The sequence below is a fragment of the Pseudophryne corroboree genome, chromosome 1 (genome assembly GCF_028390025.1).
Source record: "Pseudophryne corroboree isolate aPseCor3 chromosome 1, aPseCor3.hap2, whole genome shotgun sequence".
NCBI lineage: Eukaryota > Metazoa > Chordata > Amphibia > Anura > Myobatrachidae > Pseudophryne > Pseudophryne corroboree.
The window spans coordinates 433,438,569-433,510,657 of NC_086444.1; the positions used below are offsets into that span (position 1 = coordinate 433,438,569).

General features: G+C 45.7%; 1 protein-coding gene across 1 annotated transcript; it reads right to left on the minus strand.

Annotated features, from left to right (window-relative positions):
- Positions 1-16,647: 16,647 nt before the first annotated feature.
- Positions 16,648-17,863, minus strand: LOC134896731 (taste receptor type 2 member 9-like). Its single transcript, XM_063913947.1, has one exon. It carries the CDS (start codon positions 17,861-17,863, stop codon positions 16,877-16,879), a length of 987 nt encoding a protein of 328 aa, XP_063770017.1. The 3' UTR covers positions 16,648-16,876.
- Positions 17,864-72,089: the final 54,226 nt, after the last annotated feature.

Consider the following 72,089-nt stretch of genomic DNA (forward strand, 5'->3'; position numbering starts at 1 on the left):
TTAAGTGGACACTGGGTACAACTGCATTTTTTAGGACACTGGTGAGTCTTTTTCTGACGTCTGTGTACATTCTCGGTATCGCCTGCCTAGAGAAGTGGAACCTAGATGGTATTTGGTACCGGGGACACACTACCTCTAATTGCCTGTGAACTAACGGCGGATATCGGACGCACGTCTAACACCAACACAGCTGCCAAGGCCTGAGTTATCGCTTTGCAACAGGATGACTGATGTGATATTTCATCTTCCTCGCAAAGGACTGTTGGACAGTCAATTGCTTACTGGAAGTAGTACAAGTGGTCTTCCGACTTCCCCTCTGGGATGACGATCGACTCCCAGCAGCAACAACAGCAGCGCCAGCAGCAGTAGGCATTACACTCAAGGATCCATCAGAGGAATCCCAGTCAGGAGAGGACTCGTCAGACTTGCCAGTGACATGGCCTGCAGGACTATTGGCGTTCCTGTCTATGGGGGAAATTGACGTTGAGGGAGTTGGTGGTGTGGTTTGCAGGAGCTTGGTTACAAGAGGAAGAAGGGATTTAGTGGTCAGTGGACTGCTTCTGCTGTCACCCAAAGTTTTTGAACCTGTCAATGACTTCTGATGAATGCGCTCCAGGTGACGTTTAAGGGAGGATGTTCCTAGGTGGTTAACGTCCTTACCCCTACTTATTACAGCGTGACAAAGGCAACACACACGGCTTGACACCTGTTGTCCGCATTTCTGTTAAAATAATTCCACACCGAAGAGGTGATTTTTTTTGTAATTTGACCAGGCATGTCAATGGCCATATTAATCCCACGGACAACAGGTGTCTCCCCGGGTGCCTGACTTAAACAAAAAAACCTCACCATCAGAATCCTCCTTGTCAATTTCCTCCTCAGCGCCAGCAACACCCATATCCTCATCCCGATGTACTTTAACAGTGACATCTTCAGTTTCAATATCAGGAACTGGACTGTGGGTGCTCCTTCCAGCACTTGCAGGGGGCGTGCAAACGGTGATTTGTGATTTAGAAAACGCACAGTACTTTGCTGTGCTTTTGCCAGCTTAAGTCTTTTCATTTTTCTAGCGGGAGGATGAGTGCGTCCATCCTCATGTGAAGCTGAACCACTAGCCATGAACATAGGACAGGGCCTCAGCCGTTCCTTGCCACTCCGTGTCGTACATGGCATATTCACTTTTTACGCTTCTCCTCAGACGCTTCTCATTTAGATTTTTGGGTAATTTTACTGAACTTTTGTTTTTTGGATTTTACATGCTCTCTACTATGACATTGGGCATCGGCCTTGGCAGACGACGTTGATGGCATTTCATCGTCTCGGCCATGACTTGTGGCAGCAGCTTCAGCACAAGGTGGAAGTGGATCTTGATCTTTCCCTATTTTACCCTCCACATTTTTGTTCTCCATCTTTTAATGTGTGGAATTATATGCCAGTAATATATCAATAGCAATGGCCTACTGTACCGTACTACTATATATATATATATATATATATATATATATACTGGTGGTCAGCAAAATTCTGCACTGTCCTCCTACTATATACTGCGCACAACTATAATGCAGCACAGATATGGATAGTATACTTGACGACACAGAGGTAGAGCAATTGACTACTGTACCGTACTGCTATATATATATACTGGTGGTCAGCAAAATTCTGCACTGTCCTCCTACTATATACTGCGCACAACTACATTGCAGCACAGATATGGATAGTATACTTGACGACACAGAGGTAGAGCAATGGACTACTGTACCGTACTGCTATATATATATATATATATATATATATATATATACTGGTGGTCAGCAAAATTCTGCACTGTCCTCCTACTATATACTGCGCACAACTACAATGCAGCACAGATATGGATAGTATGCTTGACGACACAGAGGTAGAGCAATGGACTACTGTACCGTACTGCTATATATATATGTATATATATATATATATATATACTGGTGGTCAGCAAAATTCTGCACTGTCCTCCTACTATATACTGCACACAACTACAATGCAGCACAGATATGGATAGTATACTTGATGACACAGAGGTAGAGCAATGGACTACTGTACCGTACTATATATATATATATATATATATATATATATACTGGTGGTCAGCAAAATTCTGCACTGTCCTCCTACTATATACTGCGCACAACTACAATGCAGCACAGATATGGAGCGTTTTCAGGCAGAGAACGTAGATATTTGCAGCACACTGAGCACAGATATTTGCAGCACACTGAGCACAGATATTTGCAGCACACTGAACACAGAAACTGAGAGAAAAAAAATTCTTTAAATACATTAATAGCAAGAGATTAAAGAAGGAGAGTATAGGCCCTTTAAAAGACAAGTTGGGAGTCTTAAGCAAAAATAATAATGACATAGCAGACACACTAAATGAGTTTTTTTTCAACAGTATTTACTAGAGAGGACCCAATTCAGGGACTAACATATAATCTCAATAATGAGAATATCCCACTGATAGGTACTTATTTAAGCGAGGAAGTAGTCTGTGACCGATTAAAACATTTAAAGATTAATAAGTCACCAGGTCCCGATGGTAACTATTCACCCAAGGGTTCTAATGGAGCTTCATTCTGAACCTGCAAAACCGCTATTTTTGATCTTTAAGGATTCAGTAATATCAGGTATAGTTCACAAAGAATGGCGTATAGCGGAAGTAGTGCCTATATTCAAAAAGGGAAGTAAAGCTAAACCAGGTAATTATAGACCAGTTAGTCTTACATCTATAGTGGGGAAAGTATTGGAAGGAATTCTAAGAGATAGTATTCAGAAGTTCCTTGAAGTCAATAAGGTCATTAAAAGGAATCAACATGGGTTTATGAAGGACTGATCCTGTCAAACCAACTTACTTACTTACTTAGGGAGCAGCGCATTGTGGTTAATGGATCTTTTTCAACTTGGACTGAAGTGCTAAGTGGTGTGCCGCAAGGCTCAGTATTAGGACCGCTATTGTTCAATATTTTCATTAACGACCTAACAGAAGGTCTAGAGAGCATGGTGTCAATTTTTGCAGATGATACCAAATTGTGTAAAGTTATAAATGCGGAGGGGGATGCTGAGTCGCTTCAGAATGACTTAGTTAAATTAGAAGCTTGGGCAGCGAAATGGAGAATGCGCTTCAATACAGACAAGTGTAAGGTAATGCACTGTGGTAACAAGAACAAAAATAACACCTACCTACTAAATGGGGTAAAATTAGGGGATTCTGTACTGGAAAAGGACTTAGGTGTGCTCATAGATAGCAAACTAAGCAGTAGTACCCAAAGTAGGACTGCAGCAAAGAAGGCTAATAAGATATTAGCATGCATAAAACGGGGAATTGATGCTAGGGACGAGAGTATTATACTCCCGTTATATATATATCACTTGTGAGGCCACACCTTGAATACTGTGTACAATTCTGGGCACCTTACTACAAAAAAGGATATCCTGGAGCTAGAAAAGGTTCAAAGGCGGGCGACCAAACTAATTAAGGGTATGGAGACGCTGGAATACGAGGAAAGGGTTGCAAGACTAGACATGTTTACACTGGAAAAGAGGAGATTAAGAGGGGACATGATCAACATTTACAAATATATAAGGGGACAATATACAGATCTTGCGCAGGACCTGTTTTTGGTTAGATCAACACAGAGAACTCGTGGACACTCGCTCAGGTTAGAGGAGAGGAGATTCCACACAATACGGCGTAAAGGCTTTTTTACGGTAAGGACGATACGTGTTTGGAATTCCCTGCCTGAGGGAGTTGTAATGGCCAACTCAGTCAACACCTTTAAAAATGGGTTAGATAAATTCCTAATGGATAAGGATATTCAGGGTTACGGGGCATAGTCACGCACTATGGTTATTATAAAAAAAGAGGGGTTAATCGGAACGGCAGTCAGCAACTTCAGTCAAAATTTTATACAAGATAATCGTGCATAGGAGACCACAAATAGGTTGAACCCGATGGACAATTGTCTTTTTTCAACCTTAGATACTATGTTACTATGTTACTATGTATGTATGTATGTATGTATGTATGCTATCATCTCCAATGCACGAGTGAAAATGGCGGTGACGCGCGGCTCTATATATGCAATACAAATCTCGCAAGAATACGACAGCGGGATGATGACGTTCGGGCGCGTTCGTGTTAACCGAGCAAGGCGGGAAGATCCGAGGCTGGCTCGGACCCGTGTAAACAACGTGAAGTTCGGGGGGGGGGTTCGGATCTCGAGGAACCGAACCCGCTCATCTCTACTTCTATACTGCTTGTCAGGACACATGGTCACAGTCACACCGCTCTGTACTGATATATACAATAATATATATACTTTTCTATAGCCTCTATACTGCTTGTCAGGACACATGGTCACAGTTACACTGCTCTGTACTGATATATACAGTAATATATATACTTTTCTATAGCTTCTATACTGCTTGTCAGGACACACATGTGTCATAGTTACACTGCTCTGTACTACTACTGATATACAGTAATATATATACTTTTCTATAGCTTCTATACTGCTTGTCAGGACACATGTGTCACAGTTACACTGCTCTGTACTGATATATATACAATACTATATATACTTTTCTATAGCTTCTATACTGCTTGTCAGGACACATGTGTCACAGTTACACTGCTCTGTACTGATATATATACAATAATATATATACTTTTCTATAGCTTCTATACTGCTTGTCAGGACACATGGGTCACAGTTACACTGCTCTGTACTGATATATACAATAATATATATACTTTTCTATAGCTTCTATACTGCTTGTCAGGACACATGGGTCACAGTTACACTGCTCTGTACTGATATATACAATAATTTTAAATCATTTTCTATAGCTTCTATACTGCTTGTCAGGACACACATGTGTCACAGTCACACCGCTCTGTACTACTACTGATATACAGTAATATATATACTTTTCTATAGCTTCTATACTGCTTGTCAGGACACATGTCACAGTTACACTGCTCTGTACTGATATATATATATATATATATATACAATAATATATATACTTTTCTATAGCTTATATACTGCTTGTCAGGACACATGGGTCACAGTTACACCGCTCTGTACTGATATATATACAATAATATATATACTTTTCTATAGCTTCTATACTGCTTGTCAGGACACATGGGTCACAGTTACACTGCTCTGTACTGATATATATATATATACAATAATATATATACTTTTCTATAGCTTATATACTGCTTGTCAGGACACATGGGTCACAGTTACACCGCTCTGTACTGATATATATACAATAATATATATACTTTTCTATAGCTTATATACTGCTTGTCAGGACACATGGGTCACAGTTACACCGCTCTGTACTGATATATACAATAATTTTAAATAATTTTCTATAGCTTCTATACTGCTTGTCAGGACACACATGTGTCACAGTTACACCGCTCTGTACTACTACTGATATACAGTAATATATATACTTTTCTATAGCTTCTATACTGCTTGTCAGGAAACATGTGTCACAGTTACACTGCTCTGTACTGATATATATACAATAATATATATACTTTTCTATAGCTTCTATTATTACAGTGCAGCATTTTGGTGACCAACAGTATACATATATAGTACAGTACAGTAGGACATTGCTATTGATATATTACTGGCATATAATTCCACACATTAAAAAATGGAAAACAAAAATATGGAGGGTAAAATAGGGAAAGATCAAGATCCACTTCCACCTCGTGCTGAAGCTGCTGCTACTAGTCATGGCCAAGACAATGAAATACCATCAACGTCGTCTGCCAAGGCCGATGCCCAATGTCATAGTAGAGAGCATGTAAAATCCATAAAAAACAAAAGTTCAGTAAAATGACCCAAAAATCTAAATTAAAAGCGTCTGATGAGAAGCATAAACTTGCCAATATGCCATTTACGACACGGAGTGGCAAGGAACGGCTGAGGCCCTGGCCTATGTTCATGGCTAGTGGTTCAGCTTCACATGAGGATGGAAGCACTCATCCTCCCGCTAGAAAAATGAAAAGACTTAAGCTGGCAAAAGCACAGCAAAGAACTGTATGTTCTTCTAAATCACAAATCCCCAAGGAGAGTCCAATTGTGTCGGTTGCGATGCATGACTTTCCCAACACTGGACGGGAAGAGGTGACGCCTTCCACCATTTGCAAGCCCCCTGCAAGTGCTGGAAGGAGCACCCGCAGTCCAGTTCCTGATAGTCAAATTGAAGATGTCACTGTTGAAGTACACCAGGATGAGGATATGGGTGTTGCTGGCGCTGAGAAGCAAATTGACAAGGAGGATTCTGATGGTGAGGTGGTTTGTTTAAGTCAGGCACCCGGGGAGACACCTGTTGTCCGTGGGACGAATATGGCCATTGTGATGCCTGGTCAAATTACAAAAAAAAATCACCTCTTCGGTGTGGAATTATTTCAACAGAAATGCGGACAACAGGTGTCAAGCCGTGTGTTGCCTTTGTCAAGCTGTAATAAGTAGGGGTAAGGACGTTAACCACCTAGGAACATCCTCCCTTATACGTCACCTGGAGCGCATTCATCAGAAGTCATTGACAAGTTCAAAAACTTTGGGTGACAGCGGAAGCAGTCCACTGACCACTAAATCCCTTCCTCTTGTAACCAAGCTCCCGCAAACCACACCACCAACTCCCTCAGTGTCAATTTCCTCCTTACCCAGGAAAGCCAATAGTCCTGCAGGCCATGTCACTGGCAAGTCTGACGAGTCCTCTCCTGCCTGGGATTCCTCCGATGCATCCTTGAGTGTAACGCCTACTACTGCTGGCGCTGCTGTTGTTGCTGCTGGGAGTCGATCGGCATCCCAGAGGGGAAGTCGGAAGACCACTTGTACTACTTCCAGTAAGCAATTGACTGTCCAACAGTCCTTTGCGAGGAAGATGAAATATCACAGCAGTCATCCTGCTGCACAGCAGATAACTCAGGCCTTGGCAGCCTGGGCGGTGAGAAACGTGGTTCCGGTATCCATCGTTACTTCAGAGCCAACTATAGACTTGATTGAGGTACTGTGTCCCCGGTACCAAATACCATCTAGGTTCCATTTCTCTAGGCAGGCGATACCGAAAATGTACACAGACCTCAGAAAAAGAGTCACCAGTGTCCTAAAAAATGCAGTTGTACCCAATGTCCACTTAACCACGGACATGTGGACAAGTGGAGCAGGGCAGACTCAGGACTATATGACTGTGACAGCCCACTGGGTAGATGTATTGCCTCCCGCTGCAAGAACAGCAGCGGCGGCACCAGTAGCAGCATCTCGCAAACGCCAACTCGTTCCTAGGCAGGCTACGCTTTGTATCACCGCTTTCCAGAATACGCACACAGCTGAAAACCTCTTACGGCAACTGAGGAAGATCATTGCAGAATGGCTTACCCCAATTGGACTCTCCTGGGGATTTGTGACATCGGACAATGCCAGCAATATTGTGCGTGCATTACATCTGGGCAAATTCCAGCACGTCCCATGTTTTGCACATACCTTGAATTTGGTGGTGCAGAATTATTTAAAAAACGACAGGGGCGTGCAAGAGATGCTGTCGGTGGCCCGAAGAATTGCGGGCCACTTTCGGCGTTCAGGCACCGCGTACAGAAGACTGGAGCACCACCAAACACGCCTGAACCTGCCCTGCCATCATCTGAAGCAGGAGGTGGTAATGAGGTGGAATTCAACCCTCTATATGCTTCAGAGGATGGAGGAGCAGCAAAAGGCCATTCAAGCCTATACATCTGGCCACGATATAGGCAAAGGAGGTGGAATGCACCTGTCTCAAGCGCAGTGGAGAATGATTTCAACGTTGTGCAAGGTTCTGCAACCCTTTGAACTTGCCACACGTGAAGTCAGTTCAGACACTGCCAGCCTGAGTCAGGTCATTCCCCTCATCAGGCTTTTGCAGAAGAAGCTGGAGACATTGAAGGAGGAGCTAAAACAGAGCGATTCCGCTAGGCAGGGGTGTATCTAGGGGTCCGAGAGCCCCTGGCAAACTAAAGGGCTGCCCCCCCCCCCCCCCCCCCCCCCACACACACACACACACATTTGGAATAAGGTGTGAGTATTGGAAATGGGGCATGGTCTTGTGGGGGAAGGGCGTGGACACAATAGTACTTCCAATTCAAATTATGCCACACAGTAGTATCCCTCATTCATATTACACCGCACAGTAGTGTCTCGTATTCACGTTACACCATCCCTCCCCCCTAATCCACCTTTTTCACAGCCTGACCTTAACCCGCCACCCCCCCCCAAAAGCCTCTTCAGTGGTGCCTAACCCTAACCCACCCTTCCTAATCTCCCTCCCTGCAGCCTAACCCTAGCCCTCCCGCCCTCGCTGCCTAACCCTAACCCTCCCACGTTTTTGGCATTCTGCATCGCTATCTATGTTGGGATGCCAGCATTAGCATTCCAAGCAGTTTCGGGATGCTGGCGTCAGCTTTCCGACCGCCGGGATGCCAAACGCTGGCATCTTGACTGCATCCTGAATGAAAAGCGAATGAGATGCTGTGAGATGAGCCTCAAATGCACTTAGCCATTAACCAAACACCATTAGTTGGATGGTAGAAGGGCTTCCTGTTAGAAAAAACATCAGGGTGCCATCACTTCCAAGATAAAATGATCAATTATACAATTAACTGATATACATTTCCTTGAACATGGCCTTGAAATAGGTAAGATATGTATTTTCTTTATTACACTTAACAAGTTAAAGTTTTCGCTTACTTACTACTTACTTACATCTAACATGATGAAAATCGTGTAGTTTTCCAGGCACAACAGTCCCTTCTCCCAAACACTGACACTTTTTTATTATCTTCAACAACAAATAGATCTATAGCACTGTGCTATATAACAATTGCTGTGTACCTGGTGAGAGTCTGTTACTGCCGGCGTGGCGCCAGTGTCCATCAGCACCGTACTGCACTAGTGATCAGACTAGTGTCCGGCAGCACCGCACTTGTAATCAGACTCACAATAAACTACAGTTCCCAGCAGCCCTTGCTGCCGGGAGCTCCCAGCAACAAGGGCTGCTGGGAGCTGTAGTTTATTTTGAGTCTGATTACAAGTTCGGTGCTGCCGGACACCAGCGCCGCTCCAGCAGTAACAGACTCTCACCAGGTACAGTCAGACAGTACTGCTTTTCTATCCTTTGGCCGCGAGTGGCGCAGCCAGGCGGCGCCCCTTCCTTGCCTAGCGCCCCTGGCGAGTGCCATCCTGGCCAATAGGTAGATACACCCCTGCCGCTAGGCATGTGGGACTTGTGGATGGAGCCCTTCATTCGCTTAACCAGGATTCACGGGTGGTCAATCTGTTGAAATCAGAGCACTACATTTTGGCCACCGTGCTCGATCCTAGATTTAAAACCTACGTTGTATCTCTTTCCGGCAGACACAAGTCTGCAGAGGTGCAAAGACCTGCTGGTGAGACACTTGTCAAGTCAAGCGGAACGTGACCCGTCAACAGCTCCTCCTTCACATTCTCCCGCAACTGGGGCTGCGAGGAAAAGGCTAAGAATTCCGAGCCCACCCGCTGGCGGTGATGCAGGGCAGTCTGGAGCGAGTGCTGACATCTGGTCCGGACTGAAGAACCTGCCAACGATTACTGACATGTCGTCTACTGTCACTGCATATGATTCTCTCACCATTGAAAGAATGGTGGAGGATTATATGAGTGACCGCATCCAAGTAGGCACGTCAGACAGTCCGTACGTATACTGGCAGGAAAAAGAGGCAATTTGGAGGCCCTTGCAGAAACTGGCTTTATTCTACCTAAGTTGCCCTCCCTCCAGTGTGTACTCCAAAAGAGTGTTTAGTGCCGCCGCTCACCTTGTCAGCAATCGGCGTACGAGGTTACTTCCAGAAAATGTGGAGAAGATGATGTTCATTAAAATTAATTATAATCAATTCCTCCGTGGAGACATTCACCAGCAGCAATTGCCTCCAGAAAGTGCACGGGGACCTGAGATGGTGGATTTCAGTGGGGATGAATTAATAATCTGTGAGGAGGGGGATGTACACAGTGAAAGGGGTGATGAATCGGACGATGATGATGAGGTGGACATCTTGCCTCTGTAGAGCCAGTTTGTGCAAGGAGAGATTGATTGCTTCTTTTTTGGTGGGTGCCCAAATCAACCAGTCATTTCAGTCACAGTCGTGTGGCAGACCCTGTCGCTGAAATGATGGGTTCGTTAAAGTGTGCATGTCCTGTTTATACAACATAAGGGTGGGTGGGAGGGCCCAAGGACAATTCCATCTTGCACCTCTTTTTTCTTTCATTTTTTTTTGCATCATGTGCTGTTTGGGGACAATTTTTTTGAAGTGCCATCCTGTCTGACACTGCAGTGCCACTCCTAGATGGGCCAGGTGTTTGTGTCGGCCACTTGGGTCGCTTATCTTAGTCACACAGCTACCTCATTGCGCCTCTTTTTTTCTTTGCGTCATGTGCTGTTTGGGGAGTATTTTTTTGAAGGGCCATCCTGCGTGACACTGCAGTGCCACTCCTAGATGGGCCAGGTGTTTGTGTCGGCCACTAGGGTCGCTTAGCTTAGTCACACAGCTACCTCATTGCGCCTCTTTTTTTCTTTGCATCATGTGCTGTTTGGGGAGTATTTTTTTGAAGGGCCATCCTGCGTGACACTGCAGTGCCACTCCTAGATGGGCCAGGTGTTTGTGTCGGCCACTTGTGTCACTTAGCTTAGTCACACAGCGACCTTGGTGCGCCTCTTTTTTTCTTTGCATCATGTGCTGTTTGGGGAGTATTTTTTTCAAGTGCCATCCTGCCTGACACTGCAGTGCCACTCCTAGATGGGCCAGGTGTTTGTGTCGGCCACTTGTGTCGCTTAGCTTAGCCATCCAGCGACCTCGGTGCAAATTTTAGGACTAAAAATAATATTGTGAGGTGTGAGGTGTTCAGAATAGACTGGAAATGATTGGAAATTATGGTTATTGAGGTTAATAATACTATGGGATCAAAATGACCCCCAAATTCTATGATTTAAGCTGTTTTTTAGGGTTTTTTTAAAAAAAACACCCGAATCCAAAACACACCCGAATCCGACAAAAAATTTTCGGTGAGGTTTTGCCAAAACGCGTCCGAATCCAAAACACGGCCGCGGAACCGAACCCAAAACCAAAACACAAAACCCGAAGAAATTTCCGGTGCACATCACTACTATATAAGAACCTGTTAATAAATAACTAGCAATAAAAAACACATATAGCTAGAACACTACAAGCACTAACAAGACAAATATGTAATAATGTTATAGCAAATAGCTTATAACATTATAGTACTATTGGCATATACTGTACGCCAATAACAAATGGATAATTCGAAGAATGCACAACCTATGAGCAGTGCAGCCTAGTGATACAAATAGTAATGTATAAATATCTTACTGGGTAGCATTGTCACTATGCTTCTGATGAAGGATTGATGATCTGTAACGCGTTACGCATATGACTTTTTCTGTTCTGGGGAATATCCATTGCGGGGAACACCATTTGCCTAAGGAGTGGAAGTGTCCGGGACCTCTGGAACCTTGACCAAACAACACCTGGGAGGGTTACTGGTGATCCCTGAAGCAAGCGTGATAACCCTTAACGACTGATGTGGCTATATGCTTTTTTAACCTTGTTCTTATGTGCAGTAGCAGATCTTGCTACGGGCAAGCAGGATTTTTGCCCGTGGCACCGCCTTCCGGAGGGCGCCGCCGCCGTGGCAAGATCCACTACTGGTGCCACCCGGTGCTGTGTAGATGCCCGGTGCTGTGCGGTGCGCGATGAAGTCATCGCGCACCGCACTGCATTGTGGGAGCGGCACATAGACGCTAGAGGTCATAATTGACCTCTAGTGTCTATGCGGTGCTATGGGAGATACGTCATGACGTCTCTCCCATAGTTCCGAGGAGCGGCGCCGGCAGCCGGAGACGGAGGGCAGCAGCGGTTGGGAACAGGAGCGGGGATTGTAAGTATTCATTTATTTGTATTTATTTTTTGTAAGCAGCGCAACTAGGGGGCACAACTCTACAGGGGGCACAGTACTGGGGGCAATACTCTACAGGGGGCACAGTACTGGGGGCAATACTAGTGGGGGCACAACTCTACAGGAAGCACAACTCTACAGGGGGCACAGTACTGGGGGCAATACTAATGTGGGCACAGCTACAGGGGGCACAGTACTGGGGGCACAACTACTGAGGGCACAGCTACAGGGGGCATAACTGACCATGCCCCTTCTCCATGAAGCCATGCCCCTATTTTTTCGCCGTGGGCGCCACTAGGTCTAGGGCCGGCCCTGCTTATGAGGGAAATGTGTAAATAAACCCCCTGTTCATGTTTAACAGTATTGCACTGTGATATCCTTTTTCTTGTCTTGAGATCAGATTTATCTGTGGAAATATCTGGACAAAGCTCTGAAGCAAAAAACTATAAAGTGTTGAAAAATTCAGATGGGAGACTCACTGATATTTGAATGTAAGGACATTTTTGATATCATGAGAACTTATTTGCTATTATATGAGTGTGCGCCAGAGTGAAACAACTCTTTTAGATATACTGTATGCCAGTATGTAGTAAACGCAGCCGTAGTATTCCGATAATTGGGGCTAGACCACCAGATATGTGAGATGTACATGAGCCTGCACACTTCCCCCAGCACCCATCTGAGGTGTCAAGAATTATCTTACACAATCTGGTGGAACATAGGGGCTAATTCAGACTGGATTGCTGCAGCGGCAGCGATCGCAGTCTGAATCTTTTTGTGGAGTGCACATGCGCAGCGGTCGTACTGCTTGTGCGCACCCCGGGAGCCCAGTGAGATGCTATGAGCATCTCTGGGCTGCGATCGCCTCTGCCTGAATGACAGGCAGAAGCGGTCGCGGGGCGGGAGGGGGCATGCCAATGGCGTTAGAACGCCATTGGCTGGGTGCGGTCCAGACAACGGAGGTATGTCCGGACCGTTGGGTAGGCGGGCCACAGCCAGTCGCTCCCTGCCAAAGCGCAGGAGCTACGCTGGCAGGGAGCTACTCACCAGGTACAAAAGCATTGCTGCTGTGCGATGCTTTTGTACCTGTTCGGGAAAGGTAGGGCTTGACATGCGGGGCGGACTAGCCCTGTGCTGGGCGTCCGCCCGCATGTCAGAGTATCTGATCATAGATGTGCTAAATTTAGCACATCTACGATCAACTCTGAATTACTCCCATTATAGTACACAGGGTACAGTGGCTTCAGTAGTTTACAGGGGAAGCGGTTAAAATACTGCCAGTCGGGATCCCGGCAGTCACAATATTTACAGGCATTCTCTTTAACCTTTACATATGGACCTGGATAAGCAGCACTGTTTGATTTCTGCCTAGTCTTCGCTGTCCATGGATTCCCCAAAATATGGTTATATATACAGCCAGGCCAGTGTTTGTTGGAATACGTACAGCAACAGCCACAGCTGGCAGAAGGAAGAATGAACAGCTATTGCTATCAGCAGTATTATGCAGCCAGCTCTGATTGTCTTATTGTTTTATTACAAGTTGACCTTCAGCTGAAGGCAATGATTATTTTATCTATACAGACTGTTGCAGAAAAGGTCATTCTTTCTTGATTTTTATAGGGATAAACAATAGAAGTGGAGGTGTTATTAACTCAACATTCAATTTTATTATTCTCTGTCGAGTATCTTACCACAATACCCTATTTGTACATAAAATAATAATGATTTAAAATACGTTTTTATTACATTATAAGGTATCAACAAATATTTTAATGTCACTAACACACTATGGGGGTCATTCCGAGTTGATCGCTAGCAGATTTCGGTCACTGCGCAGCGATCAGGCCAAAAATCGGCACTTCTGCGCATGCGTATGCGGCGCAATGCACACGCGTGTCATACTATTACAACAAATGATGTAGTTTCAAACAAGGTCTAGCGAAGCTTTTCAGTCGCACTGCTGGCCGCAGAGTGATTGACAGGAAAAGGGCGTTTCTGGGTGTCAACTGACCGTTTTCAGGGAGTGTTCGGAAAAACGCAGACGTGCTAGGAAAAACACAGGCGTGGCTGGGTGAACGCAGGTCTGAAGTGATCGCAAGCACTGAATAAGTCTGAAGCTACTCTGAAACTGCACAAAATTATTTGTAGCCGCTCTGCGATCCTTTCGTTCGCACTTCTGCTAAGCTAAAATACACTCTCAGTGGGAGGCGGCATAGCGTTTGCACGGCTGCTAAAAACTGCTAGCGATCAAACAACGCGGAATGACCACCTATGGCAAAAGAGGCAGTGTGTTATAAAGGAACCAGGGGTGTTTAGCTGTTTGAAGGATCAAAAAAATGTGTGTTTTACCTGCTAGTTGATTTCAGTGCCTGTCTCCCCTCCAGCCTGGCACAGCTGAAGGCATGTGAGTAATCAGTGCATGCTTCCTCTACACAGCTTCTTTATCACAACACATATAACTAACACTTGCATATCCTATGCTCCCTCCAGGAAAACATATACACACTGGTATACCTGTCATACTACAATTTTTAGTTCACATCACTGGTACAATTATAATGGGTGCAGTGTATGCAGTGCACACGGGCCCCCGGGGTGCAGGGGGGCCCACACCTGACATCCTGCAGCCATACGGAGCCTACACTCGGGCCTCCTTCTCTCTAGATGCGACCCTGGTTCACATTGCAACATATGAAGGCACCAATACTTTTTCGTGTGCGGCTTCTCTTATTGTATGTATGCACATATGCGTCCATATCTAAATGAGACCATATTATTTACCCAACAACAGAAATGTGTGTGCGAAACCCATAATTAGATATTTGAATCTTGTTCCATCAAATTTTTTTTTATAATATTTTTCCTGAAGAATGACACAATCCATTGGATAGGCTCATCGCTGCTCACTTCAGTCGTAAGCCATTGTTATACAGTATTATTATACAGTATGTGCCATTACAGATTCTGATTAGCCATCTTTTGTTCTGTGTCTGCATTTCGTCTGTGAGTAAAGTGAAGAATTATTTCTTGAAAATTAACTAGAAAATGATGCAGACGTTTTTTTCATAGTTCAATAGTTATTAACTATATCTATAAGATTATTTGCTTACATTTTTGTTCTGGATTTACCAAGAAACACTCATGCTGCAATCAGGACACAACCATATATTTTAGTTTTCAACAATGGTCTAAAAAGTATATTTATCAAGTGGTCCAGACAATGCACTCTCTAATGGTTAGCCAAGCCTCTGTGGCAGCTGGTCACACCCTCACTGGAAACTAGCCACACCCCTAAACATGGGCCCCTACCATTGCATTTTCCCGGTGGGTCCTTCATGTCCCAGTCCAACACTGAGGATACTTATAGGTGGCAAATCCTAATAACAGTAGGAGTCAGAGAATAGCAATAACCAATATTGTGATATAGTCGTCTTCTTATGATATGTTCCAATTTCAATCACTTTTTGGGAATAAGCACATCTCTTACTTGTTGCACCAGAGCCGGCCCTAACCAATATGATGCCCTAGGCAAGATTTTGGCTGGTGCCCCCTAGCACCACCGCTGGTTCCACCTCTGACCTTGCACCTCTTTCCAAGCACCATCACCCCTCACCCATAGCAGTCCTTATTTTGGTGTTTGTACCCCCTATATTTTAAATAGGAACAGTTCACACATTTGGCGCACAGCCCAAAAAGGGGTGTGTTTTTGCTGGCAAGGGGCATGGCCACACAATAGTTTCCCCAAATCCAATTACGCCACACAGTACTGCAACTTTATTCACATTTGATCATGCGATAGTGTCCATAATTCATATTACATCCCACAGTAGTATCACTTTACCTTATAAACGTTACTCCTCACAGTAGAGCCCCTTATTCACATTACATCACACTGAATTGTTCCTTATTCATATTACACCACACCCTATTGCTCTTTATTCAAATGAGACGACACAGTAGTGCCCTTTCTATACGCAACGCCACATAGTAGAGCACCTTATACACATAATGCCACACATTAGTAATGCATTTATACACATAATTACACACAGTAATGCCCCTTACACATATGAGACACCTTATTAATGTTCTTATAAACATAATGCGCCTAACACATTATGACAACCTTTATTAATGCCCTTTTACACATAATGTCCCTTACACATATGCCACACATTATTAATGCCCTTATACACATAATGACACACATAGTGCCCCCTACACATTTGCTGCACATTATTAGTGCCCCTATACACATAATGACACACATACAGTAGTACCCTGTTACACATATGCCGCACATTATTAATGCCCTTATACACATAATGACACACATAGTGCCCCTTACACATATGTTGCACATTGTTAATGCATTTTTACATGACACACATAATGCTCCTTACACATATCCCGAACACTACTGCACAACCAACCCACTCACATGCACACAGCACTCACACTGCCACTAACACTGTGACCTCTGCCTCTGCTTGGATACAGATGTGTCCTCACAAATCTTGCCTCAATGCTAACGTCGGGCATCCGTTTTTTTATGGAAATGCATCTTATTTGCATTGCTATGTGGCTTGGATGCACAAGCAGCTTCTGCTGATTAAAATTATATGCAGCATACCTATATACTGTGTGAGACTGTGGCTGTATCTGCATATGAAATGCTACACACAGAATATAGGCATGCCGCATATCATTTTAATCAGCAGAAGCAGCTGATGCCCCTAGGCATATCAAATGCCCTAGGCAATTGCCTAGTTTGCCTATGCCTATGGCCGGCTCTGTGTTGCACTATAATTGTCCATTGTTCACTCGTCTGGTAAGATAGCTGTTTCCTTTGTTCTGAGATTGATAAACAAGACTGTCGGTGCACTACGGTTTTGTTTCTTGAGACCACCTATAAAATGGATTACCTTAAGTAACACTTGTTTTAGTTTGGGGCTCCCAAAAATTAGGACAATTGACTGTGCTGGGGAATAACTATACATCACCATTAGGCAGGTACAGAATCCTGGGCTACTTTGGGGGAAGATCTCTATGAAGACGAGAATCTCTGATATATAAAAGGATATGTATAGGAAGAGAAGGCAACTTATAGTCCTTGCTGCACGTATCCGACCTTCTGCCCGAGCGCTGAGATCTCCCTTTGAGTTTCTGTCTGACTTGTGAGTGTGGATCACAAGTGTCTTGATAATGAGTCCATTGGCAATTCCTACCAAAATTAATGGAATGGAACAACTGATGAGGGTACTTGGTAGTAGATATACAACATTTAGGCTTGGAACAGAGATTTCCACACTCTGATTACTCGACACGCTGACATTTTGGGGATCATGGCTGAAATTCCAGGCTGCAGGAAGACCAGTAGCTAATGATATAAAAAGGGAAGCCAGTATAAGATGCGGGATCACCTGGGCAGATGCAAGTTTCAATTTAATTAACAATGGCTGTGTTGCTATGACAATCTGCAAGTAATAATTAATGGAGAGACAAACTGTGAACCAGAAGCTGGAGTAGATTGGAAGAATGAGCATAACAGTGGATATAATGTAGACTTCATCAGTGAAGTAGATATCGCCATCCAGGAAACTCATATAATCATTAAACAACATAATTAACTGAAATAAAATGTTGGATAAACATAGAGTCACAACAATGAAGTCGGATGGGCTGAGGTTCTTACCCTTACATTTGTCTATGAGGTTTACAGCAATGATGAATGAGTTTGTGAACACTGTCATCACAGTGCTGATGGCCAAAACAGTCATGGAAACCAGAATAAATACAGGAAACATCGGAGATAATCTGAAGAAAGTCAACTGTGTAAAATATATTACTGCGATAGACGCATCTCTGCCCAGGAAGAAAGTATTCGTATATATCAATGATCTTGTGTACCTGCAACTAAAAAGAAAAGTAAGCTTTTCCACTGCCACCTGTATGAGACAGATAGTGGCCATTAGTGGCCAAAGACTTGAAGACAATCTGAGAAACATTCCACAAAAAAAACCCAGAAAAAAACCTGAAACAAAATTTTATATATATATATATATATATATATATATATATATATATATAAAACAAATAGTGAAAGCGCCAGTGTACTTGTGTGTAAATAGTCCAGCAAAGCCAACAGCTGATCTGTAGGGAATCTGCACTTATAACCACGTATATCAGGGCCGCTGCTCCCCTACTCCAACTCCAGAAACCCAGGATTCATGGGTATAATTTCTAACAAAAAAGACAAAAGAAGAGGGGGCGCTCCATAGTGCATAAAAGTTTTAATTCAAACAGACAGATAAAAGACTGTAAACTCCAGAGAGATATGACTCGTACCAGAGAATAAAACACTGTGGGCTGGTTACCACACATTGCACACAACATATAATGTTACCATCCAGGCAATACTCGTCCCGCAGTTCAACGACTCTCCAGAGCAGAACACATGAAGCTGCCAGCCGGAAAAGATGTTTTAGCTTCACACGGACCCGCCGTGTGTGTGAGCTGCTGCACTGGATCGCGCAGACACCGTAAGGGATTGCCGGAGGTGCAGATAGAGAGCGCACTGTCAGATCACACCCTTGTCTGAAATTCACATTCCTAGAAGGCAATCTAGGTCTCAAGGCAACTGAATTATCAACAGTTTCTATATGCCTGGTCTGTTTACGAACCACATGCCAATTCCTAACTTGCTGTTTTGTATAGTCCTCCTTATCTCTAAGGAATTTGCGATGTTTAGTATCAATAATTTTAGACTCTATATTTGACACTTTTTTATCAATTTCCTTTCTAGCTGCAATATAATTAGTATCATTTTTAATTTTCTCAAAGTTAGGCTCTAAAATGGCCAATTCTTTTTCTACCTGTGCTAATACTTTCTTTTTTTTCAAAAATAATGAGTCTCATGAGCTCAAAAGAACACTCATCCATAACACGATGCCATTCTTTCATGAACTGTAAGTTCTCATGTCCCATGGTGGGTGATTTGGATATTCTCAACCCACGTGGTATTCTCCCACAGTTTAGATAATTATCCAAGCCTTTAACATCCCACCAGGTCTTAGTTTCTCTGATTAATAAACGCTCAAGAGCCTGCATTTTTTCATCAATCACTAAGTGGTCATTACTTCCCACAGTTTCAGGTAACACACAATTTTCATTAAAAATTCTCAAACACTCCTGTGAGCGTTTAGTATATATATATCATTAGTTCTAAACATAATGACAGTATTACACAATACAAAGTCACAAAACACTTGAATCCAATGATACAATAGAATAAAAATAAAACAAATAGTGAAAGCGCCAGTGTACTTGTGTGTAAATAGTCCAGCAAAGCCAACAGCTGATCTGTAGGGAATCTGCACTTATAACCACGTATATCAGGGCCGCTGCTCCCCTACTCCAACTCCAGAAACCCAGGATTCATGGGTATAATTTCTAACAAAAAAGACAAAAGAAGAGGGGGCGCTCCATAGTGCATCAAAGTTTTAATTCAAACAGACAGATAAAAGACTGTAAACTCCAGAGAGATATGACTCGTACCAGAGAATAAAACACTGTGGGCTGGTTACCACACATTGCACACAACATATAATGTTACCATCCAGGCAATACTCGTCCCGCAGTTCAACGACTCTCCAGAGCAGACCACATGAAGCTGCCAGCCGGAAAAGATGTTTTAGCTTCACACGGACCCGCCGTGTGTGTGAGCTGCTGCACTGGATCGCGTAGACACCGTAAGGGATTGCCGGAGGTGCAGATAGAGAGCGCACTGTCAGATCACACCCCTTATGCACTTATGCACTATGGAGCGCCCCCTCTTCTTTTGTCTTTTTTGTTAGAAATTATACCCATGAATCCCGGGTTTCTGGAGTTGGAGTAGGGGAGCAGCGGCCCTGATATACGTGGTTATAAGTGCAGATTCCCTACAGATCAGCTGTTGGCTTTGCTGGACTATTTACACACAAGTACACTGGCGCTTTCACTATTTGTTTTATTTTTATTCTATTGTATCATTGGATTCAAGTGTTTTGTGACTTTGTATTGTGTAATACTATCATTATGTTTAGAACTAATGATATATATATACTAAACGCTCACAGGAGTGTTTGAGAATTTTTAATGAAAATTGTGTGTTACCTGAAACTGTGGGAAGTAATGACCACTTAGTGATTGATGAAAAAATGCAGGCTCTTGAGCGTTTATTAATCAGAGAAACTAAGACCTGGTGGGATGTTAAAGGCTTGGATAATTATCTAAACTGTGGGAGAATACCACGTGGGTTGAGAATATCCAAATCACCCACCATGGGACATGAGAACTTACAGTTCATGAAAGAATGGCATCGTGTTATGGATGAGTGTTCTTTTGAGCTCATGAGACTCATTATTTTTGAAAAAAAGAAAGTATTAGCACAGGTAGAAAAAGAATTGGCCATTTTAGAGCCTAACTTTGAGAAAATTAAAAATGATACTAATTATATTGCAGCTAGAAAGGAAATTGGTAAAAAAAGTGTCAAATATAGAGTCTAAAATTATTGATATTAAACATCGCAAATTCCTTAGAGATAAGGAGGACTATACAAAACAGCAAGTTAGGAATTGGCATGTGGTTCGTAAACAGACCAGGCATATAGAAACTGTTGATAATTCAGTTGCCTTGAGACCTAGATTGCCTTCTAGGAATGTGAATTTCAGACAAGGGTGTGATCTGACAGTGCGCTCTCTATCTGCACCTCCGGCAATCCCTTACGGTGTCTACGCGATCCAGTGCAGCAGCTCACACACACGGCGGGTCCGTGTGAAGCTAAAACATCTTTTCCGGCTGGCAGCTTCATGTGGTCTGCTCTGGAGAGTCGTTGAACTGCGGGACGAGTATTGCCTGGATGGTAACATTATATGTCGTGTGGTAACCAGCCCACAGTGTTTTATTCTCTGGTCTTTTATCTGTCTGTTTGAATTAAAACTTTTATGCACTATGGAGCGCCCCCTCTTCTTTTGTCTTTTTTGTGTAATATACATATATATATATATATATATATACTGCTCAAAAAAAATAAAGGGAACACTAAAATAACACATCCTAGATCTGAATGAATAAAATAAAATTTTTAAATACTTTGTTCTTTACATAGTTGAATGTGCTGACAACAAAATCACACAAAAATTATCAATGGAAATCAAATTTATTAACCCATGGAGGTCTGGATTTGGAGTAACCCTCAAAATTAAAGTGGAAAAACACACTACAGGCTGATCCAACTTTGATGTAATGTCCTTAAAACAAGTCAAAATGAGGCCCAGTAGTGTGTGTGGCCTCCACGTGCCTGTATGACCTCCCTACAATGCCTGGGCATGCTCCTGATGAGGTGGCGGATGGTCTCCTGAGGGATCTCCTCCCAGACCTGGACTAAAGCATCCGCCAACTCCTGGACAGTCTGTGGTGCAACGTGGCATTGGTGGATGGAGCGAGACATGATGTCCCAGATGTGCTCAATTGGATTCAGGTCTGGGGAACGGGCAGGCCAGTCCATAGCATCAATGCCTTCGTCTTGCAGGAACTGCTGACACACTCCAGCCACATGAGGTCTAGCATTGTCTTGCATTAGGAGGAACCCAGGGCCAATCGCACCAGCATATGGTCTCACAAGGGGTCTGAGGATCTCATCTCGGTACCTAATGGCAGTCAGGCTACCTCTGGCGAGCACATGGAGGGCTGTGCGGTCCCCCAAAGAAATGCCACCCCACACCATTACTGACCCACTGCCAAACCGGTCATGCTGGAGGATGTTGCAGGCAGCAGAACGTTCTCCTTGGCGTCTCCAGACTCTGTCACGTCTGTCACATGTGCTCAGTGAGAACCTGCTTTCATCTGTTAAGAGCACAGGGCGCCAGTGGCGAATTTGCCAATCTTGGTGTTCTCTGGCAAATGCCAAACGTCCTGCACGGTGTTGGGCTGTAAGCACAACCCCCACCTGTGGACGTCGGGCCCTCATACCACCCTCATGGAGTCTGTTTCTGATCATTTGAGTAGACACATGCACATTTGTGGCTTGCTGAAGGTCATTTTGCAGGGCTCTGGCAGTGCTCCTCCTGTTCCTCCTTGCACAAAGGCGGAGGTAGCGGTCCTGCTGCTGGGTTGTTGCCCTCCTACGGCCTCCTCCACGTCTCCTGATGTACTGGCCTGTCTCCTGGTAGCGCCTCCATGCTCTGGACACTACGCTGACAGACACAGCAAACCTTCTTGCCACAGCTCGCATTGATGTGCCATCCTGGATGAGCTGCACTACCTGAGCCACTTGTGTGGGTTGCAGGGAGGTCATACAGGCACGTGGAGGCCACACACTCTACTGAGCCTTATTTTGACTTGTTTTAAGGACATTACATCAAAGTTGGATCAGCCTGTAGTGTGTTTTTCCACTTTAATTTTGAGTGTGACTCCAAATCCAGACCTCCATGGGTTAATAAATTTTTGATTTCCATTGATAATTTTTGTGTGATTTTGTTGTCAGCACATTCAACTATGTAAAGAGCAAAGTATTTAATAAGAATATTTCATTCATTCAGTTCCCTTTATTTTTTGAGCAGTGTGTGTGTGTGTGTGTGTGTGTGTGTGTGTGTGTGTGTGTGTGTGTGTGTGTGTGTGTGTGTGTGTAACCGGCGTGCAACTCTAACAAATTGCCCCTTTTACCCATGACAGCAATGATTGATATGTGTGCAGAGGGCCTATCACACACCTTATATACCCACCTACCCACCATCGGACGACATGAGACGTACATCATTGGCTACGCGCTGCTGTAGTCAAATGTAGGAGGTGGTCATACTAATGTTTCTCAACCATGTATATGTATTTATGTATGTGGTTGTATATATATATATATATATATATATATATATATAGTCCCAGAAGAAAAGAAACCAGCACCTCCAAATTACTGCATAATAAAATCTTTATCAAAAAATAAGATCTTAAAAGCACCAGAGGCAAGAAACATTAGTAGAAGCACATGGGGTGTCAAAAAACTGCATAATATCATATCACCATTTCAACGTGGTAAGTAGTGCAAGCCTCCAGCAACAAACAGGTAGGTCGACAGCTGTTTCGGTGCTCAGAGGCACCTTCCTCATGGACAGTCAACCTGTAATGAAAAGTGTGTCTCTTATACCCACCAGAAACGAGTAAAATATGCTCACCTAATTGGAAACTGGGCGCAGCTGTATCAATCAGGCATCGTCTCCACAAAACAAACTACAACCTACTAGTAATGGGCAATATTATAGTAAATCATTAATTAATGCCCCAAAACAACTAGATTACAATACTCTATATACTGGCAGGTATATTAGACACACCTAAACATGCTAAACAAAAAAGTGATAAAACAAAAAACAAAAAACGAAGAATAGGAACAAAATAACTTAATCAGGATATATAGAGTCCCTAACAGATTATTGTATCCTATAGAAAGCAACCAAATCCTTGACTCTCATTTAGTCCATTCGGTGCAACAGAATTGAGTCGGGCTATCCAATGGGCTTCACGCTGGAGTAAAATACGTCCACGATCACCCCCTCGTCTCAGTGGGGGGACACAATCTATTGGCATGCAGCGAAAATCTTTAATGGTATGTCCACTCATCACAAAGTGCTTAGCCACTGGTGGTGTATTCAAGTCCAATGTAACATAGGCTTTTTTTTATAGAGGAATGGTGCATTGAAATTCTCTCCTTCAATGTCCTAATTGTTTTCCCAACGTATAGTAGACGGCACGGACAGGATATAAGATATACAACATACCGGCTGTTGCAATCCAAATGATGCTTTATTTTGAATCTCTTGCCATTCTGATGATCAAAAAAAGAATCTCCTAACGTCAGGAAACTGCAGTTTGCACACCCATGGCATTTGAAAACACCCAACTTGGGTTGTAACCAACATTTAGATCTGATCGGACCAATATCTGATGGTGCTATAATATCTTTAATGTTCTTACTCCTCTTGTAGCAAAAGAGTGGAACATTTTTGCATAATGTTCCTATAGTCGCATCAGCCTGAATGATGTGCCAATGTTTAAGTATGACATCACGAATATGTCTTGAGGCTATAGAATAAGTGGAGGAGAAAATCATTCGATCAGTTGTGGCATCCTTCTTTCTGGATTCCAAAGCATCCTCCCGTTTGGTATTCATACATGTTGTAATAGCATCATTGATTTCATTTTGTGCATATCCCCTTTGTACAAAGCGTGTGCCCATTTCTTCCAATGCCCGTGGTAGCTCCGCCACATTAGATGTAATACGTACTACTCGTAATAGCTGTGAAAGAGGAAGACCCCGCTTTAAAGGGGCCGGATGGAAGCTATCTGCTGATAGCAACGTATTTTTGTCGGTTGCTTTCCTGTAAATTTGTGTGGATAATTCATCCCCCTGTTTAACTATACACACATCAAGATAGTTGATAGAAATCTCACTAAATGATAACGTAAATCTAATCTTAGTGTCCAGACTGTTCAAAGTATCTATGAAATCAGTGAGGAGCCCCTCACCACCAGTCCACACCATAAAGAGATCGTCAATATAACGAACATAAAAATGAATAAACTGTGAAAAAATTGGGTCTGCCATAATGTGTTGAATTTCATACAGATGCATATACAAATTGGCATACGCGGGGACCACATTCGACCCCATCGCGGTCCCCCGTAGCTGTAAATAAAAACAATTTTCAAACAGAAAATAATTTTTACATAACACAATCTCCAGTAACAAAATCAGAAATTCAATGTTGGGACCCCTATAGTTTGGACTGGTGGATACCAGACTCCTGACCGCTTCAATACCGGCAGAATGATCAATGTTGGTATACAGGCTGATGATATCCAAGGTAACCAACAGACTCCCCGGAGGTAAGGAACCCAGATCTGAAAGTTTTTTAATGAAATCAGTGGTATCTTTCAAATAATGCGTGGTGTTCTGCACGACAGGTTGTAACCAGAAGTCTATAAATTGTGATAAAGGTTGGCAAAGGGATCCACAAGATGAAATTATAGGCCTGCCAGGTGGACTAATGAGGGTTTTGTGTACCTTTGGTAGTACATAAATCAAAGGAACTCTTGGATGAACCTGTGTAAGAAACTTCGCTGTTGGCTGTTTCTTACGCAGGTTCATCCAAGAGTTCCTTTGATTTATGTACTACCAAAGGTACACAAAACCCTCATTAGTCCACCTGGCAGGCCTATAATTTCATCTTGTGGATCCCTTTGCCAACCTTGATCACAATTTATAGACTTCTGGTTACAACCTGTCGTGCAGAACACCACACATTATTTGAAAGATACCACTGATTTCATTAAAAAACTTTCAGATCTGGGTTCCTTACCTCCGGGGAGTCTGTTGGTTACCTTGGATATCATCAGCCTGTATACCAACATTGATCATTCTGCCGGTATTGAAGCGGTCAGGAGTCTGGTATCCACCAGTCCACACTATAGGGGTCCCAACATTGAATTTCTGATTTTGTTACTGGAGATTGTGTTATGTAAAAATTATTTTCTGTTTGAAAATTCTTTTTATTTACAGCTATGGGGGACCGCGATGGGGTCGAATGTGGCCCCCGCGTATGCCAATTTGTATATGCATCTGTATGAAATTCAACACATTATGGCAGACCCAATTTTTTCACAGTTTATTCATTTTTATGTTCGTTATATTGACGATCTCTTTATGGTGCGGACTGGTGGTGAGGGGCTCCTCACTGATTTCATAGATACTTTGAACAGTCTGGACACTAAGATTAGATTTACGTTATCATTTAGTGAGATTTCTATCAACTATCTTGATGTGTGTATAGTTAAACAGGGGGATGAATTATCCACACAAATTTACAGGAAAGCAACCGACAAAAATACGTTGCTATCAGCAGATAGCTTCCATCCGGCCCCTTTAAAGCGGGGTCTTCCTCTTTCACAGCTATTACGAGTAGTACGTATTACATCTAATGTGGCGGAGCTACCACGGGCATTGGAAGAAATGGGCACACGCTTTGTACAAAGGGGATATGCACAAAATGAAATCAATGATGCTATTACAACATGTATGAATACCAAACGGGAGGATGCTTTGGAATCCAGAAAGAAGGATGCCACAACTGATCGAATGATTTTCTCCTCCACTTATTCTATAGCCTCAAGACATATTCGTGATGTCATACTTAAACATTGGCACATCATTCAGGCTGATGCGACTATAGGAACATTATGCAAAAATGTTCCACTCTTTTGCTACAAGAGGAGTAAGAACATTAAAGATATTATAGCACCATCAGATATTGGTCCGATCAGATCTAAATGTTGGTTACAACCCAAGTTGGGTGTTTTCAAATGCCATGGGTGTGCAAACTGCAGTTTCCTGACGTTAGGAGATTCTTTTTCTGATCATCAGAATGGCAAGAGATTCAAAATAAAGCATCATTTGGATTGCAACAGCCGGTATGTTGTATATCTTATATCCTGTCCGTGCCGTCTACTATACGTTGGGAAAACAATTAGGACATTGAAGGAGAGAATTTCAATGCACCGTTCCTCTATAAAATAAAGCCTATGTTACATTGGACTTGAATACACCACCAGTGGCTAAGCACTTTGTGATGAGTGGACATACCATTAAAGATTTTCGCTGCATGCCAATAGATTGTGTCCCCCCACTGAGACGAGGGGGTGATCGTGGACGTATTTTACTCCAGCGTGAAGCCCATTGGATAGCCCGACTCAATTCTGTTGCACCGAATGGACTAAATGAGAGTCAAGGATTTGGTTGCTTTCTATAGGATACAATAATCTGTTAGGGACTCTATATATCCTGATTAAGTTATTTTGTTCCTATTCTTGGTTTTTTGGTTTTTGTTTTATCACTTTTTTGTTTAGCATGTTTAGGTGTGTCTAATATACCTGCCAGTATATAGAGTATTGTAATCTAGTTGTTTTGGGGCATTAATTAATGATTTATTATAATATTGCCCATTACTAGTAGGTTGTAGTTTGTTTTGTGGAGACGATGCCTGATTGATACAGCTGCGCCCAGTTTCCAATTAGGTGAGCATATTTTACTCGTTTCTGGTGGGTATAAGAGACACACTTTTCATTACAGGTTGACTGTCCATGAGGAAGGTGCCTCTGAGCACCGAAACAGCTATCGACCTACCTGTTTGTTGCTGGAGGCTTGCACTACTTACCACGTTGAAATGGTGATATGATATTATGCAGTTTTTTGACACCCCATGTGCTTCTACTAATGTTTCTTGCCTCTGGTGCTTTTAAGATCTTATTTTTTGATAAAGATTTTATTATGCAGTAATTTGGAGGTGCTGGTTTCTTTTCTTCTGGGACTATTGTAACATATTATGTATCCAGCACTCCTAACATGGACAATACTGTGTGCGGCAGGCTATACCACTAATATATATATATATATATATATATATATATATGTACATAATAGCGTTTGCCCGCATCTTCGCTCGCGTGGATGTCTGAAACCGCTCAGCAGAACTCATTTTACAGTAGTGCCAACTAATATTGTGATGCATATTTTATATTGTACACTATGATCAAAAAAAGTATTTGTAAACAATATTTACAGTTTTTCCTTCAGATATTATCCCCCAAAAATGCTTGGGGCTACTAACTCACGAGAAAGCCACATAAAGCTGCCCATGGGAGAAGCAGCTGGTCCTTCAGCCCTAAGCATTTGCCCCTGCAACTTGTTGATCATCATAGTGAAGCTAACAGGAAAATGTAGGCACTTGAATTGAAAAGGAAAATTGTTGTAGATAAGGGGTACACGTGGTATAAACACAGTCTCCCCTGTGCCACATCCCGTTAGAATCTCTGCCTCAATTAGGTTCCTCTGCAGAGCAGTCACTTTAAGTCAGGTTCCGCTGCATAACTTGGGCGGATTCAAGTACCACCAACACCAACTTTCAGTGCGCTGAGTGCCAAGCATCTGGTTTTTCCTTTATTGCTCCTCTCCCTGATGTCACATCAATATCATACATATCCCAGTTTCTGTCTAGGTCACTATGTAATACAATAGTGAAAATGTGATCCAAATTCATCTAGTAGTTTTTGCGCATGCCGGAACGAAAAGACAAATGGTCGTACAAAACTTTTTTTTTTGTCTCCATTGTTCATAAACAGTACCTAGAAGTATATTTCTTAAGAACAGAAACAACCCTTTCAGTTTTATTATATACAGAGCGTAAGATATAGAAAACAGCACTCCAAGTTGTGATTCAAACACCAAAGTATTTATTTATGTGGTAAATAAACACTTTGGTGTCAGAATCACAACTTGGAGTGTCCTTTTCTAAACCTTACACTGCATCTACTATATCCCGGCACTCTTGATAAAACCTAATATTGTTTAGGTCCCCCTCATGACACCAAAACAGCTCTGACACATCAAAGAGTTTCCCCTGCACCCCTGTGGGCCAGTCCAACCCTGCTGGTATATTTGTTTCCTATACATACAAGAAAGCAGACAGCTGTCTTTTTCTTTATTATTTTTTTCAAGTATTTAATGGAGATCAGCATGCCTTCTCATTTACATTCTGCATTAAATCTATTACTTACTACAGTACCAGTTTTTCTCTATATATTTCTTTTCATTGTATATAGTTAATTGTTGGGAAATTCCTGGTATATATTATTTACCTGAGAAGCAGTAGTACATGCTGAATGTTTAGTTGGAGATAACTGCTGGCCAAGTGAATGGCTGCATTGGTTCTGGTATGAATGGTCGACCATGTTTAGGTCGACAGTCATTAGGTCGACCGCTATTGGTCAACACTGACATGGTCAACATGGACAAATAGTCAACACATGAAAATGGTTGACATGGGACGAGTCGACACATGAAAAGGTCGACATGGATTTTTAAACTGTTTTTTGTGTCATTTTTTCCGTAACATGACCAGGAACCCCAATTAGTGCACCGCGTCCCGTTGCATGGCTCGCTTCGCTCGCCATGCTGTGGGCAAGGTGCCTCGCTCTGCTACAGCTGTGCTCGGCACAGGTTACTATTCCAAGTCGTAGTCCACGTGGATGGTAAAGTATGAAAAATTTTAAAATATATTTTTTGGTTTAAAAAAACCATGTCAACCTTTTCATGTGTCGACCTGTCTGGTGTCGACCATTTGTTCATGTCGACCATGTCAATGTTGAACAATAGCGGTCGACCTAGTGACTGTCGACCTAAGTAGGGTCGACCTGCCAAACGGACACCGGCTGCCTTGAACTTGGGCACTATAACCCTGCAACATTGTTGCAATAGGTAATTTCAGAGTTTTGCCAAATTTGTTTCCAATAATATCAAAGCTTTGGAGTAGATTGAAAGAGCGAATTTAACTGACTATAATCTAGACTTCATCTGTGAAATAGCCATCCCCATATATGAAACCCACAGAATCATTAATATGATGAACTGAAATAAAATATTGGGAACGCATTAAGTGACCATAAAATACCCAGACTCTTACCTGTAACGTTGTCTGTGATTCAGTGGCTGAGCTCTGCCGTCATGGTGCAGACACCCAAAACAGCCATGGAAGCCACGATAAATATTGGAGGCATTATTCTTAAACATTAACTGGGCCAAATGTATCACTGCAAAACGCATGTCACAATGTACTACATACACTATGCAGCTTTTATGAAACAATTGTATGTGTTCTGGAATAATAAACAATTGTCGGGTTATTATAAATCTAGTAGAAGCCAGTGGTAAAGCTACATGACGCTAACCCATCCTAGTGATGTTCCAGTGGTTATTTGGCCTCCTACCAGGGGGATCTTTTATTCACTGATATTTGCCTTATAATTGAAGGGAGTGTAAGTGCTCTAGGGCTAATTATAACCCTTCATTGCCTCTTGATTCCCCTAACGTCTGAAAATAATGGTTTGACACAGCACTGAACACATAAATGTCTGTTTTGCTTTGACTGGGCGTATCAGGAGTGATTGCTATTGACTAAAGTGGTTTTAATATCAATCAGGGACATGGCTATAAGTATAGGAGTGCCATGGCCTGCTGTTGGGACTGTCAACACAAGGGGCCTTTTCCTAGAGAAACAAATTGTGCTTAAAGTACAACTTAATATAGCTTTATAACAAAATTATCAGCAGTTTTATAGTTTGGATGGGATGTGGTTGCATCCCGATGCTTATAATGCCAGCGGTCAGAATCCCAATACCTGTCAGAATCCTGACGCTGGAATCAAGACACTCAACATCCCGTACATAAGTATGCTGGGAAGGATTAGAGTTAAGCTGCAGGCAGGGAAGGGGGACAGGTTATCGTTAGGCAGTAGTGGGAGGGTTAGGCTGCAGGGAAGGAGGTTAGGGATAGGCTGCAGGGAAGGAGGTTAGGGATATGCTGCAGGAAGGGAGGGTTAGGGTTAGGCTGTCGGGAAGGAGGTTAGGGATAGGCTGCAGGAAGGGAGGGTTAGGGTTAGGCTGCAGGGAAGGAGGTTAGGGATAGGCTGCAGGGAAGGAGGTTATGGATATGCTGCAGGAAGGGAGGGTTAGGGTTAGGCTGTCGGGAAGGAGGTTAGGGATAGGCTGCAGGAAGGAAGGGTTAGGGTTAGGCTGCAGGGAAGGAGGTTAGGGATAGGCTGCAGGGAAGGAGGTTAGGGATATGCTGCAGGAAGGGAGGGTTAGGGTTAGGCTGTCGGGAAGGAGGTTAGGGATAGGCTGCAGGAAGGGAGGGTTAGGGTTAGGCTGCAGGGAAGGAGGTTAGGGATAGGCTGCAGGGAAGGAGGTTAGGAATATGCTGCAGGGAAGGAGGTTAGGGATATGCTGCAGGAAGGGAGGGTTAGGGTTAGGCTGTCGGGAAGGAGGTTAGGGATAGGCTGCAGGAAGGGAGGGTTAGGGTTAGGCTGCAGGGAAGGAGGTTAGGGATAGGCTGCAGGGAAGGAGGTTAGGAATATGCTGCAGGGAAGGAGGTTAGGGATAGGCTGTCGGGAAGGAGGTTAGGGATAGGCTGCAGGAAGGGAGGGTTAGGGTTAGGCTGCAGGGAAGGAGGTTAGGGATAGGCTGCAGGGAAGGAGGTGAGGGATAGGCTGCAGGAAGGGAGGGTTAGGATTGAAGGGGGGGGGGGGGGGGTTAGCATACTTAACCACCAGGTGTTGGGATTCTTAGCATCGTGGTGTCGCTGTTGGTCTTTTAACAACTGGCGTTCTAAGAGCTGGGATCCCGTACCAAACCAATTTGGACAACAATGAGCCATATTACAAACAATTAAATATGGCCTCAGCATAACACTAAGGCTGGGTACACACCGTCACAACATGATGGCAGACCCGCCATTGCACCAACAGAGTGGTCAATCCAGGTAAACATATACACTTACCGATCGGCCACTCGATGTGTTGGTCTTGCATCATAGCTGCCCGCCCAGCTGTGAGATCAGCCCCCGCAGCAAGTGTACGGGTAGTAGGCAGAACGCCCATACACACAGCCAGATGCACCAATATATCTGAAGTTACACGGTTGAGTCACATTTTTATGACCACCTCCTACATTTCACGTCACATGTCGTGCGCTGGCATGGTGGGTATATAAGGTATGCAATACGCCATCTGCACACATATCACTCGTTGCTGTCATGGATAAAAGGGGCTGTTTATCCGAATTGCATAAATGGATGATTATCTGATTTTTGGCCGAGGGTGGTAGTATTTCTGAAACAGTGCACTTTGTCTACTGTTCGTGTGATGCTGTGGTGAAGGTGTATTGTGACTGGACAAATGGCAGCATTTATGTGAGAGGTGAACGTCAGCTAAGAAGGTACATGAGGGCCGACTGACACACTACAATGGAGCATCTCACCATGGAAATGAACCTGCGGCTACCAGACGTGTGTCTAAAATGACAGTTCAGCCCATCTAGCTGCTGTCCGTGCTGCACACGGCAGTTACTCTGGCTATTACATACCTCCCAACTGTTCCGATTTCAGCGGGACAGTCCCACTATTCGGACACTGTCCTGCTGTCACTCCTGCGGGTCGCAGTGTCCCCTGTGTGGTGGGGACAGTTGGGAGAACCAGTGATCCCCGCTGCTCTGCTCTGCAAAGCAGTCGTGACCACTGACTAAATGCCGCACGGCATCTGCACAGTGCAGGGAGGAGAGAAAGGAGCTGCCCAGCTGCTCGGGGATCGCTGGGCACGCGCCCATAATAACAAAAACAGGGGTCGTAGCATGATGCCCTGCCCCTTCACTTGAGACTCTGCCCATTTTAGTGAGTCCCATCCAGTGGCGAAACTAGAAATTTTTCTCCCCCAAGCCAAAAAATTCTTCGGCGCCCACCCCCCCATCCCTCATGATTGGCACTAGTAAAGGGACAAACATGTGCGCGCCGAAGGCGCGCCTGTCGCAAAAAGGGTGTGACTTTGTTGGAATGGGCGTGGCTTCGCATAAAGGGGCGTGGCATTGCAGGAAAAGACTACCTTATACCCCAGTTTTGCAACCTGCACTCCCAGACGTTAGCCACCACAGGAAAGAAAAATAATCCTGATTCGTGCCCCTTACATTATTTGTCATTTTTCCTCCTTATAGTAATGCCCAGTATACATTATGCCACATACTGCAATGGCCCTTAGACATTATGCCACACACAATAATGCACATGACACAATATGCACACACCGTAATGCCCCCGACACATTATGCCACACACCGTAATGCCTGTGACACATTATGACAGGAATCGCAATCCCCGTTATACATTATGCTACACACTGCAATGCCCCTGATACATTATAGCACATACAATGTCTGTGACACATTATGACACACACCGCAATGACCCTGAGACATTATACCACATACCACAATGCCCGTGATATAGTATACAACACACCGTAATGCCTGACACATTATGACACACACCGCAATGTCCGTGATACATTATGCCACACATTGCAATGACCCTGAGACATTATACCACATATCACAATGCCCGTGATATAGTATACCATACACCGTAAGACCTGTGACACATACCGCAATGCCCGTTATACCCTATGCCACACACCGTAATGCCCGTTATACATTATGCCACACTGCAATGCCCTAAGACATTATACCACATACCACAATGCCCGTGATATAGTATGCCACACACCGTAATGCCTGTGACACATTATGACACACACCGCAATGTCCGTGATACATTATGCCACACACCGTAATGCCCATTACACATTAAGTCCTACAGTAAGGCTTCTAATTACTTTTAAATTACCTGCTCGTTGCCAGGGGTTTCATGCTCTTGGTTCCATGCACGGTGACAGGGGTTTTCATGCTCAGGGTGTCATGCTCATTGCCAGGGGTTTCATGCACTGGGTGTCATGCTCGTTGCCAGGGGTTTCATGCACTGGGTGTCATGTTCGTTGCTAGGGGGTAGTGCTTGTTGCTAGGGCTGTGCTCCCAGTGCCACATATGCCCCCAGTGCCAGATGTTCCCCCACAGTGCCAGGTACTCACATGCCCCAGTGCCAAATATAGCCCCCCCATGTGCCAGGTACACATATACCTCCCCAGTGCCACATATGCCCCCAGTGCCAGATATTCCCCCACAGTGCCAGGTACTCACATGCCCCCAGTGCCAAATATAGCCCCCCCATGTGTCAGGTACACATATACCACCCCTAGTGCCACATATGCCCCCAGTGCCAGATATTCCCCTACAGTGCCAGGTACTCACATGCCCCCAGTGCCAAATACCCCCCCATGTGCCAGGTACACATATACCCCCCAGTGCCACATATGCCCCCTCAGTGCCACATATGCCCCCCAAAGTGCTCCCCTCCCCCTGTGCCAAATATGCTCCCCCAGTGCCAGTTAAATCCCCCGCCCCCCGCGCGCTCCCCCACTGTTTTGTGATGGAGGGACACTGAGGGCACAGCGCGTGCCTCTCCTGTGTCCCTCCTGCTTCTCCGGCGGGTCTGTTAAAGGAAATGACGGTTCGTGAGCCAATCAGAGCTCACGAACGGCACTTCATTTATTAGACCCGCCGGAGACGCAGGAGGGACACAGGAGAGGCGCGCGCTGTGCCCTCCGTGTCCCTCCATCACAGCAGCGGAGGGAAGGAGGGAGAGGAGACAGCAGATTGACATGCGGACCCTCATCCGCATGTCAATCTGCGCTAAATCAGTGGCGGCGCCCCCGCAGCCCTGCGCCCCCAAGCCACCACGAGGGCTACGGGGGCAGTAGTTACGCCACTGGTCCCATCCCCTTTCCGCCCGCACCCGCTCCTTTGGCGCAGCATGTCTCGCATTACAGGCCGCACAAGTTGGGAGCTATGCTATTAGCTGGTGGTCATACTAATGTGACTCGGCCGTGTATAACTATATTGTCCATCTGTGGTACTGCACAGCCTACGCAATATTATGTGAATGACATCTTTCACAGCCATTGTTTAAGTACACTAGGCAACTCGCTATCAATATATCGGCCTGCCGCTCAAATACCCAATATATCACCTAATGGGGGTCATTCCGAGTTGTTCGCTCGTTGCCAATTTTCGCAACGGAGCGATTAAGGCAAAAATGCGCATGCGCATGGTTCGCAGTGCGCATGCGGTAAGTATTTTAGCACAAAACTTAGTAGATTTACTCACGTTGAAGTGATCATAGTGTGATTAACAGGAAGTGGGAGTGTGCGGAAAAACGCAGGCATGTCAGGGAAAAACGCGGGAGTGTCTGGAGAAACGGGGGAGTGGCTGGCCGAACGCTGGGCGTGTGTGTGACGTCAAACCAGGAACGAAACGGCCTGATCTGATCCCAATCTGTGAGTAAGTCTCGAGCTATTCAGAAACTGCTAAGAAATTTCTATTCGCAATTCTGCTAATCTTTCGTTCGCAATTCTGCTAAGCTAAGATACACTCCCAGAGGGCGGCGGCTTAGCGTGTGCAATGCTGCTAAAAGCAGCTAGCGAGCGAACAACTCGGAATCACCCCCAATGTGTACCCAGCATTAGAAAACTCTCAGCAGTGAAAATAACATAAGTCTTAAAATTCAGCTCAGTCTCAAAAGGCTGAATCAAAATTGCTACTAGATCAGAGACATGAGGGCTGATTTACTTAGCCTGTCAATGTGTTTATTCAATATTATCCTGATTTAGCCTAAGCTACAATACTATCGCTTGCGCCTCTTTGTCTCTTGTAAAACATAAACATACAGTATGCCTCTGAGGACTCCTATACATCTTGGTACACCCCCTTGAAATACTGACTTAAGACACACTTGTTAAGCATTGGACTGCAGGACCAATTGTCAGCATCCGTCAGGGGCCTAAGTTTAGGGCATGTCAGGGGCCTAAGTTTAGGGCATTCACAGGGAAGCTGTTTCATTATTATTTTTTTAGAAAAAAATATATAGCTTTATTAAGTTTTATGCAAGCACAACAAAAACAAAAAGAGAAGCAAAAAGGGAAACCCAAACAAGATTAGTACAGCATTAAGTAGTGCACTAATATAACAAGTAAGAAGAAATTGTTTCATTTTATAAAGTTACGGTATGGACAGAGTAGCTCATCCATAAGCTGCTGAAAGGAACACAAAGGCCCATAAAGCATTGTTTTTAAATAAAGCTTTGTTTCCTCAGCTCAATATGCCAATAAACCATGTAGGATCCAGGGTCGTTATTTACTATGCAGTCTCCTGATTGCCGAGAAGCTCATCTACACAAAACATAGGATAGGCATTAAATTTGGTTAGCAGAAATTAGTAGTTTCATCAGCCTTTGGGGCAATGATAATTGGGCTACGCTACTCACTTGTGGACTCTGCAATGACTCCTAGTTTTAACAGTTTTTTTTTTACCTGGTCCTATTTTCTTTTGGGAATTCTGTTAGGTATTTTGTGAAACAAAGATTAGATGAGGTGTTGAGTCGGTGATGAGGTGAGAGGGCTATACACTGTTTAGGAGAGACAGACTAAATAAAAAGGGTGGAGGGGTGTGTCTTTACGTAAAGCCGTTTTTAAAACCTGATATACGGGAAGATATTCAGGAGGGGACTGTAGACACTGTCAAGACATTATGGGTAGAAAATGCATGCGGGGAAAAAGGAATAAAAAAGTTAGTATTGGGTGTATGCTATAGGCCGCCTGGTATTAATGTGTCTGATGAGAAATTGTTACTAAAGCAAATTGAAAGAGCAGCAGGAGTGGGAGACATAGTAGTGATGGGAGATTTTAACTATCCAGAGATAAACTGGAAAAAACGATTCATGTGATACTGCTAGGGGCAGTATGTTTTTAAACACACTAAATGATAACTACCTAGTCCAACTAATTGAGGAACCAACTAGGTACAATGCAATCTTAGACCTGGTATTAACAAACAATGGGGATTTGGTATCAGGTATTATAGTAGGGGAACCCATAGGAAACAGCGACCACAATATGGTCACATTCAATATCAGTTTCCATAAACAGCCCTTTACTGGCTCAACTAGGACTCTAAATTTTAGCAAAGCAAATTTTGAAAAGATGAGGGTATTTTTCAAGGATATTGAATGGGAAGGTTTGTTTTTAGGAAAAAATACTACGGAGAAATGGGAGGTACTAAAATTCCTGCTAGCTAAAAATACACTCAAATTTATTCCTACGGGCAGCAAAAAAAGGAATAAAAATCATAAACCGATGTGGCATTCTGAACTTGCAAAACAGCTATTTTTGATCTCTAAGGATTCAGTAATATCAGGTATGGTTCCCAAAGACTGGTGTATAGCAGAAGAAGTGCCTATATTCAAAAAGGGAAGTAAAGCTGAAACAGGTAATTATAGACCAGTTAGTCTTACATCTATAGTGGGGAAAGTATTGGATGGTATTCTAAGAGATAGTATTCAGAAGTTCCTTGAAGTCAATAAGGTCATTAAAAGGAATCAACATGGGTTTATGAAGGACAGATCCTGTCAAACCAACTTACTTGGCTTTTATGAAACAGTAAGCACAAACCTAGATCAGGGTAAAGAGGTGGATGTAATCTTTTTACATTTTGCCAAAGCGTTCGATACTGTACCACACATGAGACTTATCTACAAGCTACAAGAATCAGGGCTAGGAAGCACAATATGCACTTGGGTCAAAAACTGGTTAGATAATAGGGAGCAGCGTGTTGTGGTTAATGGATCTTTTTCAACTTGGACTGAAGTGCTAAGTGGTGTGCCGCAAGACTCAGTATTAGGACCGCTATTGTTCAATATTTTCATTAACGACCTAACAGAAGGTCTAGAGAGCATGGTGTCAATTTTTGCAGATGATACCAAATTGTGTAAAGTTATAAATGTGGAGGGGGATGCTGAGTCGCTTCAGAATGACTTAGTTAAATTAGAAGCTTGGGCAGCGAAATGGAGAATGCGCTTCAATACAGACAAGTGTAAGGTAATGCACTGTGGTAACAAGAACAAAAATAACACCTACCTACTAAATGGGGTAAAATTAGGGGATTCTGTACTGGAAAAGGACTTAGGTGTCCTCATAGATAGTAAACTAAGCAGTAGTACCCAAAGTAGGACTGCAGCAAAGAAGGCTAATAAGATATTAGCATGCATAAAACGGGGAATTGATGCTAGGGACGAGAGTATTATACTCCCGTTATATAAATCACTTGTGAGGCCACACCTTGAATACTGTGTACAATTCTGGGCACCTTACTACAAAAAGGATATCCTGGAGCTAGAAAAGGTTCAAAGGCGGGCGACCAAACTAATTAAGGGTATGGAGACGCTGGATACGAGGAAAGGCTTGCAAGACTAGGCATGTTTACACTGGAAAAGAGGAGATTAAAAGGGGACATGATCAACATTTACAAATATATAAGGGGACAATATACAGATCTTGCGCAGGACCTGTTTTTGGTTAGATCAACACAGAGAACTCGTGGACACTCGCTCAGGTTAGAGGAGAGGAAATTCCAATACGGCGTAAAGGCTTTTTTACGGTAAGGACGATACGTGTTTGGAATTCCCTGCCTGAGGGAGTTGTAATGGCCAACTCAGTCAACACCTTTAAGAATGGGTTAGATAAATTCCTAATGGATAAGGATATCCAGGGTTACGGGGCATAGTCACGCACTATGGTTATTATAAAAAAGAGGGGTTAATCGGAAACGCAGTCAGCAATTTCAGTCAACATTTTATACAAAATAATCGTGCATAGGAGACCACAAATAGGTTGAACCCGATGGACAATTGTCTTTTTTCAACCTTAGATACTATGTTACTATGTTACTATGTAACTTCCAAGCGTAAGAAGTGCATAGCACTCAGGTCCACAGCAACAGATGTAAAATAAGCAAAGATACTGCAGAAATGGCTTAGCTAACACTGGGATTCTTGATGTTCAGGCCAGACTGAAGGTTTTGCACAAGTACCTGTAAGAACAATTCAGACTAGGCCAGTGGTTCCCAATCTTTCTTAAATCAGTATCAGCTTTTTTCCATGGCAACCCCATGCCAAAAGTTTCTTATTAACAAACTGAGCAAAAATGAGTAAATTAAGTAAATTGTGCTTATTTGTCATCCTTAGGTTCAGCTATATAGGGGTGGACAGGGTTGCGCCTCTCTTTGTCCACATATTTTATGAATGGCCACAGGGGTTAAAGTGGGCCGGAACGGGGCGGAACTGCGTTCCGTCAGTTGTATTGGGAGGCAGAACCAGTTCCGCCACCTCCAGCCCACTTTGCCCAGCCATGGGATTCTGTACATGAAGTGCTGCTGCCTGAATCTAATTAGACTGTCCCCGCCCGCTGCTACTGTACATCATGCCTCCAACATTAATAGATTGGGTGGGTGGGCGGTCACGGGCAATGATAGACAGTCTCCCCAAGCCCGCCTCTAAAAGTCCCCTTCTGATGTTACGGGCCGCAGCGGTGGGAATGAGACGATGCAGTGCCATCACTGCGCGTCTATCTCTCTTACTGCGTAAAAAGGAGGCGGTGCCAGCGGCCAGCCAGAGCCCAGAAACAGGAGGACCCACAATGACGCTGTTAGTGGTAGGGGAGCGGTGAGAATACTGGAGTACCGGAGAAAGAGGTAGGAAAGAGCAGCACAGGGGAGATGATGTTCGCTGTGTCAGTGATTATACTGTATGTGCTCGGGTAAAGGAGCTGTCTGTGGGATTATATGTGCTGGGGGAGGGAACTGTCATGGATAAAATGTGCTGGGGGGGAGAGCTGTGTATAGAATGAAATGTTCTGGGGGGGAGAGCTGTGTATGGAATGAAATGTTCTGGTGGGGGGAGAGTTATGTATGGAATGAAATGTTCTTGTGGGGGGGAGCTGTGTATGGAATTAAATGTTCTGGGGGGAGAGCTGTGTATGGAATTAAATGTTCTGGGGGTGGAGAGCTGTGTATGGAATGAAATTTTCTTGGGGGTGAAAGCTGTGTATGGAATGAAATGTTCTTGTGGGGAGAGCTGTGTATGGAATGAAATGTTCTTGGGAAGGGGGGGGAGAGCTCTATATGGAATGAAATGCTCTGGGGGGAGAGCTGTGTATGAAATGAAATGCTCTCTTGGTGGGAGAGCTGTGTATGGAATGAAATGTTCTTGGTGGGGAGAGAGCTGTGTATGGAATGAAATGTTCTTGGGGGGGAGAGCTGTGTATGGAATGAAATGCTCTGGAGGGGAGAGCTGTGTATGGAATGAAATGCTCTGGAGGGGAGAGCTGTGTATGGAATGAAATGTTCTTGGGGGGGGGGGAGAGCTGTGTATGGAATGAAATGCACTGGGGGGAGAGCTGTGTATGGAATTAAATGTTCTGGGGGGAGAGCTGTGTATGGAATGAAATGTTCTTAAGGAGGAGAGCTGTGTATGGAATGAAATGTTCTGGGGGGAGAGCTGTGTATGGAATGAAATGTTCTTGGGGGGGAGAACTGTGTATGGAATTAAATGTTCTTGGGGGGGAGAGCTGCGTATGGAATGAAATGCTCTGGAGGGGAGAGCTGTGAATGAAATGAAATGCTCTGGTGGTGGGAGAGCTGTGTATGGAATGAAATGATCTTGGTGGGGAGAGAGCTGTGTATGGAATAAAATGTTCTGGGGGAGAGAGCAGTGTATGGAAGGAAATGTTCTGGTGGGGGGAGAGTTATGTATGGAATGAAATGTTCTTGTGGGGGAGAGCTGTGTATGGAATGACTTTTTCTTGGGGGGGGGGAAGCTGTGTATGGAATTAAATGTTCTTGGGGGGAGAGCTGTGTGTGGAATGAAATGTTCTTGGGAAGGGGGGGAGAGCTGTGTATGGAATGAAATGCTCTGGGGGGAGAGCTGTGTATGAAATAAAATGCTCTGGTGGTGGGAGAGCTGTGTATGGAATGAAATGTTCTTCGTGGGGAGAGAGCTGTGTATGGAATGAAATGTTCTTGGGGGGGAGAGCTGTGTATGGAATGAAATGCTCTGGAGGGGAGAGCTGTGTATGAAATGAAATGCTCTGGTGGTGGGAGAGCTGTGTATGGAATGAAATGTTCTCGGTGGGGAGAGAGCTGTGTATGGAATAAAATGTTCTTGGGGGGGAGAGCTGTGTATGGAATGAAATGCACTGGGGGGAGAGAGCTGTGTATGGAATTAAATGTTCTGGGGGGAGAGCTGTGTATGGAATTAAATGTTCTTGGGGGGGAGAGCTGTGTATGGAATGAAATGTTCTTGGGGGGGAGAGCTGCGTATGGAATGAAATGCTCTGGAAGGGAGAGCTGTGTATGAAATGAAATGCTCTGGTGGTGGGAGAGCTGTGTATGGAATGAAATGTTCTTGGTGGGGAGAGAGCTGTGTATGGAATGGAAAGTTCTTGGGGTGGAGAGCTGTGTATGGAATGAAATGCTCTGGAGGGTAGAGCTGTGTATGGAATTAAATGTTCTTGGGGGGGAGAGCTGTGTATGGAATGAAATGCACTGGGGGGAGAGCTGCGTATGGAATTAAATGTTCTGGGGGGAGAGCTGTGTATGGAATGAAATGTTCTTGGGGGGGAGAGCTGTGTATGGAATGAAATGTTCTGGGGGGGTGAGCTGTGTATTGAATTAAATGTTCTTGGGGGGGAGAGCTGTGTATGGAATTAAATGTTCTTGGGGGGGAGAGCTGCGTATGGAATTAAATGCTCTGGAGGGGAGAGCTGTGTATGGAATGAAATGCTCTGGGGAAAGGGGGAGAGCTGTGTATGGAATGAAATGCTCTTGAGGGGGAGAGCGGTGTATGTCATTTAATGTTCTGCGGGGGTTGTGTCAGGGATAAAATGTGTCGGGGGGGATGCTTTGTGAAGAATAAGGTGTGTCAGAGAGCTGTGTGAGGGTGGAGAGCTGCTGCAGGGATAAAATTTTCTGGTGGGGGAGGACTGTGGCAGGGATAAAATGTGCTGGGGGGAGAGCAGTATTGGGAATAAAATTTGTTGGAGCTTTGTGAAGGATAATATACAGTATGTCAGGGAGAGAGCTGTGTGAGGGGGGAAAACTGGCAGGGATAAAATGTGTGGGGGGGGGGGGTTAGGATTAGTGATGTGCACCGGACATTTTTCGGGTTTTGTGTTTTGGTTTTGGATTCGGTTCCGCGGCCGTGTTTTGGATTCGGACGCGTTTTGGCAAAACCTCACCGAAAAATTTTTGTCGGATTCGGGTGTTTTTTTTACAAAAAAAACCTAAAAAACAGCTTAAATCATAGAATTTGGGGGTCATTTTGATCCCATAGTTTTATTAACCTCAATAACCATAATTTCCACTCATTTCCAGTCTATTCTGAACACCTCACACCTCACAATATTATTTTTAGTCCTAAAATTTGCACCGAGGTCGCTGGATGGCTAAGCTAAGCGACACAAGTGGCCGACACAAACACCTGGCCCATCTAGGAGTGGCACTGCAGTGTCAGGCAGGATGGCACTTCAAAAAAATAGTCCCCAAACAGCACATGATGCAAAGAAAAAAAGAGGCGCACCAAGGTCGCTGTGGGACTAAGCTAAGTGACACAAGTGGCCGAAACAAACACCTGGCCCATCTAGGAGTGGCACTGCAGTGTCAGGCAGGATGGCACTTCAAAAAAATTGTCCCCAAACAGCACATGATGCAAAGAAAAAAAGAGGCGCACCAAGGTCGCTGTGTGACTAAGCTAAGCGACACAAGTGGCCGACACAAACACCTGGCCCATCTAGGAGTGGCACTGCAGTGTCAGGCAGGATGGCACTTCAAAAAAAATTGTCCCCAAACAGCACATGATGCAAAGAAAAAAAGAGGCGCACCAAGGTCGCTGTGTGACTAAGCTAAGCGACACAAGTGGCCGACACAAACACCTGGCCCATCTAGGAGTGGCACTGCAGTGTCAGGCAGGATGGCACTTCAAAAAAATAGTCCCCAAACAGCACATGATGCAAAGAAAAAAAGAGGCGCACCAAGGTCGCTGTGTGACTAAGCTAAGCGACACAAGTGGCCGACACAAACACCTGGCCCATCTAGGAGTGGCACTGCAGTGTCAAGCAGGATGGCACTTCAAAAAAATTGTCCCCAAACAGCACATGATGCAAAGAAAAAAAGAGGCGCACCGAGGTCGCTGTGTGACTAAGCTAAGCGACACAAGTGGCCGACACAAACACCTGGCCCATCTAGGAGTGGCACTGCAGTGTCAAGCAGGATGGCACTTCAAAAAAATTGTCCCCAAACAGCACATGATGCAAAGAAAAAAAGAGGCGCACCGAGGTCGCTGTGTGACTAAGCTAAGCGACACAAGTGGCCGACACAAACACCTGGCCCATCTAGGAGTGGCACTGCAGTGTCAGGCAGGATGGCACTTCAAAAAAATAGTCCCCAAACAGCACATGATGCAAAGAAAAAAAGAGGCGCACCAAGGTCGCTGTGTGACTAAGCTAAGCGACACAAGTGGCCGACACAAACACCTGGCCCATCTAGGAGTGGCACTGCAGTGTCAGGCAGGATGGCACTTCAAAAAAATTGTCCCCAAACAGCACATGATGCAAAGAAAAAAAGAGGCGCACCAAGGTCGCTGTGTGACTAAGCTAAGCGACACAAGTGGCCGACACAAACACCTGGCCCATCTAGGAGTGGCACTGCAGTGTCAGGCAGGATGGCCCTTCAAAAAAATTGTCCCCAAACAGCACATGATGCAAAGAAAAAAAGAGGCGCACCACAGGTATAGAATGTAGATGGATAGTATACTTAATGACGACACAGAGGTAGGTACAGCCGTGGCCTTCCGTACTGCTATATATAGTATACTGGTGGTCACTGTGTCAGCAAACTGCAAAACTAAAATGCACCACAGGTATAGAATGTAGATGGATAGTATACTTAATGACGACACAGAGGTAGGTACAGCAGTGGCCTTCCGTACCGTACTGCTATTATATATAGTATACTGGTGGTCACTGTGTCAGCAAACTGCAAAACTAAAATGCACCACAGGTATAGAATGTAGATGGATAGTATACTTAATGACGACACAGAGGTAGGTACAGCAGTGGCCTTCCGTACCGTACTGCTATATATACTGGTGGTCACTGTGTCAGCAAACTGCAAAACTAAAATGCACCACAGGTATAGAATGTAGATGGATAGTATACTTAATGACGACACAGAGGTAGGTACAGCAGTGGCCTTCCGTACCGTACTGCTATTATATATAGTATACTGGTGGTCACTGTCAGCAAACTGCAAAACTAAAATGCACCACAGGTATAGAATGTAGATGGATAGTATACTTAATGACGACACAGAGGCAGGTACAGCAGTGGCCTTCCGTACCGTACTGCTATTATATATAGTATACTGGTGGTCACTGTGTCAGCAAACTGCAAAACTAAAATGCACCACAGGTATAGAATGTAGATGGATAGTATACTTAATGACGACACAGAGGTAGGTACAGCAGTGGCCTTCCATACCGTACTGCTATATATACTGGTGGTCACTGTGTCAGCAAACTGCAAAACTAAATTGCACCACAGGTATAGAATGTAGATGGATAGTATACTTAATGACTGACGACACAGAGGTAGGTACAGCAGTGGCCTTCCGTACTGCTTTATATAGTATACTGGTGGTGACTGTGTCAGCAAACTGCAAAACTAAAATGCACCACAGGTATAGAATGTAGATGGATAGTATACTTAATGACGACACAGAGGTAGGTACAGCAGTGGCCTTCCGTACTGCTATAATAAGATTTTACTCACCGGTAAATCTATTTCTCGTAGTCCGTAGTGGATGCTGGGACTCCGTAAGGACCATGGGGAATAGCGGCTCCGCAGGAGACTGGGCACAACTAAGAAACTTTAGGACTAACTGGTGTGCACTGGCTCCTCCGAGGCTCCCACCATGACCCTCCTCCAGACCTCAGTTAGGATACTGTGCCCGGAAGAGCTGACACAATAAGGAAGGATTTTGAATCCCGGGTAAGACTCATACCAGCCACACCAATCACACCGTATAACTCGTGATATTATACCCAGTTAACAGTATGAACATAACAGAGCCTCTCAACAGATGGCTCAACAATAACCCTTTAGTTAACAATAACTATATACAAGCATTGCAGACAGTCCGCACTTGGGACGGGCGCCCAGCATCCTCTACGGACTACGAGAAATAGATTTACCGGTGAGTAAAATCTTATTTTCTCTAACGTCCTAAGTGGATGCTGGGAATCCGTAAGGACCATGGGGATTATACCAAAGCTCCCAAACGGGCGGGAGAGTGCGGATGACTCTGCAGCACCGAATGAGAGAACTCAAGGTCCTCCTCAGCCAGGGTATCAAATTTGTAGAATTTTGCAAACGTGTTTGCCCCTGACCAAGTAGCAGCTCGGCAAAGATGTAAAGCTGAGACCCCTCGGGCAGCCGCCCAAGAAGAGCCCACCTTCCTCGTGGAATGGGCTTTTACAGATTTAGGCTGCGGCAGGCCAGCCGCAGAATGCGCAAGCTGAATTGTGCTCCAAATCCAGCGAGCAATAGTCTGCTTCGAAGCAGGAGCACCCAGTTTGTTGGGTGCATACAGGATAAATAGCGAGTCAGTCTTCCTGACTCCAGCCGTCCTGGAAACATACATTTTCAAGGCCCTGACTACATCAAGTAACTTGGAGTCCTCCAAGTCCCTAGTAGCCGCAGGCACAACAATAGGTTGGTTCAAGTGAAAAGCTGATACCACCTTAGGGAGAAACTGGGGACGAGTCCTCAATTCTGCCCTATCCATATGGAAAATCAAATAGGGGCTTTTACATGACAAAGCCGCCAATTCTGACACTCGCCTAGCCGAAGCCAAGGCCAAAAGCATGACCACTTTCCACGTGAGATATTTTAACTCCACGGTTTTAAGTGGCTCAAACCAATGTGACTTCAGGAAACCCAACACCACGTTGAGGTCCCACGGTGCCACTGGAGGCACAAAAGGAGGCTGAATATGCAGCACTCCCTTAACAAATGTCTAAACTTCAGGCAGTGAAGCCAGTTCTTTTTGGAAGAAAATCGACAGAGCCAAAATCTGGACCTTAATGGAACCCAGTTTTAGGCCCATAGTCACCCCTGACTGTAGGAAGTGCAGAAATCGACCCAGCTGAAATTCCTCCGTTGGGGCCTTCCTGGCCTCACACCACGCAACATATTTTCGCCATATGCGGTGATAATGTTGTACGGTTACATCTTTTCTAGCTTTAATGAGCGTAGGAATGACTTCCTACGGAATACCCTTTTCTTTTAGGATCCGGTGTTCAACCGCCATGCCGTCAAACGCAGCCGCGGTAAGTCTTGGAACAGACAGGGCCCCTGCAGCAGCAGGTCCTGTCTGAGCGGCATAGGCCATGGGTCCTCTGAGATCAATTCTTGAAGTTCCGGGTACCAAGTTCTTCTTGGCCAATCCGGAACAATGAGTATAGTTCTTACTCCTCTTTTCCTTATTATCCTCAGTACCTTGGGTATGAGAGGAAGAGGGGGGAACACATAAACCGACCGGTACACCCACGGTGTCACTAGAGCGTCCACAGCTATCGCCTGAGGGTCCCTTGACCTGGCGCAATATTTTTCTAGCTGTTTGTTTAAGCGGGACGCCATCATGTCCACCTGTGGCCTTTCCCAACGGTTTACAATCAGTTGGAAGACTTCTGGATGAAGTCCCCACTCTCCCGGGTGGAGGTCGTGCCTGCTGAGGAAGTCTGCTTCCCAGTTGTCCACTCCCGGAATGAACACTGCTGACAGTGCTAACACGTGACTTTCCGCCCATCGGAGAATCCTTGTGGCTTCTGCCATCGCAGTCCTGCTTCTTGTGCCGCCCTGTCAGTTTACATGGGCGACTGCCGTGATGTTGTCTGACTGGATCAGAACCGGCTGGTTTTGAAGCAGGGGTTTTGCCTGACTTAGGGCATTGTAAATGGCCTTCAGTTCCAGAACATTTATGTGTAGGGAAGTCCCGTGAACAAGCCTGTCGGTGAAACGTACGTAGGGACCAGGACACTGACGTCATCAAGAGACGTCGTACGGCCACGCTCCCCGTTTCGAATTCGGGCGGCCGTAGCACCAAACAGTGAGGCTACACGTATGAGTTGTGTGTGGGGGAAAGCAGGAACGGGCTGGTTCGGACTTGCGGAGATGGAAGAGTAACGCCGGCATCCAAGGGCTGCTGGAGCGGCGTTTGGTAACACTTTGGTCTGTACCCGATTCAAACATCCACGGCCTCCACCTTCACTTTCCCTTCCCCTCCCCCCCTTCCCCTTGCCGTGCGCTGTGTGCTGACGTTTGGGGATCACCAACGGTGATTCTTGTGCACTTTGTGCCCCGCCATAGGGTGAACGGTATGCGAGGGGAAGTGGGAGCAGGCCGGGTTAGAAATTTTGGAGGAGATTGAGTAATGCCGGCATTTAAATCGGGCTGGATATATGACTGATTGACCCTGTTTATATCTTTAAACAGATTTTTACCACAGCCCTATTCATCACATCTCCCCCTCTCTCCCTCCTCTTCCCCCACCCTATATGATAAATAATTGAGGTGCAAGAGTTAATATTTCACCTATATGTTTTGTTTAGTATCCTCATTATTTTAAATTACTCACTGTTGTCTTTAGTTAATGCATAAAAACGAAAGCATTAAAAAAGGTGCATTCACTTTATAACAATTTTTGTGTGCTTATGAGATACTTTGTTGCATTTGATTCATATGGTGCATGTTATTTTCAGCTATGTGGTCTATTCTCATGTTTGAACTGCTACAGGTTCAATATATTAATTAATGAGACTTTATAAATGAATTGGCAGACATTTTGCACGCTTATGCTATCAAAAGACTTTGCTACACCTGATATTCATGTTGCATGTAAGTCATATATATATATGTGGATTCCTTATCCTTTATAATTGTTGAGGTTAAAAGGAACTTATAGATTTCTTGCATTTCTTGTGTTAGCAAAGGATAACAATTTTTGGTACTAATTAATATAACAAAGTTTGATTATATATATTTTTTGCAATATTTTGCGATGTAATGAATATAAGTGAACAACTTTTGAATTAATCAGTGTATTATAGTGTGCTATTTAAAGAGCCTATATAACTGTGCACACTTGGGACTACTCCTTTTGTTACAAGTTTAGGATGTAGTTCTTTTTCTGCCCCACTGCTGAATTGTTACAAATCTAATATATTCATTTTGCAGATTCACTGCGGGAGAAATTCTCTGCAACATTGTTTCTTTTAATACTTTCATGTGAGAGATCAGAAATATGTCTGCTTACATTTATCATCTTAGATGTCTTAGGTGATAATAATCTTGTGAAAATTACCACAATGTGCCATCTCTGTCTTAATAGAATCACTAGTACATGTTGATTGATTAATTAATACTCAGGATATAACATAATTAAAGTGTGTGAACTCTATTAGATTTTTTGTATATTTCCATCATAGTGTACCATCCCTATATAATTATTCTCAACAAAATTATTAGCATATGTTGATTGATTAAATAACACTCAGGATATTAACACACCTAAAGTATGTGAACTTTAATTGATTTTTCAATACCCCCATGTATATTGGTAAAGGAGCATAGGAGGAGACCAAATTCCTGACCATTTCTATATTCCTATTTCTATACTCATTGGAACTTTATCTCTTCTTAGCACTCTCTCATCTGGCTGACAGCTGTGCTGGCAAGGGTTCTGCCCATATCAGCGTACATTTGGCTGTCACAACAGAAAGCAGAAGTGTTATCTTTCTTTTTTCTGCCCTATTTTAAGTGGAAGTCGAATGAATAATTCCTGATCTACTCCACTTAGAAATTGGTTACAGTTCTCCTTTCCAACACTCTCTCATCTGGAAAAGCCTGGGGCCAATTTATCCAGTGACGTATAATAGGCAGAGTACAGACAGCAGAAGTGGGTTCTCTCTTCCTTCATACATCATCTTTACCATTCAAGGTCGTACTATCCTGAGAGTAGCCCGATCCTATACCTCGGAAGCTGATAGGATAGACCTGGCTAGTACTTTGAAGGGGGACCGCTTAGGAATACCAGGCACTGTGGATATCATCAAGATGATCACCTATATTTTCATGTGATAACACTGGTGGAGCAGTTCTATTCTGCTCATTCTCACTCTATCCTATATTTCACCTTTCTTTCTATTTCTATCTTGAATAATTATTTAGACATTTTAAATACATTTGGACCATTTAGGTCGATATTTTAATGGAACAGAATAAAAGTTAAGTTTTAGATCATCCACCATTACACTACTTCACTGTATATTGACTGATTATCATTACTAATTTCAATAAGAGTGCTCCCAAAAAGGATTTCTTTTGTCTTATCCTTTCCTTTTTACATGTGTAGGGAAGTCTCCTGACTTGACCAAAGTCCTTGGAAGTTTCTTCCCTGTTTGACTGCCCCCCAGCCTTGAAGGCTGGCATCCGTGGTCACCAGGACCCAGTCCTGTATGCCGAATCTGCGGCCCTCTTTGAGATGAGCACTCTGCAGCCACCACAGCAGAGACACCCTGGTCCTTGGAAACAAGGTTATCAACCGATGCATTTGAAGATGCGATCCGGACCATTGGTCCAACAGGTCCCACTGAAAGGTTCTGGCATGGAACCTGCCGAATGGAATTGCTTCGTAGGAAGCTACCATCTTTCCCAGGACTCGCGTGCAGTGATGCACCGACACCTGTTTTGGTTTCAGGAGGCCTCTGACTAGAGATGACAGCTCCTTGGCTTTTTCCTCTGGGAGAAACACTTTTTTCTGGACTGTGTCCAGAATCATCCCCAGGAACAGTAGACGTGTCGCAGGAACCAGCTGTGACTTTGGAATATTTAGAATCCAACCGTGCTGGTGTAGCACCTCCTGAGATAGTGCTACGCCGACCAACAACTGCTCCCTGGACCTCGCCTTTATCAGGAGATCGTCCAAGTATGGGATAATTAAAACTCCCTTTTTTCGAAGGAGTATCATCATTTCGGCCATTACCTTGGTAAATATACCCTCGGTGCCGTGGACAGGCCGAACGGCAACGTCTGGAATTGGTAATGACAATCCTGTACCACAAATCTGAGGTACTCCTGGTGAGGATGGTAAATGGGGACATGCAGGTAAGCATCCTTGATGTCCAGTGATACCATGTAATCCCCCTCTTCCAGGCTTGCAATAACCGCCCTGAGCGATTCCATCTTGAACTTGAATTTTTTTATATATGTGTTCAAGGATTTCAAATTTAAAATGGGTCTCACCGAACCGTCCAGTTTCGGTACCACAAACATTGTGGAATAGTAACCCCGTCCTTGTTGAAGTAGGGGCACCTTGACTATCACCTGCTGGGAATACAGCTTGTGAATTGCCTCTATCACAGCCTCCCTGCCTGAGGGAGTTGTTGGCAAGGCAGATTTGAGAAAATGGCAAGGGGGAAATGTCTCGAATTCCAGCCTGTACCCCTGAGATACCACTTGAAGGATCCAGGGATCTACTTGTGAGCGAGCCCACTGATTGCTGAAGTTTTTGAGACGGGCCCCCACCGTACCTGGCTCCGCCTGTTGAGCCCCAGCGTCATGCGGCGGACTTAGAAGAAGAAGCGGGGGAGGACTTTTGTTCCTGGGAACTGGCTGTATGCTGCAGCTTTTTTCCCCTACCTCTGCCTCTGGGCAGAAAGGACGCGCCTCTACCCCACCTGCTCTTTTGGGGACGAAAGGACTGTACCTGATAATACGGTGCTTTCTTTGGTTGTGAGGGGACATGTGGTAAAAATGATGACTTCCCAGCCGTTGCTGTGGACACTAGGTCTGAAAGACCATCCCCGAACAACTCCTCACCCTTATAAGGCAAAACTTCCATGTGCCTTTTAGAATCTGCATCACCTGTCCACTGCCGAGTCCATAACCCTCTCCTGGCAGAAATGGACAGTGCACTTATTTTTGATGCCAGCCGGCAAATATCACTCTGTGCATCTCTCATGTATAAGACAGCGTCTTTAATATGCTCTATGTTTAGCAATATAGTGTCCCTGTCTAGGGTGTCAATGTTTTCTGACAGGGAATCTGACCACGCAGCTGCAGCACTGCACATCCATGCTGAAGCAATAGCTGGTCTCAGTATAATACCAGTGTGTGTATATATAGCCTTCAGGAGAGCCTCCTGCTTTCTATCAGCAGGTTCCTTTAGGGCGGCCGTATCCGGAGACGGTAGTGCCACCTTTTTTGATAAGCGTGTAAGCGCTTTATCCACCTTAGGGGGTGTTTCCCAACGTGACCTATCCTCTGGCGGGAAAGGGTACGCCATTAGTAACTTTTTAGAAATTACCAATTTTTTATCTGGGCAAGCCCACGCTACTTCACACACTTCATTTAATTCTTCAGAAGGGGGAAAAACTACTGGGAGTTTTTTCTCTCCAAACATAATACCCTTTTTTGTGGTACCTGGGGTCACATCAGAAATGTGTAAAACATTTTTCATTGCCTCAATCATGTAACGAGTGGCCCTATTGGACATTACATTAGTCTCTTTGCCGTCGACCCTGGTATCAGTATCCGTGTCGACATCTGTGTCTGCCATCTGAGGTAGCGGACGTTTTAGAGCCCCTGATGGCCTTTGAGACGTCTGGGCAGGCACGAGCTGAGAAGCCGGCTGTCCCGCATTTGGCATGTCATCAAATTTTTTATGTAAGGAGTCGACACTTTCACGTAATTCCTTCCACAAGTCCATCCACTCAGGTGTCTGCCCCGCAGGGGGTGACAACACATTTATAGGCATCTGCTCTGCCTCCACATAAGCCTCCTCATCAAACATGTCGACACAGCCATACCGACACACCGCACACACACAGGGAATGCTCTGACAGGAGACAGGACCCCACAAAGCCCTTTGGGGAGACAGAGAGAGAGTATGCCAGCACACACCAGAGTGCTATATAATACAGGGATTAACTAAATTATATCCCCTTATAGCTGCTATATATGTATATTGCGCCTAAATTTAGTGCCCCCCCCCCTCTCTTTTTTACCCTTCTGTAGTGTAGACTGCAGGGGAGAGCCAGGGAGCTTCCTTCCAGCGGAGCTGTGAGGGAGAAATGGCGCCAGTGTGCTGAGGGAGATAGCTCCGCCCCTTTTTCGGCTGACTTTTCTCCCGCTTTTTTATGGATTCTGGCAGGGGTATTTATCACATATATATCCTCTGGGGCTATATATTGTGATGATTTTGCCAGGCAAGGTGTTTATATTGCTGCTCAGGGCGCCCCCCCCCCCAGCGCCCTGCACCCATCAGTGACCGCAGTGTGAGGTGTGCAAGAGGAGCAATGGCGCACAGCTGCAGTGCTGTGCGCTACCTTGTTGAAGACAGGAGTCTTCTGCCGCCGATCTTCCGGATCACTTCTTGCTTCTGGCTCTGTAAGGGGGCCGGCGGCGCGGCTCCGGGACCGAACATCAATGGCCGGTTCCATGCGGTCGATCCCTCTGGAGCTAATGGTGTCCAGAAGCCTAAGAAGCCCAAGCTACCACCAGTTAGGTAGGTTCGCTTCTTCTCCCCTTAGTCCCTCGCTGCAGTGAGTCTGTTGCCAGCAGATCTCACTGTAAAATAAAAAACCTAAAATATACTTTCTCTCTAGGAGCTCAGGAGAGCCCCTAGTGTGCATCCAGCTCAGCCGGGCACAAGATTCTAACTGAGGTCTGGAGGAGGGTCATGGTGGGAGGAGCCAGTGCACACCAGTTAGTCCTAAAGCTTTCTTAGTTGTGCCCAGTCTCCTGCGGAGCCGCTATTCCCCATGGTCCTTATGGAGTCCCAGCATCCACTTAGGACGTTAGAGAAATATAGTATACTGGTGGTCACTGTGTCAGCAAACTGCAAAACTAAAATGCACCACAGGTATAGAATGTAGATGGATAGTATACTTAATGAATGACGACACAGAGGTAGGTACAGCAGTGGCCTTCCGTACTGCCATATATAGTATACTGGTGGTCACTGTGTCAGCAAACTGCAAAACTAAAATGCACCACAGGTATAGAATGTAGATGGATAGTATACTTAATGAATGACGACACAGAGGTAGGTACAGCAGTGGCCTTCCGTACTGCTATACAGTGGCGTAAGTTCGTCCCAGTCGCCCGGAGGCATGATACATTTTGGTGCCCCCCTACACATACACACACATACCATATGTAGCTATCCCGCACCCAGGGTGAACAGTAGAAGGGTGCTCAGGTACCTTTCCCAATAGTAATATAGATACACATAGAAAGTGGACGCATTCCAAGTCAGTCATTACAATAAAACAGACACCAGCATACCATTATAGTACACCTACAGTGCTCCCTCACCCACCAGGTCTCCATGGAGATGCTTTGGCGCAGCGGTGTGCCAATATAATTAGTGTTCACTGTAGTATTTTTTTTTTAGGGCAGGGTGCTGATCACGGGGAGGGCACATTTTTCATTCGTGAGGGTAAATTTTTAAGTTAAATGGGCAAACTTAGGTACATACTATAATGCTTGGTGCTCCCATTCCTATGGGCAAAACATGGACAGTGCGCACCGAAGGTGCGCAGCAAAAATCTAGGGGCGTTGTTTCGTGGGGAAGGGGCGTGGCCACATAATAGTGTCAATTCACATTACACCACACGGTAGTGCCCCTAATACACATTGCACCAGTTAGAACCTCCTATACACACTGCGCCAGGTAGAGGCTAGAGCACGTTATACATATTGCGCCAGATAGAGCACATTATACACATTGCGCCAGATAGAGCACATTATACACATTGCGCCAGATAAAGCACATTATACACATTGCGTCAGGTAGGGAGCACTGAGGCACATTGCACCAGGTAGAGAGCACTGAGGCACACTGCACCAGGTAGAGAGCACTGAGGCACACTGCACCAGGTAGAGAGCACTGAGGCACACTGCACCAGGTAGAGAGCACTGAGGCACACTGCACCAGGTAGAGAGCACTGAGGCACACTGCACCAGGTAGAGAGCACTGAGGCACACTGCACCAGGTAGAGAGCACTGAGGCACACTGCACCAGGTAGAGAGCACTGAGGCACACTGCACCAGGTAGAGAGCACTGAGGCACACTGCACCAGGTAGAGAGCACTCAGGCACACTGCACCAGGTAGGGAGCACTCAGGCACACTGCACCAGGTAGGGAGCACTCAGACACACTGCACCAGGTAGGGAGCACTCAGGCACACTGCACCAGGTAGGGAGCACTAATGGCACACTGCACCAGGTAGGGAGCACTAATGGCACACTGCACCAGGTAGGGAGCACTAATGGCACACTGCACCAGGTAGAGAGCACTGAGGCACACTGCACCAGGTAGAGCACTGAGGCACACTGCACCAGGTAGAGAGCACTGAGGCACACTGCACCAGGTAGAAAGCACTGAGATTAATGTTTACAGCTGCAAAATACTTACAAGGTTAATTTAGCCCAGGGGGACTCTCATGTACGTACCGGGTCCGGCGGCGCACGGCTGGATCCGGCGACGTGGCGGGGTCCGGCAGGCAGCAAACGGCGGGGCGGCAGGGCGCACAAAAATGGGCAGGGCGGGATTCAGCTGTCTAAAAAAGGGGCAGACACCTAGCGTGAACACTAGATATATATTAAAAAAAAGACAAACGCCTCATTCACTTAAACACACGTCTCACTTAAACACACACGCCTCTCACTTACATACACCTCTCACTTACACACACCTCTCACACACGTGCCTCTCACTTACACACACCTCTCACATATACATGCCTCTCACTTACATACACATGCCTCTCACTTATGGGCCCTACACACATAGCGATTTCACTGCACGATATGAACGATCTTGTTCATTAATGAACGAGATATCGTTCATATCGTGCAGTGTGGAGGCACCAGCGATGAACGATGCGCGACCCCGCGCTCGTTCATCGCTGGGGCCATGTCGGCTGTGCATGCCGGCCAATATGGACGAGATCGTCCATATTTGCCTGCAAGTCTACGGAGCCGGGTGACGGGGGGAGTGAAGAAACTTCACTCCCCCCGTCACTGCCCCCCCGCCGCTGGGTCGCTCGTCGGCCACCTCGGCGGCGCATCGCCGAGTGTGTAGGGCCCCTTACATACACATGCCTCTCACACACACACACATGCCTCTCACTTACATACACATGCCTCCCACTTACATACACATGCCTCTCACACACACACACACGCCTCTCACTTACATACACATGCCTCCCACTTACATACACACACATGCCACTCTCACACACATGCCACTCTCACACACACACATGCCTCTTTTACTTGAATGTACAACTTTCCTTAAAAACACACACACCTCACTTAAAAACAAGCACACACAAAACACAGTACTTCCCCCCAAATACACCTCTCCCCCACCCCCCACACAGTGCCTACCTTTGGCTATCATCCAGAGCATGGAGGAGCAGAGAGTTCTGAGCTTCCCTCGGCTGGCTTACTAAGGGCCCGGGAGGAGCTGTGCTCTGGAGCTCCCCCTAGCTGCAGCCAGTGCCATCTCTCTCTACAGGAGGCAGCTTCCGTGTCATTGACACAGCTCCTCCATCTGCAATAGCAGCGCAGTCCTCAGGCTGCGGGAGACAGTGGAGGAGATGCGCCCCCTTGTGGCCAGGAGCCCGGCGGCAGCCGACTCCACTGCCTCCCACAGTTCCGCCCCTGTTGCTATATATAGTATACTGGTGGTCACTGTGTCAGCAAACTGCAAAACTAAAATGCACCACAGGTATAGAATGTAGATGGATAGTATACTTAATGACGACACAGAGGTAGGTACAGCAGTGGCCTACTGTACCGTAATGCTATATATTATATACTGGTGGTCACTGGTCAGCAAAACTCTGCACTGTACTCCTCCTATATAATATTATACTGGTGGTCCCCAGTCCCCACAATAAAGCAGCACACTGAGCACAGATATGGAGTGTTTTTCAGGCAGACAACGTATGGTGGTCACTGTCAGCAAAACTCTGCACTGTACTCCTGCTATATAATACAGCTGCTCCCCAGTCCCCACAATTAAGCAGTGTGAGCACAGATATATGCAGCACACTGAGCACAGATATGGAGCGTTTTTTTCAGGCAGAGAATGGATAACTGGTGGTCACTGATCAGCAAAACTCTGCACTGTACTCCTCCTATATACAGCTGCTCCCCAGCCCTCCCCACAATTAAGCAATAGTGCACAGCACAATCAAGTTCAACAATAACGGAGAGGACGCCAGCCACGTCCTCTCCCTAACATTTCCAATGCACGAGTGAAAATGGCGGCGACGCGCGGCTGCTTATATAGAATCCGAATCTCGCGAGAATCCGACAGCGGGATGATGACGTTCGGGCGCGCTCGGGTTACCCGAGCCATACGGGAGAATCCGAGTATGGCTCGGACCCGTGTAAAAAGGGTGAAGTTCGGGGGGGTTCGGTTTCCAAAAAATCGAACCCGCTCATCACTAGTTAGGATAGCTATGTCTGGGATAAAATGTGCTGGGGGAGAGCAGTGTTGGGGATAAAATGTGTCGGGGGAGCTTTGTGAAGGTAATGATGGGTCGGGGAGAGAGCTGCGTGATGGATAAACTGTCTGGGGGAAGAGCTGCGTAAGGGATAAACTATGCTAGGAGGACGAGTTGCATGAGATAGAAACAGCAGGGTCTTTTTTAGAGCATGCGCTTCAGTTTTGGGGTTGAGATTCTTTTCAATCCCAGGATTAGAAAACAGGGGTGGGACTGGCTTCCCTAGTACAGCCCCTATAGTTTTAGTAGTCCCCAAAGGCAGTGGTTAAAGTGGGCCGGAATGGGGTGGAACTGCGTTCCGTCACTTCAAATTGAAGGCGGAACCAGTTCCGCCTCTGTCCGGCCACTAGCATCTGATCCCGGCTTCACTGCTGCCCTTTAAAGCTTGCTGTAGCTGCCAGCCAATCCTGGCTCATGGGTGGACCAGCTGCCAATTAAAAGAAGGCAAGACTTTTTTTTTTATTGGGTGAGCCCTTGAGCCAATCACGGCTCGCACACCGCCAGCCAATGAGAATCTGCTCAGTGGCAGCTTCTCATTGGCTGGCAGTCTGCCAGCCAGGATTGGCGAACAAGATCACAGATCAAAGAGCGGCCTCTTCTTTTGATCAGCAGCCAGTCCGCAGGAGTGGCTGACTGCCACTGACAACTTCAAACTGCACTACAGCTGGGACCCAGCCAACGCTCCCTGCTCCTCCTCTGTCCCACTCCCAGCGGAGACAGAGGTGTGCTCCCTTCTGTCTCCCGCATCTAGCAGTGTACCCGGGATAGCTGCCTCCTCGCCGCCTGCACCCAGTGCAGTGCCTCTGGCTGTCCCCATCCCTCTGATGCCGGTGGAGGATGAGGGTGCTGCTACAGGAGCTTGGAGTCCGTGCCCTGCATTTCGGGGTCTTTGTGTGAGTACCGGGGCTGAGACCCCTCGCTGTGTATATAGTGATACTTCTCTGTATGTATCCCTCCTATATCTATGTATCCAGCTGGGGTCCCCTATCCCACATGTTGACTGCATTGGGTCACATGTCTCCCAGGTTGCAGGTGTACAGTAGTTTTCTGCTGGATTAGTTCTTTCATTAACTTCACAGTAACAGTGATGTAATTAGGTACGGTGGAGCTGATTTTGAATTGGGGGTACTATTATGTGGCCATGCCCCTTCTTAGTGAGGCCACACCCCTTTTGTGGCGCACGGGTGATGTAGGAGATGAGTTCCCCCACCTCTCCAGGACCTCTTTAAGTCCTGATTGGCCATCACCAGCACTGTACATCTGTACCTTTCATATCAGAATTCACCCCTGAAGTTCCATTAAACGTCTGGATAGTTTTAGAAATTTAGCTAGGTTGTGTCAAGATTTGTGCTTAAGGTCTATTCCATAGGTTGGTTATTCTTCCCATCAATAGGGGGTAGGCTGAATGAGACTGTGGGCATGACCAAATCAAGGATGAAGTGCCTGTGTCATTGAGTAGGCATGCCCTGTGTCCGGTTTACTGCTGCTTTGCTATGTTGAGCAGCGTAAATGGGTCATACTTCCCAACTCCCAGTTATATTGCATCAATGCAGTCCCGAACCTGACTTGACCTATTCAGTATTTAGCTGGAGTGATTGCTGTACATACCTGTGGTATTAATTAACCAATGTTATATTCCAAGCTTATCCTGTTATAGTGTGTCTAAAATTGTATGTAAGTCTTGTAATCCTTGTTCCTCTGTATTCTGTTTGTATCCTGAGTTTTCCCTGATGTTACCTGGATTCTATTGCTGCCTGATTGCTGTATACTTTTTGGACATACCTAGCTGTGGGTTTATTACCATTACTGCTCAGCAGGGCTTAGAGTGGTCCTGGAGAGGTGGTGGAACACATTTTCTCTGCCACCTGACCCCCCCACCCGCCAGTGGCGGATCCAGGGGGGGGGGGGCACTCGGGCCCGTGCCCCCCCTGTCATTTGTGGCCCCATCCGTCCTCCCCTCGCTTGTGTTGTGTCACTGAGACACGCTGCCGCTCAGTCCGACGGCAGCGTGTCTCAGCTGTCAGGAGGAGAGCGCGGCTATCTGGCGGCGTGTTGCGGACTTCAAACCAGCTGCCGGTTCGTGAGCCAATCAGAGCTCGCGGACCGGCAGCCAATCAGGAGCCGCCGGTCTGCGAGCTCCGATTGGCTCACGAACTGGCGGCTAGTTTGAAGTTCTACACGCCACCAGACATAGTCGCGCTCTCCTCCTGACACCCTCAGAGCCAGCCGGGCAGAGAAGCAGCAGCGGTAAGCAGCTGCAGAACTGCTGTGGGGGCATTTGTATACCTGCTGTAGGGGCATTTGTATGCCTGCTGTGGGGGCATTTGTATACCTGGCACTGTGAGGGCAATTGTATACCTGGCACTGTGGGGGCAATTGTTTACCTGGCATTGTGAGGGCAATTGTTTACCTGGCACTGTGGGGGCATCTGTATACCTGACACTGTGGGGGCATTTTTGGATCTGGCACTGTAGGGGCATTTTTGGATCTGGCACTGTAGGGGCATTTTTGGATCTGGCACTGTGGGGGCATTTTTGGATCTGGCACTGTGGGGGCATTTGTGGATCTGACACTGTGGGGGCATTTGTGGACCTGGCACTGTGGGGGCAATTGTGGATCTGGCACTGTAGGGGCGATTGTGGATCTGGCACTGTAGGGGCGATTGTGGATCTGGCACTGTGGGGGCAATTGTGGATTTGGCACTGCACTATTGGGGGCATATGTCTGTGTATCATGTCTCATTTTAATTGGCCACACTCACTATATGACTGCGGGCATTACTACAGGCAACATTACTACTGGGGGCAATAGGGGCATTGCATAAGGGGCACCACTACCTTGGGGTCTATATAAGGGGCACTACCAGTACAGTGGACATTGCATAATGAGCGCTACAACTGTGGGCATTGTATAGGAAGCGCCACCTCACATGCACCGAAGCCGCACGCAAATGTACTTCCCCTTCCATGGTGCCCCCCCTATCATTTTCTTCTGGATCCGCCCCTGCCACCCGCCCCCACACCCTCACATTAAGTGGAGCCATGGCCAGTGCTAGTGTTTTCAGTACCTCCATGCAAGCTATAAATCAGTGCCCTACTTCCCATACTTTACAGAGGGACATCTCACAAAGAAGCCGCGTGGTCAATAATAGTACCCCCATTTCAAATTACACCACACAGTAGCACAATCTTATTCAAATTACATGTAGTGTCCCTAATTCATGTTACACCACATAGTGATGCCCCTTATTCAGGTTACGTCACTTAGTAGTGCCCTTTATTCACATTGCACTACACAATGGTACCCTTTATGCACATTATGCCACAGGGTAGTGCCCCTTATATACAATGCCCATAGTGGTGTCCCTTATGCATAATTCCCACAGTAGTGCCCCTTATACACAATTCCCACAGTAGTAGTGTCCCTTACACATAATGCCTTCAATAGTAGTGCCCCTTACACATAATGACCACAGTAGTGCCGCTTATACACATAATGTCCACAATAGTGCCCCTTATACACATCTCTGCCTATGTCAATCCAGCAGCTCACTGTCTGTATCCCTCCAGCAGCTCCATGCCCTGTATCCCTCCTGCAGCTTCCACAACCTCTTTTGTCCCTCCAGCCACCTATCATCTTGTCTTCAAGATGCACAGAGCCTGCTCCTCTTCATGGCTCTTCTTCACTTCAGCAGCGGTGACAGGATGACATCACATACACCATGCTGGAAAAGGAAACCACTGAGACCTGGGGAGGGGATTAATGTTGTCCAACAGACACAGCATGTATGAGTACCAGGAGGGATGGGCTGTAAATGGAAGAAGACTGTGGAGCCACCAGGACCTGAGGAAGGGGGAGGTGTCTGCAGCTCATCAGTAACACATCTATTGATGTAGGTGATGGGGCAGGTTTTTCTGTTGGAATTACTGTGCAGGGCAATGGAGGTGGTGCAACTAGTTCCCCCTACCATTACAGGTGGTGGAACTCAGTTCCACCTCGATCCCCCTAACTTTAACCCCTGCTCTGGGGCCTATTCATGAAGCAGTGAAAAGTGTGGAGAAGTGAGCCAGTGGAGAAGTTGCCCATGGCAACCAATCAGCTGCTACGTATGAATTTATAGATTGTGCTTTATAAATGTTACCTTAACACTGATGGGCAACTTCTCCACTGGCTCACTTCTCCAACCTTTTCACTGCTTCATGAATAGACCCCTCTATCTCTAAGGCTTAGTACATCTACTATATGCTAGTGGCGTCAGAAGGGAGGTGCGGGGGGTGCAGCTCGCGCCCAGGTGTCACCCCCGGAAGGGGTGACTCCAAAATGCCGGCTTCTCCACAGTGACAGGAGCCGGGTGCTGCAGTATGACATTCTCCTGCAGCACCCGGCTCTTGTCATAGAGGAAGAGCTAACACTGCAGTCACTGGTCTATGCAGGCAGCCAAGCATCCAGGGATGCTGGGGTGGTTCCGGAGCGATGTCACCAGGATTCTCATAGAGGCCACGTCCCTTTAATGTAGGTCACTTCCCCTTTCTGCTGCATGCATGCAGCTGGTGATAAGCGCCTAAGAAGAGAAAAGAGACTGAATTTTTTGCTGAACTGTTTTTTTAAATTTAGCATTTTTAAATATTGTGTACTGTATGTGGCAGCACTATGGGACGAATTCAGACCTGATTGCAGCAGCAAAATCTTTCTTTAATGGGCAAAACCATGTTGCACTGCAGGGGGGAGGGGCAGATATAACATGTGCAGAGAGAGTTAGATTTAGGTGGGTTATTTTGTTTCTGTGCAGGGTAAATACTGTCTGCTTTATATTTACACTGCAATTTAGATTTCAATTTGAACACACCCCACCCAAATCTACCTCTGTTATATTTGCCCCCCCTGCAGTGCACATGGTTTTGCCCATCAGAGAAAATGTTGCTGCTGCAATCAGGTCTAAATTAGGCCCTATATTTCTTATATTACATTTTAATCATGTTTTTTTTTACACATTATGGGCGATGTATTAACATACATCGCCGCCCCTCGCAGCAATGTTGATCGCGTCTGGGTCTTAGTACATTTGAAAATGCGGTAAAGCCCCCGAAAACAGGGGTTTTACCGCATTTTTCCCTTAGTACATTCCGCTTTATGTTAGCTATACTCCATTGTCTATTTTTATTAACCACTTACTTTCTTGAACCCAGTGTAGCAGTACAATACCAAAGTGTTTTGCGATGCTTATTGAGTGCTCTTTGTAAATGACCTCCAATCAGGGCCATATTAACAATGGGGCAGATGGAGCTCCAAAAATAGGCCCATCACCATGACAGCATGATGATGACCAGCCACCAGCTGGCCACATGGTCGGCCATAAATCATAAGGTCTAAAACTAGAGATGAGCGGGTTCGGTTTCTCTGAATCCGAACCCGCCAGAACTTCATGTTTTTTTTCACGGGTCCGAGCGACTCGGATCTTCCCGCCTTGCTCGGTTAACCCGAGCGCGCCCGAACGTCATCATGACGCTGTCGGATTCTCGCGAGGCTCGGATTCTATCGCGAGACTCGGATTCTATATAAGGAGCCGCGCGTCGCCGCCATTTTCACACGTGCATTGAGATTGATAGGGAGAGGACGTGGCTGGCGTCCTCTCCATTTAGATTATAAGAGACTGAGAGAGATTTACTGGAGCTGACTAGGAGGAGTACTGTTACTGTAGAAGTGTAGAGACTGAGTGGAGAGAGTTTACTTATAGTGAGGACAGTGCAGTTTACTTTATAATCCGTTCTCTGCCTGAAAAAAGCGATACACAGCACACAGTGACTCAGTCACATACCATATCTGTGTGCACTGCTCAGGCTCAGGCCAGTGTGCTGCATCATCTATTATCTATATATAATATTATATATATCTGTCTGACTGCTCAGCTCACACAGCTTATAATTGTGGGGGAGACTGGGGAGCACTACTGCAGTGCCAGTTATAGGTTATAGCAGGAGCCAGGAGTACATAATATATTATATAGTGAGTGACCACCAGACACACAGTGCAGTTTATTTAATATATCCGTTCTCTGCCTGAAAAAAGCGATACACACAGTGACTCAGTCAGTCACATACCATATCTGTGTGCACTGCTCAGGCTCAGGCCAGTGTGCTGCATCATCTATATATATTATATATCTGTCTGACTGCTCAGCTCACACAGCTTATAATTGTGGGGGAGACTGGGGAGCACTACTGCAGTGCCAGTTATAGGTTATAGCAGGAGCCAGGAGTACATAATATTATATTAAAATTAAACAGTGCACACTTTTGCTGCAGGAGTGCCACTGCCAGTGTGACTAGTGACCAGTGACCTGACCACCAGTATATATAATATTAGTAGTATACTATCTCTTTATCAACCAGTCTATATTAGCAGCAGACACAGTACAGTGCGGTAGTTCACGGCTGTGGCTACCTCTGTGTCGGCACTCGGCAGCCCGTCCATAATTGTATATACCACCTAACCGTGGTTTTTTTTTCTTTCTTTATACATACATACTAGTTACGAGTATACTATCTCTTTATCAACCAGTCTATATTAGCAGCAGACACAGTACAGTGCGGTAGTTCACGGCTGTGGCTACCTCTGTGTCGGCACTCGGCAGCCCGTCCATAATTGTATATACCACCTAACCGTGGTTTTTTTTTCTTTCTTTATACATACATACTAGTTACGAGTATACTATCTCTTTATCAACCAGTCTATATATTAGCAGCAGACACAGTACAGTGCGGTAGTTCACGGCTGTGGCTACCTCTGTGTCGGCACTCGGCAGCCCGTCCATAATTGTATATACCACCTAACCGTGGTTTTTTTTTCTTTCTTTATACATACATACTAGTTACGAGTATACTATTGTCACGATCCGGGTATCTGGACGCCATTACTTACCCTTCAGATGCCTCCTAAGGCGGGCTCAGCGTTCCAGGACCGGATTCCGCTGTTCCTGAGTTTCCACATACAGAGTGGTCTTTTCATCAGCCGCGGCCTCCGCTGTGCCCGCGTGGTTAAATGTGCATCTATCAGCCTGGCGTCTCCTGTCTCCGGTGCCGCCATTACTGTTTCCCAGACCACATGGATTACAAACCAAACTTCCCTCCAAGTGTCTGCATGGGCGCAGCCATCTTGGATTCTGTCATCTGATCATTTCCACCAATCTGCTGTCTGTGTTGTTGATTTGCATAATTGCCTAGCCAACCCCTTCCTTGCTGCAGGTATAAGTAAGCTGTACCTGAGCAAGGAAGACGTCAGTGCTTTGGTTGTCAAACCTAGTTCCTGTTTGTCTCTCTTCTATGATTGTCTTCCAGGTTCCAGCTCCTGTCTCAAGTCTTCCACCATAGAGACCCGCACCAGCATTCCACCTGCGGTGTAGCCTGACTCTCCAATCCATTGTGGATTCATCTGTTTCCAGCTACAACACTACCTGCTTCCAGCCTCAGCTTCCAGCAGAGTACAGCTTCCCTTAAAGGGCCGGTGTCCTTTCTACACTTTACCACTCTCCACCGGAATTATTATTTCTCCGCTCTCAAGTTCTACATTTCAGTTCACATTTCATCGCTCCCAAAGTTCATTTATTATTTAACTGGTTCCAGCCAGTATCCACTCCGTGCTAACAACAGTCTGGTTCCAGCCAGTATCCACAGCAGCTGTTTTACCTTCAGCAACCCAGCTCTTCCTGGAACACCAGCTGGTATAATCCTGGGTTATCTCCATTGCTACAGCCGGGCCTGGTAAGGACTTTCCATCTAGAAGATCATAAGAACTATCTCACACTACCAGTGCCCTGTGGCTCCTGCCATGGTGTAGTACTCAGGAACTGTATTTATTCTTTGCTGACTTTTACGTTTTCTTTTATTGCTGCTGTGATGCGGAGTTGTCATAATAAACATCATTGACTTTTATCTAAGTTGTCGTGGTCACGCCTTCGGGCAGTTATTATTCATGTTGCTTACATGTCCAGGGGTCTGATACAACCTCCCAGGTTCCGGTACATCTCAGCCCCTACAACTGAGGCTGCCTCCCGTCAGCTCAGGCCCTCAGTTGTGACAGTAAGCACTGACCTAATGAATCCAGCCGGAGACCAGGATCAAGCGGCCAGGCCGATGCAAGAACTGGCAGCCCGACTAGAACATCAGGAGGCTGCACAGGGCCACATCATCCGCTGTCTCCAGGATCTCTCTACTCGGCTGGATGGGATTCAGACAACTCTCCGTGGATCAGGCGCGTCTGGTGCGTCAACCACAGTGACTCCAGCTATAACCCCACCCACCTTACCCATTTCTGCTCCACGTCTTCATCTTCCAACGCCAGCAAAATTTGACGGATCTCCAAGATTCTGCAGGGGATTTCTCAACCAGTGTGAGATTCAGTTTGAGCTACAACCTGGCAATTTTCCCAGTGACCGTACAAAAATTGCCTACATTATTTCTCTTCTCAGTGGCTCAGCCCTTGATTGGGCATCACCGTTATGGGAGAGGTCCGACACCCTGCTATCTTCTTACACTGCATTTGTGTCAACATTCAGGCGCATCTTCGACGAGCCAGGCCGGGTAACTTCAGCTTCGTCTGAGATTCTCCGTTTACGCCAGGAATCACGTACTGTAGGACAATATCTTATACAGTTCCAGATCCTGGCATCCGAACTGGCATGGAACGACGAGGCCCTGTATGCTGCATTCTGGCATGGTTTATCCGAGCGTATTAAAGATGAGTTAGCTACCAGAGACTTACCCTCCAAGTTAGATGAGCTAATCTCACTTTGTACGAAAGTTGACTTGCGTTTCAGAGAGAGAGCAACTGAGCGTGGAAGATCATCTGCTCCAAAATCTTCTACTCCTCCTCCTCGCCAACTGTCACCAACTACAGATGAACCCATGCAAATTGGCCGTTCCCGTTTAACTCCTGCTGAGCGCCGAAGACGTCTCTCCGAGTTTCTCTGTCTGTATTGTGCAGCTCCGTCTCACACCATTAATGCCTGTCCCAAACGTCCGGGAAACTCCAAATCCTAGCTCGCCAAGGAGAGGGCCGGCTAGGAGTAATGATCTCCTCTCCATCTCCTCAAGATTGTAACCTCCCAGTCTCGCTTCAAGTTGCTCAACGTTATCAGAACGTCATTGCCCTCCTGGATTCCGGAGCAGCTGGGAACTTTATTACTGAAGCCTATGTTAAACGGTGGTCCCTACCCACCGAGAGACTTCCTTCGTCCCTTTCCTTAACTGCTGTGGATGGCAGTAAAATTTTTGATACAGTTATTTCTCTAAGGACTCTACCAGTTCGTCTGAGAGTGGGAGTTCTTCATTCCGAACTTATTTCATTTTTTGTGATTCCAAGAGCCACACATCCTGTGGTCCTGGGCCTTCCATGGCTCCGTCTTCACAATCCTACAATTGATTGGACGACTACGCAAATCCTGGCATGGGGTTCCTCCTGTACTAAGACATGTTTGTTTAAAGTGTTGCCTGTCTGTTCTTCCTCCCCCAGGTCGTCTGATGTTCCACCTCCTCCATATCAAGATTTCACGGATGTGTTCAGTAAAGCTTCTGCTGATATCCTTCCTCCTCATAGAGAATGGGACTGCCCGATTGATCTCGTTCCAGGGAAGGTTCCACCTCGAGGCCGAACTTATCCGTTGTCTCTCCCCGAGACACATTCTATGGAGGAATACATTAAAGAGAACCTAGCAAAGGGGTTCATTCGACCTTCTTCTTCTCCAGCCGGCGCAGGCTTCTTTTTTGTAAAGAAGAAAGATGGTGGTCTGCGGCCGTGCATCGACTACAGAGGTTTGAACGACATTACCATCAAGAACCGCTATCCTTTACCCCTGATTACTGAGCTCTTTGACAGAGTTAGCGGAGCTACCATCTTTACAAAGCTGGACCTGAGAGGTGCATACAATCTCATCCGGATCCGTGAGGGTGACGAGTGGAAGACCGCATTTAACACCCGTGACGGACATTATGAGTACCTCGTCATGCCCTTCGGATTGAGCAATGCTCCAGCTGTCTTCCAGCATTTCGTCAATGAGATCTTCAGAGACATTCTATACCGTCATGTCGTGGTCTATCTAGATGATATCCTCATTTTTGCCAACGATTTAGAGGAACATCGTTTCTGGGTAAAGGAGGTTCTGTCCCGTCTCCGTGTCAATCATCTCTACTGCAAATTAGAGAAATGCGTCTTTGAAGTCAAGTCCATTCCATTTCTAGGGTACATTGTGTCCGGTTCCGGACTAGAGATGGATCCTGAGAAACTACAAGCAATCCAGAATTGGCCGGTACCCTTAACCCTCAAAGGGGTCCAGAGGTTCTTAGGGTTCGCCAATTATTACCGAAAGTTTATACGAGACTTTTCCACCATTGTGGCGCCTATTACTGCTTTCACCAAGAAGGGTGCTAACCCGTCCAAGTGGTCTGAAGAAGCCATGCAAGCTTTTCATCTTTTAAAACAGAGGTTCATCTCTGCACCTGTCCTGAAACAGCCTGACATCGACTCTCCTTTCATCTTAGAGGTGGATGCCTCCTCCGTTGGAGTAGGAGCGGTGTTATCTCAGAGGGCTAAAGATGGTCATTTACATCCTTGCAGTTTCTTCTCACGGAAGTTCTCCCCAGCGGAGTGCAACTATGCCATTGGCGACCAGGAGTTGCTAGCCATCAAGCTCGCTCTAGAGGAGTGGAGATATCTGTTGGAGGGAGCTTCTCATTCAATCACCATCCTTACAGACCACAAGAACCTTCTATATCTAAAAGGCGCACAATGTCTCAACCCTCGTCAGGCCAGATGGGCACTTTTCTTTTCCAGGTTCGACTTTAAACTCCAGTTCTGTCCGGGCTCTCAGAATCGCAAGGCCGATGCCCTTTCCCGCTCATGGGAGCAAGAAAATGAGTCAGAGTCTTCAGACAAGCATCCTATTATAAATCCGTTGGCATTCTCCACGGTAGGGATGGACTCTACGCCCCCATCAGGGAAAAGTTTTGTGAAGCCGACACTAAGGAAGAAGCTCATGCATTGGGCCCATGCTTCCCGTTTTGCCGGACATACAGGTATCCAAAAAACCCTGGAGTTTATCTCTAGGTCCTATTGGTGGCCAACTCTGAAAAAGGACGTTTTGGAGTTTATTGCATCTTGCCCAAAGTGTGCTCAACATAAAGTATCCCGCCAGTCGCCTGCGGGGCAACTGGTTCCACTATCTGTTCCCCGTCGACCATGGACCCATTTGTCGATGGATTTTATTACAGATTTGCCCATGTGCAACAAGTTCAATACCATCTGGGTGGTAGTTGACCGGTTCACCAAGATGGCACACTTCATTCCTCTCACCGGTCTTCCGTCAGCTTCCAAGTTGGCTCAAGTATTCATACAAGAGATCTTCCGACTCCACGGTCTTCCAGAAGAAATTATCTCAGATCGAGGAGTTCAATTCACAGCCAAATTCTGGCGAAGTTTATGTCAAGTCCTCCAAGTCAAGTTAAAGTTTTCCACGGCTTACCATCCTCAGACCAATGGTCAAACTGAGAGGGTGAATCAGGACTTGGAGGCCTTCCTCCGCATCTATGTGTCCTCCTCTCAAGATGACTGGGTTCAATTACTTCCCTGGGCCGAGTTCTGTCATAACAACCAGTATCATTCTTCATCTTCTTCAACACCATTCTTCACCAACTTTGGATTCCACCCTAAAGTCCCTGAGTTCCAACCGCTTCCAGCAACTTCTGTTCCCGCAGTGGATATCACCTTGCATCAGTTTGCCAATATCTGGAAGAGCGTACGATCAGCTCTGCTCAAGGCATCGTTCAGGTACAAGAAGTTAGCGGATAGGAAGCGTCGAGCAGTTCCTGCTCTCAAGGTGGGTGATCGGGTATGGTTATCCACGAAGAATTTGAGGTTAAGAGTTCCCAGTATGAAGTTTGCACCTCGCTACATCGGTCCTTTCAAAATTGATCAAGTCATCAATCCTGTTGCTTACAGACTCCAGTTACCTCCCTTCTTAAAAATACCCAGGACATTCCATGTTTCCCTGTTGAAACCGCTAATCTTGAATCGGTTTCATTCCTCACTTCCACCAACTCCGAAAGTCCAAACTCAACGAGGCGTTGAGTATGAAGTGGCCAAGATCCTGGACTCACGTCACCGTTACGGTCAACTTCAGTATCTCATTGACTGGAAGGGCTATGGTCCTGAAGAACGCTCTTGGACCAATGCCTCTGACGTCCATGCTCCTGCCTTGGTCCGAAATTTCCACGCAAAGTTTCCTTTAAAGCCTAAGAAGTGTCCTGGGGCCACTCCTAAAGGGGGGGGTGCTGTCACGATCCGGGTATCTGGACGCCATTACTTACCCTTCAGATGCCTCCTAAGGCGGGCTCAGCGTTCCAGGACCGGATTCCGCTGTTCCTGAGTTTCCACATACAGAGTGGTCTTTTCATCAGCCGCGGCCTCCGCTGTGCCCGCGTGGTTAAATGTGCATCTATCAGCCTGGCGTCTCCTGTCTCCGGTGCCGCCATTACTGTTTCCCAGACCACATGGATTACAAACCAAACTTCCCTCCAAGTGTCTGCATGGGCGCAGCCATCTTGGATTCTGTCATCTGATCATTTCCACCAATCTGCTGTCTGTGTTGTTGATTTGCATAATTGCCTAGCCAACCCCTTCCTTGCTGCAGGTATAAGTAAGCTGTACCTGAGCAAGGAAGACGTCAGTGCTTTGGTTGTCAAACCTAGTTCCTGTTTGTCTCTCTTCTATGATTGTCTTCCAGGTTCCAGCTCCTGTCTCAAGTCTTCCACCATAGAGACCCGCACCAGCATTCCACCTGCGGTGTAGCCTGACTCTCCAATCCATTGTGGATTCATCTGTTTCCAGCTACAACACTACCTGCTTCCAGCCTCAGCTTCCAGCAGAGTACAGCTTCCCTTAAAGGGCCGGTGTCCTTTCTACACTTTACCACTCTCCACCGGAATTATTATTTCTCCGCTCTCAAGTTCTACATTTCAGTTCACATTTCATCGCTCCCAAAGTTCATTTATTATTTAACTGGTTCCAGCCAGTATCCACTCCGTGCTAACAACAGTCTGGTTCCAGCCAGTATCCACAGCAGCTGTTTTACCTTCAGCAACCCAGCTCTTCCTGGAACACCAGCTGGTATAATCCTGGGTTATCTCCATTGCTACAGCCGGGCCTGGTAAGGACTTTCCATCTAGAAGATCATAAGAACTATCTCACACTACCAGTGCCCTGTGGCTCCTGCCATGGTGTAGTACTCAGGAACTGTATTTATTCTTTGCTGACTTTTACGTTTTCTTTTATTGCTGCTGTGATGCGGAGTTGTCATAATAAACATCATTGACTTTTATCTAAGTTGTCGTGGTCACGCCTTCGGGCAGTTATTATTCATGTTACTTACATGTCCAGGGGTCTGATACAACCTCCCAGGTTCCGGTACATCTCAGCCCCTACAACTGAGGCTGCCTCCCGTCAGCTCAGGCCCTCAGTTGTGACAACTATCTCTTTATCAACCAGTCTATATTAGCAGCAGACACAGTACAGTGCGGTAGTTCACGGCTGTGGCTACCTCTGTGTCGGCACTCGGCAGCCCGTCCATAATTGTATATACCACCTAACCGTGGTTTTTTTTTCTTTCTTTATACATACATACTAGTTACGAGTATACTATCTCTTTATCAACCAGTCTATATATTAGCAGCAGACACAGTACAGTGCGGTAGTTCACGGCTGTGGCTACCTCTGTGTCGGCACTCGGCAGCCCGTCCATAATTGTATATACCACCTAACCGTGTTTTTTTTTCTTTCTTTATACATACATACTAGTTACGAGTATACTATCTCTTTATCAACCAGTCTATATTAGCAGAAGACACAGTACAGTGCGGTAGTTCACGGCTGTGGCTACCTCTGTGTCGGCACTCGGCAGCCCGTCCATAATTGTATATACCACCTAACCGTGGTTTTTTTTTCTTTCTTTATACATACATACTAGTTACGAGTATACTATCTCTTTATCAACCAGTCTATATATTAGCAGCAGACACAGTACAGTGCGGTAGTTCACGGCTGTGGCTACCTCTGTGTCGGCACTCGGCAGCCCGTCCATAATTGTATATACCACCTAACCGTGGTTTTTTTTTCTTTCTTTATACATACATACTAGTTACGAGTATACTATCTCTTTATCAACCAGTCTATATATTAGCAGCAGACACAGTACAGTGCGGTAGTTCACGGCTGTGGCTACCTCTGTGTCGGCACTCGGCAGCCCGTCCATAATTGTATATACCACCTAACCGTGGTTTTTTTTTCTTTCTTTATACATACATACTAGTTACGAGTATACTATCTCTTTATCAACCAGTCTATATATTAGCAGCAGACACAGTACAGTGCGGTAGTTCACGGCTGTGGCTACCTCTGTGTCGGCACTCGGCAGCCCGTCCATAATTGTATATACCACCTAACCGTGGTTTTTTTTTCTTTCTTTATACATACATACTAGTTACGAGTATACTATCTCTTTATCAACCAGTCTATATATTAGCAGCAGACACAGTACAGTGCGGTAGTTCACGGCTGTGGCTACCTCTGTGTCGGCACTCGGCAGCCCGTCCATAATTGTATACTAGTATCCAATCCATCCATCTCCATTGTTTACCTGAGGTGCCTTTTAGTTGTGCCTATTAAAATATGGAGAACAAAAATGTTGAGGTTCCAAAATTAGGGAAAGATCAAGATCCACTTCCACCTCGTGCTGAAGCTGCTGCCACTAGTCATGGCCGAGACGATGAAATGCCAGCAACGTCGTCTGCCAAGGCCGATGCCCAATGTCATAGTACAGAGCATGTCAAATCCAAAACACCAAATATCAGTAAAAAAAGGACTCCAAAACCTAAAATAAAATTGTCGGAGGAGAAGCGTAAACTTGCCAATATGCCATTTACCACACGGAGTGGCAAGGAACGGCTGAGGCCCTGGCCTATGTTCATGGCTAGTGGTTCAGCTTCACATGAGGATGGAAGCACTCAGCCTCTCGCTAGAAAAATGAAAAGACTCAAGCTGGCAAAAGCAGCACAGCAAAGAACTGTGCATTCTTCGAAATCCCAAATCCACAAGGAGAGTCCAATTGTGTCGGTTGCGATGCCTGACCTTCCCAACACTGGACGTGAAGAGCATGCGCCTTCCACCATTTGCATGCCCCCTGCAAGTGCTGGAAGGAGCACCCGCAGTCCAGTTCCTGATAGTCAGATTGAAGATGTCAGTGTTGAAGTACACCAGGATGAGGAGGATATGGGTGTTGCTGGCGCTGGGGAGCAAATTGACCAGGAGGATTCTGATGGTGAGGTGGTTTGTTTAAGTCAGGCACCCGGGGAGACACCTGTTGTCCGTGGGAGGAATATGGCCGTTGACATGCCAGGTGAAAATACCAAAAAAATCAGCTCTTCGGTGTGGAGGTATTTCACCAGAAATGCGGACAACAGGTGTCAAGCCGTGTGTTCCCTTTGTCAAGCTGTAATAAGTAGGGGTAAGGACGTTAACCACCTCGGAACATCCTCCCTTATACGTCACCTGCAGCGCATTCATAATAAGTCAGTGACAAGTTCAAAAACTTTGGGTGACAGCGGAAGCAGTCCACTGACCAGTAAATCCCTTCCTCTTGTAACCAAGCTCACGCAAACCACCCCACCAACTCCCTCAGTGTCAATTTCCTCCTTCCCCAGGAATGCCAATAGTCCTGCAGGCCATGTCACTGGCAATTCTGACGAGTCCTCTCCTGCCTGGGATTCCTCCGATGCATCCTTGCGTGTAACGCCTACTGCTGCTGGCGCTGCTGTTGTTGCCGCTGGGAGTCGATGGTCATCCCAGAGGGGAAGTCGTAAGCCCACTTGTACTACTTCCAGTAAGCAATTGACTGTTCAACAGTCCTTTGCGAGGAAGATGAAATATCACAGCAGTCA

Bases quoted from the DNA above. Each gene is read 5' to 3' on its own strand.
- LOC134896731 (XM_063913947.1), bottom strand. From the start codon at position 17,863: ATGTTTCCTGTATTTATTCTGGTTTCCATGACTGTTTTGGCCATCAGC.